Below are 72,089 nucleotides of genomic sequence, written 5' to 3' on the forward strand. Positions count from 1 at the left end.
CAGCAACCCTCAGTTTGTTTCCTGAGATTAAGAATTCCTCATATCAGTGAGGTTATTTGATACATGTCTTTCTCTGTTTGACTTATTTCGCTCAGCATAATGCCCTCCAATTCCATCCACCTCGTTGCAAATGGCAAGATCTCATTCCTTTTGATGGCTACATAATATTCCATTGTATATATATACCATTTCTTCCTTATCCATTTATCTGTCGATGGACATCTTGGCTCTATCCACAGTTTGGCTATTGTGGACATTGCTGCTGTAAACATAGGGGTGCACGTACCCCTTAGGGTCCCAACATTTGTATCTTTGGGATAAATACCCAGCAGTGCAGTTGCTGGATGATATGGTAGATCTATTTTCAACTTCTGGAGGAACCTCCATACTGTTTTCCAGAGTGGCTGCACCAGCTTGCATTTCCACCAACAGTGTAGGAGGGTTCCCCTTTCTCTGGATCCCTGCCAACATCTGTCCTTTCCTGACTTGTTAATTTTAGCCATTCTGACTGGTGTGAGGTGGTATCTCATTGACGTTTTGATTTGGATTTCCCTGATGCCGAGCGATGTTGAGCACTTTTTCATGTGTCTGTTGGCCATTTGGATGTCTTCTTTGGAAAATGTCTGTTCATCTCTTCCGCCCATTTCTTGATTGGATTCTTTGTTCTTTGGGTGTTGAGTTTGATAATTTTGGATACTAGCCCTTTATCTGATATGTCATTTGCAAATATCTTCTCCCGCTCTGTCGGTTGTCTTTTGGTTTTGTTGACTGTTTCTTTCGCTGTTCAAAAGCTTTTTATCTTGATGAAGACCCAATAGTTCATTTTTGCCCTTGCTTCCCTTGCCTTTGGCAATGTTTCTAGGAAGAAGTTGCTGAGGCTGAGGTCGAAGAGGTTGCTGCCTGTGTTCTCCTTTAGGATTTTGATGGACTCCTGTCTCACATTGAGGTCTTTCAACCATTTGGAGTCTATTTTTGTGTGTGGTGTAAGGAAATGGTCCAATTTCATTCTTCTGCATGTGGCTGTCCAATTTTCCCAACACCATTTGTTGAAGGGACTGTCTTTTTGCCATTGGACATTCTTTCCTGCTTTGTCGAAGATGAGTTGATCATAGAGTTGAGGGTCTACTTCTGGGCTCTCTATTCTGTTCCATTGATCGATGTGTCTGTTTTTGTGCCAGTACCATATTGTCTTCATGATGACAGCTTTGTAATAGAGCTGGAAGTCCGGAATTGTGATGCCGCCAGCTTTGCTTTTCTTTTTCAACATTCCTCTGGCTATTCGGGGTCTTTTCTGGTTCCATACAAATTTTAGGATGATTTGTTCCATTTCTTTGAGAAAAGTGGATGGTATTTTGGTGGGGATTGCATTGAATGTGTAGATTGCTCTAGGTAGCATTGACATCTTTACAATATTTGTTCTTCCAATCCATGAGCATGGAACGTTTTTCCATTTCTTTGTGTCTTCCTCAATTCCTTTCATGAGTATTTTATAGTTTTCTGAGTACAGATCCTTTGTCTCTTTGGTTAGATTTCTTCCTAGGTATCTTATGGTTTTGGGTGCAATTGTAAATGGGATTGACTCCTTCATTTCTCTTTCTTCTGTCTTGTTGGTGTATAGGAATGCCACTGACTTCTGTGCATTGGTTTTATATCCTGTGACTTAACTGAATTCCTGTATGAGTTCTAGCAGTTTTGGGGTGGAGTCTTTTGGGTTTTCCACATAAGGTATCATATCATCTGCAAAGAGTGAGAGTTTGACTTCTTCTTTGCCGATTTGGATGCCTTTGATTTGTTTTCGTTGTCTGATTGCTGTGGCTAGGACTTCGAATACTATGTTGAATAGCAGTCGTGGTAGTGGACATCCCTGCCGCGTTCCTGACCTTAGGGAGAAAGCTCTCAGTTTTTCCCCATTGAGAATGATATTCGCTATAGGTTTTTCATAGATGGCTTTTATGATACTGAAGTATGTACCCTCTATCCCTATACTCTGAAGAGTTTTGATCAAGAAAGGATGCTGTACTTTTTCAAATGCTTTTTCTGCATCTATTGAGAAGATTATATGATTCTTGTTCTTTCTTTTGTTAATGTATTGTATCACGTTGATTGATTTGCAGATGGTGAACCAACCTTGCAGCCCAGGGATAAATCCCACTTGGTTGTGGTGAATAATCTTTGAATGTACTGTTGGATCCTATTGGCTAGTATTTTGGTGAAAATTTTTGCATCCTTGTTCATCAGGGATATTGGTCTGTAATTCTCCTTTTTGATGGGGTCTTTGTCTGGTTTTGGGATCAAGGTAATGGTGGCCTCATACAATGAGTTTGGAAGTTTTCCTTCCATTTCTATTTTTTGGAACAGTTTCAGAAGAATAGGTATTAATTCTTCTGGAAATGTTTGGTAGAATTCCCGTGGGAAGCCATCTGGCCCTGGGCTTTTGTTTGTGGGGAGATTTTGATGACTGCTTCAATTTCCTTAGTGGTTATAGGTCTGTTCAGGTTTTCTATTTCATCCTGGTTCAGTTTTGGTAGCTGATACATCTCTAGGAATGCTTCCATTTCTTCCAGGTTATCGAATTTGCTGGCATAGAGTTGCTCATAATATGTTCTCATAATTGTTTCTATTTCTTTGGTGTTGGTTGTGATCTCTCCCCTTTCATTCATGATTTTATTTATTTGGGTCATTTCTCTTTTCTTTTTGATAAGTCTGGCCAGGGGTTTATCAATTTTGTTAATTCTTTCAAAGAACCAGCTCCTAGTTTCTTTGATCTTTTCTACTGTTCTTTTAGTTTCTATTTCATTGATTTCTGCTCTGATCTTTATTATTTCTCTTCTCCTGCTGGGCTTAGGCTTTATTTGCTGTTCTTTCTCCAGCTCCTTTAGGTGTAGGGTTAGGTTGTGTATTTGAGACCTTTCTTGTTTCTTTTTTTTTTTTTTTAAGATTTTATTTATTTATTTTAGACAGAGAGAATGAGAGAGACAGCACATGAGAGGGCGGGAGGGTCAGAGGGAGAAGCAGGCTCCCTGCTGAGCAGGGATCCCGATGCGGGATTTGATCCTGGGACTCCAGGATCATGACCTGAGCTGAAGGCAGTCGCTTAACCAACTGAGCCACTTTCTTGTTTCTTGAAAAAGGCTTGTATTGCTATGTACTTTCCTCGTAGGGCTGCCTTTGCTGCGTCCCAATGGTTTTGAATAGTTGTGTTTTCATTTTCATTGGTTTCCACGAATTTTTTAAAATCTTCTTTAATTTCCTGGTTGACCCACTCATTCTTTAGTAGGATGCTCTTTAGCCTCCATGTATTTCAGTTCTTTCCGACTTTCCTCTTGTGATTGAGTTCTAGTTTCAAAGCATTGTGGTCTGAAAATAGACAGGGGATGATCCCAATCTTTTGGTACCGGTTGAGACCTGATTTATGACCTAGGATGGGATCTATTCTGGAGAATGTTCCATGGGCACTAGAGGAGAATGTGTATTCTGTTGCTTTGGCATGGAATATTCTGAATATGTCTGTGAAGTCCCTTTTGTCCAGTGTGTCATTTAAAGTCTTTATTTCCTTGTTGGCTTTTGCTTAGATATTCTGTCCATTTTAGTGAGGGGGGTGTTAAAGTCCCCCACTATTATTGTATTGTTGTCGATGTGTTTCTTTGCTTTTGTTATTAATTGCCTTATATAATTGGCTGCTCCCATGTTAGGGGCATAGATATTTACAATTGTTAGATCTTCTTGTTGGATAGACCCTTTAAGTAGGATATAGTGTCCTTCCCTATCTCTTATTACAGTCTCTGCTTTAAAATCTAATTTGTCTGATATAAGGATTGCCACCCCAGCTTTCTTTTGGTGTCCATTAGTATGGTAAATGGTTTTCCACCCCCTCACTTTCAATCTGGGGGTGTCTTTGGGTCTAAAATGAGTCTCTTGCAGACACCATATCGATGGGTCTTGTTTTTTAATCCAATCTGATAGACTGTGTCTTTTGATTGGGGCATTGAGCCCATTTCCATTCAGGGTAACTATTGAAAGATAGGAATTTAGTGCCATTGTTAGTGCCTGTAAGGTGACTGTTACTGCATATTGTCTGTGTTCCTTTCTGGTCTGTGTTGCTTTTAGGCTCTCTCTTTGCTTAGAGGACCCCTTTCAAGATTTCCTGTAGGGCTGGTTTTGTGTTTGCAAATTCCTTTAGTTTTTGTTTGCCCTGGAAGCTTTTTCTCTCTCCTTCAATTTTCAATGACAGCCCAGCTGGATAGAGTATTCTTGGCGGCATATTTTTCTCATTTATTGCTCTGAATATATCCTGCCAGTCCTTTCTGGCCTGCCAGGTCTCTGTCGATAGGTCTGTTGCCAATCTAACGTTTCTGCCATTGTAGGTTACATATCTCTTCCCCCGAGCTGCTTTCAGGATTTTCTCTTTGTCTCTGAGACTCGTAAATTTTACTATTAGATGTTGGGGTGTTGACCTATTTTTATTGATTTTGAGAGGGGTTCTCTGTGCCTCCTGGATTTTGATGCCTGTTTCCTTCCTCAAATTAGGGAAGTTCTCTGGTGTAATTTGTTCCAGTATACCTTCTGCCCCTCTCTCTCTTTCTTCTTCTTCTGGGATCCCAATAATTCTAATGTTGTTTCGTCTTACGGTATCGCTTATCTCGAATTCTGCCCTCGTGATCCAGTAGTAAATGAAACATTTAAAAACAAATATATTGAACTCCATGCCCAATGGGGCACTCAAAGTTGCAATCACAGGATCAAGAGTCCCAATGCTCCGCCGTCTAGGCCAGCCAAGTGCAGCATTCTTGGAACCCATTTTGCTGCATTCCATAAATTTTGCTATGTTGTATTCCATTTTCATTTGTCTCCAAGTATTTCTTGGTTTCTCTTGTGGTTTGCTCACAAACCCACTGGTTATTCAGTAGCATGTTGTTTAATCTGCATGTTTGTGAAATTCCAGTTTTCTTCTTGTAATTGATTTCTCATTCCATACCACTGTGGTTGGAAAAGATGCTTGATTTGATTTCAGTCATCATTTTGGAAAATTCTAGGCTTCTTGAATTTATGGACTTGTGTGGCCTAACATATGGTCTAGCTTGGACAATGTTCTATGTGCACTTGAGAGGAGTGTATCCCATGTGCTGCATTTGGACAGAGGCTTCTGTATGTATCTCTTAACTCCATCTAATTACCTAGTTGTCTGAGGCTGATGTTTCCTTATTGATCTTCTGTCTGGATGGTCTATCCATTGATACAAGTGAGGTGTGAAAGTCCCCCACGGTATTGCTGCTGATTTCTCCTTTGAGGTGTGTTCATATATGCTCTACATACTTAGTTGATCCTCTGTTGGGTGGGTAAATATTTACAAATGTTGCATCCTCTGTTTGGATTGATTCCTTTATCATTATGTAATTCCCTTCTTTTGCTCTTGTTACAATGTTTGGTTTTTTTTTCCCCTTGGTTAGACTGAGAATCAGAAGATCATGCGTTACCTCTGCAGCCTTGAACCAAACATACCTCTTCTCTTAGTCTGTTTTTTTTTTTTCTCTATAAAATAAAAACAACAAATTCTTCTCCGAGGACCATCTCATGACTCAAATAAGAGAATGTGTATAAAAGTGCTTTGTAAACTATAGATAACGCCCAAATATGAAAAGTTATACTGCTTTTGATTATACCACAGCCAAATGTTCAGGATAAGATTTTTTTTTTTGACACATGTATTTACTTTAGGGAGAGAGAGCATGCACAGGCATGTATTAGAGAGAGGAGGGGCAGGGGCAGAGGGAGAGAGTGAATCCTCAGGCCGACTCCCTGCTGAGTGCAGAGTCCGATGTGGGGCTTTGTCCCAGGACCTTGGGATCATGACCTGAGCCAAAATCAAGAGTCAGCTGCTTAACTGACTGTGCCACCCAGGCACCCCCAGAATAAGATCTTAAAAAATAATAATATTTATTGAGGGCTTACTGTTGTAGGAGTATTCTATGTGACCTCTATCTCATTTAATTCTAAAAACAATTTTTTTCTTAAAGAAAATTAAAAACAAAAGCTACCCTAAAAGTAAATTTCCATATTATCCTCAGAGCTGGGGAAACACAGGCACAAGAGAGGTTAAGTAGGGGCACCTGGGTGGCTCATTTGGTTAAGCTTCTGCTTTTGGCTCAGGTCATAATCCCAGGGTCCTGAGATTGAGCTTGGTGTTGGGTTCCCTGCTCGGTGGGGAGTCTGCTTCTCCCTCTCTCTCTCCCCCTGCTTTTGCTCGCTCTCTGTATGTGTCTCTCTCACAGATAAATAAATAAAATAATAAAAAGAAGAAGTTAAGTGACTTGCTCAATGTCATAGTAAATATTAGAACCAGATACAGACCTGAGTGTGGGACTCTGAAGTCTGTGTTCTTTCTTTTTTAAGTTTACCAAATATATACATAACCCTCAAAATATTGTAGATTAAATTACTTTAGCCTTTCTCAAATCATTGCGCTTTGGATGATGCTATAATGTGGGTTACCTGGCTGGCTCGGTCAGTGTAGTATGAGACTCTTGATCTCACAGTTATGAGTTTGAGCCACATTGTGGGTTCAGCTTACTTATAATAAAAAGATGTTGTAATTGGGCTTGTTTTCTTTTTCCTTTTAACCTCTTCACCCATTTCTCCCACCTCCAACACGCTACCTCTGGCAATCACCCATTTGTTCTATCTAGGAGGTCAGTTTTTTGTTTTGGTTTTGTTTGAAGTTCCACAAGTAAGTGATGGATAGTATTTGTCTTTCTCCGTCTGGCCTGTTTTACTTCACAGAATGCCTTAAAGGTCCATCCATTTGGCAGCTGGAAAGATTTCATTCTTTATTCTGGCTGAGTAGTATTCCATTGTGTTTACCTATGACAATTTCTTTATCCATTCATCCACTCATGGGCACTTAGGTTGTTTCTATATTTTCATTGTTGTAGATAATCCTGCAATGAACACAGGTGCACATATCTGTTTCAGTTAGTGTGTTCAGTTTTCTTGGATAAATACTCAGAAGGGGAGTTGCTGGACCATATGGAAGCTCTATTTTCAACTTTTTGAGGCACTTCCATACTATTTTCCAGAGTGGCTGCACCAGCTTGCATTCCCACCAACAGTTAATTTTCTTGTTTTTATTTTAAATAAGAAACCAGTGGAGCAAATACACCAATGCCACTGAGATACGTCTTTGGGAAGCCAGGCCACGCGCCTGGAGACCCACCAGTTTCTCTCAGTTGCTAGCAAAACTCGTGCAAGGAGATGTATTGAGACAGTCTCAGTGGAAGAAACCATCATTTTTTCCCTCCGATAATGTAAGTTTTCAAACATTTAAACAAAATATAATATTATTTTAAGTAGATCTCGACAGCCTTTTTCCCAGCTCATCTTACTCCGGATCATGTCCTTGTCACGTTTGGAAGGAAGTACCCCTAGAACCCCCTACGTCTGGAACAGTGCTTACAGATTCTGTATCCAGGAGTCTCCTCTTGTGAAATGCAAGCATTCCTTGATTGCCATTGCCACGTCATCAGTCCTCAGCTGTCCTGTTTGCTTAGTGTTTTCCAGGGACGAGGGGCTGAGGGAGGAGTCCTGAGGTTACAGGTTGCAGGGCTTGGCAAGTGGGAGGTGGAAGGGCACTCAGGCAACCGACGGAGGAAGGGAGCATCAGAGAGCCAACAGCACTATCTGAGCAAAGGGGGACCTGAGGATTAGAGGCATCTTACAAAAAGGAAACAGGGACCCTGGAAAGAGTTGGGGAGGTGCTAAGAGCAAACTTTGTGTCTGTTCCCTGTCTGATCAGTGATTACCAGCGTGATCCCAGTTGCTGTTTCCAATGCCAAAGACAAAGAGAAGGGGCTTGGAGCTGGAATCGCCTATGTTGTTTGTTTAAATACAAGACAATAGTTCTCTGGACCACTGACCTTGTAAAGAACAGAAGGTATTTGCTCTGCCTGCTCTGTATCTTCCAACAGGCCGCAGGCATCCAAGAATTCATCTCTTGAAATAAAATCAGCCCTTTCAACCACTCAGAAGACTTACGATAGGGATCACTACCCAGATTAATTTGCTACCAAATAAAGAATCAAATGCCAAGATAAACAAGAGAAAACAGGCAGCTGGTAGGGTGCCTCATCTTTTCTAAGCTGGTATCTGCTAAATTTTTAATGGTTTTAAATTTGCTCATTATATTTCTACCAGAAGGTGGTTCTCTGAAGAGCCAGCCTCCTGTCAGGGTGCCTTGATGGCCCTCCACATTTCCCAAGGTAGCCTCCCAGGGCAGCTCTCTGCCTGGGTTGTACCCTTTACCCCTTGGGCAGTAAGTGGGGATGAACAGGATTGGTTGCATACTTTGAGGGGCCCAATGCAAAATGAAAATGCAGGCACATTGTTCAAAAAGTGTAAGACTTTCAAGACAGCAGGGATAAATCAAGTGTGGAGGCCTTTGAGCACATGCCCTGGGTGAGCACACAGGTCACATGCCCATGACGCTGAGACTATAGGTGTCAGTGGGGGAGGAGCAAATCTTTTCTCACTGTTGATTCAGTCACTTGTCATGCCCAAGACTTAACGTTTATAATATGGAAGCTGGATAAATTCTTTAGTCCAGAAAGCTGATTTAAGAAAAGTTGTGCATCCACTACTGAGTATTTACCCCAAAGACACAGATGTGAATCGAAGGGCCATATGCACCCCATATGCAATGTTCATAGCAGCAATGTCCGCAATAGCCAAACTGTGGAAAAAGCCAAGATGCCCTTCAACTGACAAATGGATAAAGAAGATGTGGTCCTTATATACAATGGAATATTACTCCAGCCATCAGAAAGGATGAATACCCAACTTTTGCATCAACATGGATGGGACTGGAGGAGATTATGCTAAGTCAAATAAGTCAAGAGGAGAAAGTCAATTATCATATGGTTTCACTTATTTGTGGAACATAAGGAATAGCATGGAGGACATTAGGAGAAGGAAGGGAAAATGGAAGGGGGGAAATCGGAGGGAGAGATGAACCATGAGAGACTATGGACTCTGAGAAACAAACGGAGGGTTTTAGAGGGGAGTGGGTGAGGGGATGGGTTAGCCCGGTGATGGGTATTAAGGAGGGCACGTACTGCATGGAGCACTGGGTGTTATACAAAAACAATGAGTCATGGATCACTACATCAAAAACTAAAGATGTAATGTACGGTGATTAACATAACATAATAAAATTAAAAAAAAGTTTGAAGTATTATGACAATACCCAAAATGTGACACAGAGACAGAAAGTAAGCAATTGCTATTGGGAAAATGGCACCAATAGATTTTCTCCATACAGTTTTGCCACAAACCTTCAATTTGTAAAAAGCACAGTATCTGTGAAGTGCAATAAAACAAAGTGCAATTCAAAAAAAAAAAAAAAAAAAAAAACTAGGGCGCCTGGGTGGCTCAGTGGGTAAAGCGACTGCCTTCAGCTCAGGTCATGATCCCACGGTCCTGGGATCGAGTCCCGCATCGGGCTCCCTGCTCTGCGGGGAGCCTCCTTCTCCCTCGCCCACCCCCCCTGCTTGTGTTCCTTCTCTCGCTGTGTCTCTCTCTGTCAAATAAGTAAATAAAATCTTAAAAAAAAAAAAAAAAACTAATGATGTATTGTATGGTGACTAACATAACATAAGAAAATTAAATTAAATTAAAAAAAAAAGAAAAGTTGTGCATCCAGAAGAAAAAGGTCTATTTGCAGAGGTTTCACCTCGTTTTTTTCTTTTTTTTTTTTTTTCATCTTCAAGATGATTTGAATTACTTTAAAACTACTTTATAACTAACCCTGGGGACTCTCTCTTTGAGAAGGTTTTTTTTTTTTTTTCTTCCTTTAGATTCCATCTAGCTCTACATATTTATGTTCATAACATGGATTATTTGGGTAATAGCCTCATGCATTCCTGTGATATTTCAGGGCCCTCATTTGTGTTTGGCCCCCATTTGTTGGCTTTATGATTCTGTCAGCATGAAGAAATCGCCCCTGTGGACAGTATTTAATTTTTAATGCTGTGCTTCTCAAGCTGGGGTCTGTCCGCTGAGGTGTTCTTGGCTGCCTTAACTTTCAAGTTCGGAAAACACTGCTTGAGGCTCCAGTTAAATTCTAACCCAGAGGTTTTGAAGCCTTAATGATTAATGAGGTCTATACCCTTTCTAATGACCATATGCAAATCAAATGTTTAAGAGAATAGTTGAAGAAAAGGGGAAAATGACAATCTTCATTCAGATAAGATTGGGCCTATTGGTTAAAAAAATATATGGGTAACTAATTATTGAAGAAGAGTAATGTTGCCAGCAAAAATAATCATCTTGAGTGTTTATTGCATGATACAAACTTTTGAAGTATCAGGTTTTTTTTAGTTGAAATCCAGTTGAGCCTCCTATTTGCAAACGAGTGGCCTGAAGCACAGAGAGGTGCAGTAACCACCCAGCTCCAAAGCAGAAGGGCAGGAGACAACCTCAGGCTGCCCGAGAATCTGACTCTAAAGTGGGTTAGCCCGGTGATGTGTATTAAGGAGGGCACGTATTGCATGGAGCACTGGGTGTTATACGAAAACAATGAATCATGGGTCACTACATCAAAAACTAATGATGTACTGTATGGTGACTAACATAACATAAAAAAAAAAAAAAGCCCATGTCTCCCCCTCCGGGCCATATCTTTGCATATTTGTGCTAGAACATCTTTAATGCGTGAAGGTTTGGGTCATTTTCAGTTTTTACAGGAGCAGGAAGATCTGTGGCATTTGTTGGGGACTTGCCTATTTTAAAATGTAGATTTTATTATTATTCAAATACGGTGAAGCTAGCAGATCAGATGACTGCCATTGAAAAGATGTGTGTCACTCACAGTTCCCAAGAACAGAGGCCATGCCACGCCATGCAGGGCCATATGGGAAGCAGTGGGGTCCCTCAGGAGGCAGAACGTCAGACAAGGATGTGGGCAAGAGCCTTATTGTGGTTTCCATGGGAAGAAACAGGTGAAGCAGAATAAGCAGGCATAGGATTGGCTGGCTTGAATAATTTCGGTGGGCTCTGGGGTGTAGGGGCTGTCTCTAGTTGTCTGGTTCTTGACCCCAGGGGCATCTGTGTAAGGGGATAGTGGCCCAAAGTGTGAGAGCCCAGTCAAAGAGGTGGTTGGGAATGGGCTCTGTATTGGTTGGGTTACATATGGAATGTGTGCTTGCAGGTGAATCATCTACTATCTCTAGGAATTGGCCAGCCCTGTGAGGGACAGTGTCTCCAGGTTGGCAAGGCCCCAGGAGTCAGAGCGTCAGAATACAAAGAAATGCTAAGACGGTGACCTGGAAGATCCAGGCTGACAAGAGATCCAGGAGCTGCTTCCTGGTCTGCAGAGTCACGTCTTGGGAGCAGTGTCCTGTCCTTCCTTAAGAGAAGACAGTAGGTCCTTCAAGAACGGTCATCTAGAGATAATGCAAAAGTGTGTGTGCAGCTTGTAGAGACGGCCCCGTTCATCAGAGCTGCAACCGCAAGTCTTGAGATGGTGATTTGGGAATACAGGACACTGGGAAAAGAAGCAATTGAGACACTTAGTGGCTGTCAGTAATCATGATTATGCTTCTTGGTAATGAGGCAGAGATGATAAGCAATTTCAAAAAGTTTCAAATGCATATTACTTTTGATTTCCTCTACTCATGTTGCTAAGTTTCCTACTGTTGATAACCAGAATGATGAGATAGACCTTAGACCAGCCCCTTCTCCCCAGCCCTCCAGATAGTCAACAAGAACAGAGAGGGCAGTGCCCGCAGAACAGGGTGCTACCTTTCCCCCACTGCACACGGCACCAGGTGCAGTCCCTCGGGCCCCACTTCCAGGGTCTCACTCCACCGGTGCCCCACCCTGTCCACCTGCTTTTGGGTAACTAGTCCCTCAGCTGGACTTTCAGCTGCCCTCTTATCCCAGCTGGGAATCTGGGAGTCCTGGGGCTCGAGGATGTAAGGGCACTGAGATGTCTGGGTGCAGAGGGGAGGAGTTCGGTGTTCCAAGAAGGGGTGCTAAGGGCTAGCACTGAAGGCAGAAGGCAAAGAGAAGATAGACTTGCCAACCGGCAGCGTAGGTGTGCCCCTGCAGGGGGCCCAGTAAGGGAGGGCCAGTCTCAAAACCCAGAGACTCAAGGAGTCAATCTGCAGAGCCTGTATCGGGTTCTCTCTTCGTTAACGGGTAGAGAATGTCCAAGTAGGGAGCATGGAGGTGAACAGTTTTTATACCCCGGGGCACATCAGGCCACATGAGGAAGTCTCCAAATACAGGATCTCACTTAGTCCTCAGATAACCCAGTGAAGGCTTCCCAGAGCTTGGGTGCAAACACTTCCCATCTATTCATTTTCTTTCCTGACTAAAAATGGATTCGCCCTTCAAAGGGCCATCTTGTCTGAAAGTCCAACATCTCCCTCTTGAGGCTGTCTCCTCTGCAAATTGCTCAGGAGCCTGGTGGGGTTGACCTGATCCAAATGGGCCAAACTTAATCAAACCCCACACACGAAGCTGGGCTTGGATTGGTGCCAGCAGTCATATGGCTTGGGTTCACCGCTGGTTCCATCCACCTGAAAGTCTCTGCGGGGCAACCACTGACCAGACCATTGTGTATCTTCCAGGGTGGATGATGTGCCTCAGAGCTAAGCTCAGCTAATGGGACACCAGGATTTGACCCAGAGGGTTTCAGCCTTTAGTGCTTAACCCACTGGGATAATAAGTTTCCTGTTACCCCTCTCTCCTATGGTGTCACCCCAACTGCTCCCTGGGAGCCCAGGGCTTTAAAACCCAAAGACTGACTGGACTCCTTTGCCCAGAAAGTAGAGCTGGCCTCTGCCTATGCATAGGCACCTCCATCCCCCTCTTGAACTTCTTCAATGTCCATTTACTTTAGTCACTGTAGGGAAGGCAAGGGGACATTCTTGTATTAGTCTTGCTAGAACTGAGGAAGAAAGAGAAAAACCAGAGGGCATTATCTTGTACTTGCCTTCTGAATGGTGCTGCCATTTCCCACCCAACCCCTCTGCTTTCTCTTCCCAGCACAGACATCTGTGAGTAGAACTTTAGGCCCAAAGTCAAACTCACCTTGCTCCACACACACACCCAAACATCTCAGCTGCCTGTTCTCTGGTACTTAAATCCATTTTTAAGTGGAGATAAGGTCTTTCTTTCCAATATTTTACTTGATAATTACAGCTTTATGATTGGCTGGTAGAAATGACATGTTTCTTTTTTTTATTATTATGTTATGCTAATCACCATACATAACATCAGTAGTTTTTGAAGTAGTGTTCCATGGTTCATTGCTTGTGTATAATACACAGTGCTCCATGCAGAACGTGCCCTCTTTAATACCCATCACCAGGCTAACCCATTCCCCCACCCCCTTCCCCTCTAGAACCCTCAGTTTGTTTTTCAGAGTCCATAGTCTCTCATGGTTTGAGAAATGACACGTTTCACTCCGAATTCCTAGATTCATTCTGCAGTTCTTTGTCAAGTCAGAACCTGTGATGGTCTCGATGAAGGTTTGGCAAACCATCGCCCATGGGCCAGATCCAGGCAGCTGCTGGTTTTGTGTGACTGACAAGTGTCCATAAAACACTTACTGGAACACATCCATGCTCATTCATTCACGTGTTTTCTGTGGCTTTCTTGCTATAATAGCAGAGCTGAGAAGTTGCAATAGAGAATGTGTGGTCCCCAAAGCCTGAAATATTTACTATCTGGCCCTTCACAGGGAATGTTTGCTAACCCCCAGTCTAGATGATGAGAGGATAGGTTTCTGTCTCCAACATTTGCTAGTTGGGGTGACACTGAGCTAGTCACTTAATCTCTTTGCATCTCAGTTGCCCCATGTATAAACTGGGCACAATCGTAACGACCTCAGGGATGTATGAGAGAAAGGAATCAATACTTGGAAAGTGCTCAGCAGTGTTTTGTACCCAGAAAGCACACCATTTAGTAGTTATTGGCATGCAAATAATCTGGCAATGGGGATCTTAAGGAAAAATTGGTTGACTTTGGATAAACCTCTTGAAACTTTCAGTTCTCAGACTTCCTGGTTGCATCATGTCTATACAAACAGTCTATGCTTTGAGGTTTATCCAGCTCATGTCCATACACATATCTTGCATGTATAGGAGAGGGAACAATGCCTTTAACCTTGAGCGAGATGATATGTTTCTGAGCATCTGAGTTGTTGGTCAATGTTACACCAAGCACAATGTTTGACACCTGCTTTGGTAATGTCATAAAGTGTGGCATGTGGCAGGGGGACAAGAAATATCATTTAGATAAGAATTAAGAAGTCAGGAGAGTCTAAGATAAAAGAAGCGATTAAAATGCAATTTTCAGATGAGCTCAAATGCAGTCTGTCTCCTACTCCTTATTGTGGGCTGGATCCGGTCTTTCTTAGTTGAGGGGGTCAAACATCAGTTCTCCTAAACAAAAATGCTACAGCTTGGAAAAAATCATATGCCTTACCTAATTTTAAGCCACATTTTGTGGTTCCTGTGTTTCCATTTCTCGAAGCAGTAAATAACAGACCATGGCTATTTATCAAAACTTCCATTTGATGCATCAACTACAAAAGAATTGATAAGAAGGAATTAAAGCTCCTTTGTGTTCTTGCCATTAGACAGCAGAGCTAAACAGGGCACCTTCACTCCCTCCTTACCTCTTTCCTCAAGTGTGGCACATGGGTCTCACGGTTTCACAGGGAGACAGTGTGTGTTAGGATCATACTGCCTGGGGAACCAGAAGGTCTGAGCTCTGATGTTGGCTTTGTCATGTAAACTTGGACTATTGACTCAACCCCTCTAGGTCCTATATTCCTGTGATGGTTCATTTTATGTGTCAGCTTAGAAGGCTCTTTTGTATGAGACTAACATTTAAATTGATGAACTTAGGCTGAAGCAGACTGACGTCCATAATGTGGGTGGGCCTTATCCAAACCGTTGAGGGCCTGACTAGAACAGAAAGAGCAGCTTTTCTGAGTAAGAGAAAATTCCACAGAAGGCTGCTTTTGGACTTCATCTGCATGATTGTCTCTCCTGTGTCTGCACACTGCAGTTTTAGACTTGTCAGCCTCCATAACTGGGTGAGGCAATTCCTTCTAATAGACCTTTCTCTCTCTCTTTTTTTCTTCCTCAATTTCTTTTCTTTCTTTCTTTCTTTTTCTTTCTCTCTTTCTTTCTTTCTCTTTCTTTTTTCTTCTTTCTTTCTTTCGTTCTTTTTCTCTTTCTTTCTTCTTTCTTTCTTTCCTTCTTTCTTTCTTCTTTCTTCTTTCTTTCTTCTTTCTTTTCTTTCTTTCTTTTTTTTCTTTCTTTCTTTCTTCTTTCTTTCTTTCTTCTTTCTTTCTTTTCTTTCTCAGAGAGAGAGAGAAAGACTGACTAATACAGTTCGATTCATAAAATAAGACTTTAGTACAGTCCCTGATAACTCTATGATAAGAGGACCCCATGGACCCCTGGGTTGACTGTCATATATAAATATGTTTCTCCCCAAACAGATGACTTCACTTTGCTTCCTTGCACAAACTAAAGGCCTTCTCACCATTTGTGTGATTGAGAGCATAGGTGCTGAGGCCTGACTCCATGGGTTCAAATCTAAGCTCTGCCACTTGGTGGATTTTGACCATGGGAAAACTACTTAACTACTCTAGGCCTCAGTTTCCTCATCTGTAAAGGGGAGATAATAAACTATCTACCTCATAGGGTTATTGTGAGAATTAATGAGTTAATAAATGTAAAATGCTTAACAAGATATCTGGCACTCAGATAGGGTAGATCTAGTTATCCTGCAGTGATGACTATATTGTTTATGCTTAGACATTATTGGCTGGAATTTCTTAAGTAGTCAAGTAGAGCCTTAAGGAAGCAGGAAAAAAAAATTGATAATGTGCCTAGAGGGGGAGAAATCATACTTGGAGAACAGAATTAATAACTTCCACAGTTATTCATATTATGTATTTATATATAATTATGTATATACATATTTAATTAATACTATGTATTATGTGGCCCACTTCACTTTGCTTCTTTGTTTAAGGCAAAGGACTTTTTTCAACAATTCTTTCTGTAGGAAACATCTTCCCTGCCTTGCTTAGCAGAGATCACATGGTACAGCTCCTCCAATAGTTACAGCCTTGAGCAGTGAGATCATCATTATCCATGTAAATAGACACAGTTTAGCATCTTGGGCTGGTATCAAGGAGCTTTTATATGGAAGCAATTACACACTTGGTGGTGGTGGGGAATAGTTAAAAATGCAAATATATCATTATTTACTAGCTCTTGGAAGTCATGCCTCTTGCATTTCATTCTGAACTTCTTGCTTAATGCCTTTCAAATCTCCCCTGCTATTTTTGGCTTCTCGGAAATAATTCTGCCAAGGCAGAAAATTGGCAGTCAAATAAGTTTCATTGGCCTTTAGATCATTTTATTTCTTAACTTGTATTTTTCCTTTGCTCTCTGTTCTTTGCTGACTTTCCATTGCCCATCACTTCACACATATAGCATGTAGCATTGATCTTGACACATGATATGCATTTGCTTATCAGAGGTTGATCCATTAGGTGGACTCCTGCCAAGGAAAGGTGGGCCATGTCTTTCAATTTAAAGATGTTATGTATTGATGTCCTATATGCTATTATAAATAACTTTTAAAACCCATGCATAGAGAAAATTCTTATGAGGAACATTTAAATGGATTTTCTTCATTTTCAGCTGAATCCCTATTAAGAGTTTAGGTATATGTCAGGAAAGTGGTCTGTGTCTTCAATAACTTTATAGTTTTGCAAGTTTCTCTTTGAATTCAACAGGGTCTTATGATTGTGACTAGCTAATGGAGAGAATATCCTGAGGAAATCAGCTAACTGTGCCTCTTGGAAAGCTCAAGTTCTCTGAACAGAGGAGCAAGGCCATCCAATTATGCATTCAACCACTTTTTATAGAATGTCCACCAAGTGCTAGGTACATATATAAGAAATGGGTACAGTGGTGAACTAGCTGACCAAGCCCTCTTAGAGCAAACATTCTAGTGGAGGCCATAGATAGCCCCAAAGATATTTTGTAAATAGACAGTGGAATTTCAGATAGTGATAAACAGGTTAAAGGAGCATAGAAAGGGTGTTTGAGGGGCTCTTTTAGATGGGTAATTTGGAAAATCTTATCTGAGAGGGAAGTTTTTGAACAGAGACCGAAATGAACTGGAAGAACAAGCCATAGGAAGGTATAGAGATAAAGGAATCTAGGCACAGAAAATATTAAATACACACTGGGTGCAGATTAACTTGGCGTATTCATGAAAAATTAAGGAGATCATTACAGCTGGAGCAAGGAGAGAGCTGAGGGGCTGAGTTCATTAAAGTGGGTGAAGGTTAGTGTTTCAAGACCTTGTAGGCTGAAGTAAGGGGTTTGGATCTTATACTTGAGGTGTGAGGGAGTGGGATTCAGCATATATTTTGGAGGACTATCCAGGCTGACTTTTTTCTGGATTGATTGCAAGATGTAAAGAGAAAAACAAAGAGTCAAGGATGCCTCCTAAATTTTTGCTCTTTGCAAGTGGGTAAATGTTGGTGTTGTTAATTGAGAAGATGGGGAACCATATCTGTGAGCCTTCAAACAGGGAAAAAGAAACTGCTCTAGGTCTTTTAAGCAGGAAGAGATTTAATATAGGGAATTGAGTGCTTACAAAAATGTTGAAAGAGCTGAGGAAACACAAGTTAGGGGAAGTGCCAGTGACATTCAGTTCTGCCATCACTGCTGGTCCAGTGAATATAGAAGTTGTTGCTTCCACCCAGAGATTAATAAAGTACAGGATATTGGTGTTGATCTGGTCACAGCTGGCCCATAGTACTGAGAGGAGTTATCACAGTGGACCACCCAGAGGCTACTGCAAAGACTCACATCTGCCAAAGCTTTCATATCGAATGTTGACACATGGGGAAGCAGAATATATTCTATTTCTCCTCGACCTTCAAAATTTCACACTAGGGCTCTTTATTAGCAGAACACGGATGCAACCCGAAACTGAAAGGTAGATGAGCCTGGTAGATAAAGTTCCCAGACTTTCAGCTTTTTGGCTTGCCAAGAAGAAGTACATGAAAGAGGGGGAGAAATAGAACTTTGCAAGCTAAAGAGGAGATAAGGAAACGTTTTTGGATTGTTTTGTCATGACTTTAGCCCGTGTATGCAAACACATCCAAGTTGGCGGTGTCAAGTAGGCGTTTGGCTCTACAAGTCTAAAATTCAGGGGAAAGGTTGAGGATGGGGATGCAAATTGGGGAGCCATCAACATATAGATGGTAACTGAGGGAATGCAACTGGAAAATATTACCTGGAGTATAAGTGTAGTTGGAGGCGAGGTCCAGGAATAAAGCCCTCTATGCTCTTAGGAAAACTGGGATATTAGGATAATTAAGAATTGCTTCTAGGATTAAGAAGAATAAAGTCAGGACCTGATGTAAGTTCAAAGGAACAGCCCAAGGAAAGCAGTCAAGACTATGCGAGTGCTCAGAGGTCTGGAAGAAGAACAACTACCAGACAATGAACTGAGGTTGTGGGAAAACAGTCTGGAGAGTGTGGTCCTCTGATAGTCAGGTGAAAGAGGAGGGAGTGATTATTGTGTCCAATACCGAGAAGAGTTTTAATGAGGTGCAGTATGAGAATTCAACATTAGATTGGTGAGATGGAAGTTGTAGGTGACCTTAATCAGAGTTAGTTTCTAAAATCCTGAATGGAGCAGTTTGGAGGGAGCATATGTAGTGAGAAAGCAAAGAGTGAATTTACACAACTCTTCAGAGTAGTTGTGATGTCAGAGGAATGAGCAGCAGTCGGAGAGGATGTAAAGTCTAGGGAAGGGGTTTTTAAAGAAAGGCGATTTGAAAGTATGTTTGTGTGTTGTTGAGAATGATGCATGATCTTGGAAGTCAATGTGAGAGTGGGGCGATCAAGACTCAAATTAATTGGTAGGTCATGTCCAACATGATAGGAATCTCTATTCTGATTCCAGATTATACCTGACATGCATTTTTTTTAAGATTTTTTAATTTATTTATTTGACAGAGAGACAGCGAGAGCAGGAACACAAGCAGGGGGAGTGGGAGAGGGAGTAGCAGGCTTCCCGCCGAGCAGGGAGCCCGATGTGGGGACTCGATCCCAGGACCCTGGGATCATGACCTGAGCCGAAGGCAGACACTTAACGACTAAGCCACCCAGGAATCCCAGCCACCCCAGCCTCTTATCTGAGACTTCTGGAAAGTGAAGGTGATCAGTTCAACAAGTAATAGCGTAAAACAGCTTGTAGCTGGAAACTCTCTCACAGTTTGAGTTTTCTCCCAGGAGACTCTTTGATCTGTCCCCCTGGCTGCCTTCCTGCCCATTCGACAGTTCTTCTGACATGGCGAGCATGTCTGCATTCTACCTAGCTAGTTCCCAAACCAAGGTCCCCCCACCTACTGACATGTATTTAAGAAGAGTTGCACTCACTGACAGTGTGGTGCTAAGTCTAGGGCTGCAGTGAGTAGTAATACACAAGAAGTTTGTCCTCTGATAAGGCAGTTGGCCAGCTAGTAAGGACTTGTCAAGGGCTCAGACTGTGGGACCATGAGAGGGGCCCTTAAGTCTGTTGGGGCCCCAAGAAGGGTCTTCTGAAAGAAGGAGACCCTGAGTCGAGACAATAGCATATGTGTTAGGCATATGTGTTATGTGGGTGAAGATGAGAGGCAAGGATAAATTAGGTGCAGGGAAAGTGACAAGGGAAGGCCAAGAGGCAGGGCATAGCTGGTTTTATAAGGAGGGTCCATCTAGTTTAGTTTGGGAAAAGCCTGAAATTCCATGAGGGGTGGCAAGGTGAGCTGCAGCATCAGCAGGGCAGGGCACCAAGGGCCTGAGAGACATACCACAAAGCTTAGATTTGGGACTGAAAGGAAAAGGGATCCTCTGGTAGACTTGTCAAGTTTCTCTCTCAGAATAATGGCCCCATGATGATTTCCAATGGTAGAAATGGAGAATGGTGTCTTCTGAGAGCAGAAGCTATCAGGATCACACTTTACACAGACTTTGGAAGGTTGCTCAAGTGGCAGTGTAACAAGGGCTTAGAAACTGGGGAGGACTTGGGGGTGTGGCCACCAGCTAAGAGGTGATTGCAATAGGCCAAGTGGATAATGATTTGGGCCTGTTCTCAGCCACTCAAGTAAGGGAGTCTGGACAGACAGGAGAGAGTACTTGCAGAGCTGGATGGTGGCCTGAGTGGAGCAGCAGGAGAGAGCATAATCAGAGTGATTCATCGTCCCTAGTGGGACTGACCGTGCTGCCCCTCCAGCAGGAGGAGCAGAAGAAGGGTTAAAATGACATGTCTCAGGGTTATTTGCCTATGTCCCCAGGAGGCAGGGAGTGTGACTCAGGAATCTTTAGGCTTTATCAGCCAAGACTGGGATCTTGCCAATTTTAGAGAGCCCCTGGGGGATGGAGGATGCTTCAAGAAGGAGCCCCCCTGAGCTAAGTAATCAGTGATGGTCTGTCATCCAGCTCATGAGCAACGTCTCCCACCCTTGGGTCATGCCAGGGTTATGCTCCATTGACCAAGCACATCAGTGGACTCAGGGCTTGATATATTTCATTTCAGTTAATCTTCCCCAAAATGACGGGTAAATGTGGTTACCCCATTTTAAAGACAAGAGAAGCAAAGACATTTTTATGTAGCTGGCTCTTAGTTTAGGCTGCCATAACAAATGACAATAGAGTGGATGGTGTAAACAACAAAAATGTATTTGTCATTATTCTGGAGGTTGAAAGTCTGAGATTAGGGTGCCAGGGCAGTAGGGTTCTTGGGAGAGCTCTTTTCTTGATTTATAGATGGTGGCCTCCTTGCTGTGTCCTCACATGGTGGAGAGAGAGAGGAAGCAAGAGCTCTCCTGCTTCTTGTTATAAGAGCACTAATTCCATCACAAGGGTTGCACTCTCTCCACTTAATTGCCTCTCAAAGGCCCCATCTCCAAATACCAGCACAATGAGGATCAGGGTTGGTGCAGATCCCAGTGCATAAGCTGAGACCAGGATTTGTGCCTGGATGCCCTTGGATACATCAGTTGACCTGTTTGAGAGCATTTGGACTAAGTACCTTTAAACAGAATTCTAGACGTAATGTCCTATGACTTTAAAAAATTAGAAAGCTTTTCATTTATATATCACAGGAAATTTTTGTCTTGGCATAATGATGAATGATCAAGGGCACAACTGGATGTCGACATGCAAAAGAATAAAGGTGGACCTTTTCCTTATACTACACACCAAAACCAGCTCAAAATTAGAACTAAAAATAAGTTAAAATTATAAAACTCTTAGAAAGAAACGTAAGACAGTTTTGTAACTTTGAATTAGGCAATAGTTTTTTAGATACAATACCAAAAAACACAAGGGACAAAAGAATAAAACAGATAAAGTGGACTTCATCATAACTAAAAAAAATGTGCTTCAAAGGACAAAATCAAGAAAGTGGAAAGAGAACCCACAGAATGGAAAGAAATATTCACATATCATGTGTCTGATAAAAGACTTGTGTCCAGAATATACAAAGAACACTTGCAAATCAACAGTAGAGCAACATATACTTCAATTAAAGAAAGATGTGAATAGACATTTACTTACTTGAGAGAGAGAGAGCACACAGAAGGAGAGTAAGAGGGAGAAGCAGACTCTCTGCTGAGCAGAGAGACCAACTCGGGGCTTGATCCCAGGACCCTGAGATCATGACCTGAGCCAAAAGCAGACACTTAACCAACTGAGCCACCCAGGCACTCCAGTAAATAGACATTTCTATAAAAAGATACACAAATGGGGAAGAAACACATGAAAACACGCTAAGCCTCATTAGTCTTTCAGGAGATGGAAATCAAAACCACTGAGATAGTACTTCACCTGCACTAGAATGGCAAACATAAAAGGAGAAAAGATAGACAATGACAAGTGTTGAACAAGGATATATAGTTCCAAACTCCTGAATATTTGAGAGTTAAACAACATACATCTAGAGAATCCATGTGTCTCAGAAGAAATCACAAGGGGACGAAGAATATTTAGAAGCAAAAGATAAGATTAGGATACAGTTTTTAAAAATCTGAACTTCTACCTTAAGCTGTTAGAAATGACAAAAAAAAACAAAAACAAAAACAAAACAAAACAACTAACCCTCCCCAAAAAGATGGAATAATAAACATAAAAGGAGAAATCAATGAAATGCAAAATTTAAAAAAGAGAAAAAGAATCCCATAAGCAGTTCCTTTGAGAAAAAAATCTATGAAATTAATTGATCTAACCAGATTTATTCAGAAAAAGAGAGAGAAGACACAATTTACCACCTCAGGAATGAAATAGAAGCATCACTACAGATTCTATAGACTTTAAAAGGATAAGAAAGAAACATTATGAGCAATTTCACTCCAATTAATTCAATAACTTAAAAGAAATAGATAAATTCTTTGTCCTAATTTTACTTTGGTTGTATTAAAGGATGTACTTATTCTTAGGAAATCATGCAGAAATATTTAAGGTGTAACTTACTTTCCAATGGTGCAGCACAATTTGGACAATTGGTGAATTTAAGGGTAGGTATACAAATGTTCGTTGTGTTGTTCTTTTACCTTTTTTGTATATTTGAACATTTTCATAATACAAAGCTGGGAAAGGTAAATGAGGCACAAACTCTTGTCAGTAGAGAGGCTCTCACTCCAGATTCATCATTTGAAACAGGCTGATGATGGGAAGGACGTCATGATCTTTCACCCAGAGAGCAGTGTCATGCCCTTCCCTCTGGGCCAGGATGAAGCTTCTCGGTGATGCTGGAACCTCCTACAAGGCGGACATAGAGAGGAAGGACTTAGGTCACTGGGGGCCAGTCTTGACCTTCCACTGGCAGTGAGGGCCAACAGAAGTACTGAGTCGCTTTCTGTAGATGTCCAGGCCCTAATAGCAACTAGTAAAATGGGTGGGCAGTCAGCATGGGCCTTGATTTTAAAGAGGCCTGACCTACTTCATTCTTCCCAGAGGTTGGAGTAAGAGACCTTGACTCCCACAGACATGAAACCTTGGCCTAGTTGGATACTAATTACTCACAAGAGTTTTGTTGACCCAAACTTCCCATAACCCCACTTTGGTGTGAAAGGAGGGCATGCCCAAAGAAGAATTACTGCTAGGAAAATGACACAGATTTATTCAGTCCTGAAAGTCCTTTCCCAGAAATGATGTCCCAAATTGAGCAAGAATAAACAATGCATGACTGATAAATCCCACAGTTAGGGACTGGGAACAGCTTTCGTACGTTCCTAAGGAGCTGTATATTTGGAATCAGGTAAAACTGAAAGTAAGAGTAGTTGGTCATCTAAGGCCAGGTTGGATGAGACAAGTTCCCGTATTTTGATGTATCTCTTTGTGATTAGAGCACCTGTGAAGGACACAAACTGTGGTACCTCCACGATGTTAGTAACGTACAAAGGAAAGAAGTCTGATACCACGAGTTTCCTCTTGGCCCAGGGTCTTGACTGATGCTGGGCATCAAGCCACCCTGTCCGTCTTGAGGGGACACTTGAGAGGGAGGGATGGGTGGGACGAGCACCAAACCGTCTATGCAGGACATAATCAGACCACGTCCTACTCATTTCCTTATGATCCGTTTGTTCTATAAATGGGACTCCTCAGTCTTTGGATGCTCTTACTGACGTGGGTATGGCGGAGAAAAAGACAAACTACCTGGCAGTTTCTATGCAGCTCACATTATGATTCACCTGGCAAAGTCAGAGTTACTTAGATAAAGGGAAAATGTGAGGAGGACTTTGGACTTGGGAAATCTGGGTTCTCATCCCAGCTGTGCAGCTGGCTTGTTGGGGCCTGAGTGACAAGTCCTCTGACCAACCCCCGCCCCCAAGGACCTCAGGGTCTCATCCTGGTGGGCAGAACCTGACCAGATTTCCAGTAGCAGCCCTTCCAGGCCGATCTTCGAATGGGGGCCCATTTCCCCTCCAGCCCTCTGTCAGCCGATGGCCAGCCCGTCAAGCTTTTGGCTATCAATGGCAAGGGGGTCCCTACGAGCTCCCCCACTTTGACCATCTTCGATCTGAAGGACTGGAAAATTTCCTTCAGAAGAAAAAAGCCCTGTGGCATATACATTCATTATCCATACTGTTTCTGTTCCTTTTGGGAAATGTGTGCCTTTTAACAAGTCAGGGCCGTATATCCTGTAGCCCATCACGCATGGCGATCTGCGGTAGGGGGCAGAGAGACACAGGGTTCTGGGTTGCTGTGTGGCACCGTCTGCCACTCGGATGATACAGCAGTGGACAGGTCTCCTGGGTCCCCGTGTCAGGAGGAAGGCTCCCTGCGACAACTGTCATCTCCTCCCTGAGGGCCCTCATGGTGGAAACATCGAGGACAAAGCTATCGAAATGGTCTGATATAGTACCATGATTTCTTCTAATTTCTAGAACATAATAAGTGATTAGTAGTACAAGACTGGGATCCAGAACTTATAGATAACTTGTACAGATCAATAACAAACTCATTTTTATGAGGAATTCTTAATCGCAGGAAACAAACTGAGTGTTGCTGGAGTGGGGGGTGGGGTGGGAGGGATGGGGTAACTGGGTGATAGACACTGGGGAGGGTATGTGCACTGGTAAGCGCTGTGAATTGTGCAAGACTGTTGAATCTCAGATCTGTACCTCTGAAACAAATAATGCAATATCTGTTAAGAAAAAAAAAAGAAGAAGAAGAAGAAGGTAGCGGGAAGGGAAGAATGAAGCGGGGGAAATCCGAGCGGTAGACGAACCATGAGAGACGATAGACTCTGAAAAACAAACTGAGGGTTCTAGAGGGGAGGGGGGTGGGAGGATGGGTTAGCCTGGTGGTGGGTATTGAGGAGGGCACATTCTGCATGGAGTACTGGGTGTTGTGCACAAACAATGAATCATGGAACACTTTATCTAAAACTAATGATGTAATGTATGGGGATTAACATAAGAATAAAAAAAAATAACAAACTCATTTTGCAATGAACAAACGTCCTCAGCAGAGGCTTTACTCTAGAGTAGGGGTTGGGAAATGAAGGCCCGGGAGACCAAATCCAACCCTTCAGGCTGTTTTATAAATAAAGTTTCATTGGAACACAGCCATGCCCGTTCGTTCATACATCGTCAACGCTGCTTTCCCCTATACCGGCAGGGCTGCGTGGCTGGAGTGGAGACCATCTGACCTGTAAAGCAAAGATGTTTACCATCAGACCCCTACAGAAAAACATGCAGACCCCTGTAACAGAGGAAACCAAGAGGCCAGTAAGCATAGGGAAGGGTGCCCAACATTATTAGCCAACAGGAAAATGCAAATTAAGCCTATAGTAAGATACCCTTGCGCACCCATCAGAATGGCTAAAATGAAAAAGATTGGCACCAAGTGTGACAACGACAGGGGATGGTTGCAGCTCCCGTCCGGGAAGGCTGCTGGGGGGAGTGGCACAGCGTTGGGAAATAGCATGGCCGAGTCTAGTACAGCTGAGCATGCAGATGTCCGTGGCCGGCATCCCTGGGTGTGTACTCAGGGCAAGTGAGGGCTCTGTCCACCAGGATGGTCATAGCACCTTTGTTTCTAATAGCCCCAAACACAAAACAACCCAAGTGGTCACCAGCTGCAGAAGAAATTAAACTAATTGTGCTATAGTCACGTAATGGGACAGTATGCAACAATACAAAACCCCAAACTATTGCTATACACAAGGACATGTCATAGACTCAATATTGAGCTCAAGAAAGCAGGTCCTAGAATGCAGAGTGTATGATTCCATCTCTAAATTTTAAGTGTAGTGACATGTGCCAAAGGTCAGAGCAGCAGTTACCTCTAGGGTTGGGTGATTAGTTATTGAGCGATTAGTCTTTCTGGGCCTGAAAATGTTCTGCATCTTGCTCTGGGAGTTGCTTACATGGTTGTAGACATATGTAAAAGGTCACTGAACAGTTAAGTGCCCCTAAGATTTGAGCACCTACAGTAGAAATGGTGTATATCTCAATAAAAAGTAAAACTATTAAAGAAAAGATACTGGGAATCCATTTGGCTTTGAACCTTATGCCAATATATTTTTTTTTAATTCCAGTTAGTGAACATCAAGTGCTATATTAATTTCAGGTGTACAATGTAGTGCTCATCAGGACAAGTGTACTCCCTAATCCCCATCCTCTATTTCCCCCTTCCCCCAACTTCCTCCCCTCTGCTAACCCTCTGTTTGTTCTCTATAGTTAAGAGTCTGGTTTTTTGTTGTTATTGTTTTTCTCCTTTTCTCTTGGTTTGTTTTGTTTCTTAAATTTTCCATATGAGTGAAATCATATGTCTTTTTCTGACCCACTTATTTCACATAGGATTATACTGTCTAGATCCAACTGTGTTGTTGTAAATGGCAAGATTCATTTCCTTTTTATGGCTGAATAATATTCCATTTACATTTGTGTGTGTGTGTGTGTGTGTACATACATACATAACACATCTTCTTTATCCATCCATCCATATTTGGTTTTTATAAATAATGGTGAAGTAAGCATAGAAGTACGTGTATCTTTTCAAATTAGTTTTTTCGTATTCATTGGGTAATTACCCCGTATTGGCATTATTGGATCATATGGTAATTCTATTTTTAATTTTTTGAGGACCCTCCATATTGTTTTCCACAGAGGCTGCACCAGTTTGCATTCCCACCGATAGTGCACGTGGGTTCCTTTTTCTCCACATCCTCACCAACATTTGTTGTTTCTTGCCTTTTTGATTTTAGCCATCCTCACAGTGTGAGGTGATATTTCCTTGTGGTTTTGATTTGCATTTCCCTGATGGTGAGTGATATTGAGCAGCTTGTCATGTGTCTGTTGGCCAACTGTATGCCCTCTTTGGAAAAATGTCTGTTTATGTCTTCTGTCCATTTTTAATTGGATTATTTGTTTTTTGGGTGTTTTTTGAGTTGTATCTGTTTTTTATATATTTTGGATACTAACCCTTTGTTGGATTTGTCACTCACAAATACATTCTCCCATTCAGTAGATTGTCTTTTAGTTTTGTTGGTCGTTTCTTTTGCTGTGCAGAAGCTTTTATTTTGATGTAGTCCCACTAGTGTATTTTTGCTTTTGTTTCTCTTGCCTCAGGGGACACATCTAGCAAATGTTGCTACCCCTGATGTCAGAGACATTACTGCCTGTGCCCTCCTCTAGGATTCTTATGGTTTTAGGTCTCACATTTAGGTCTTTAACTCATTTTGAATTTATTTTTGTGTATGGTGTAAGAAAGAGGTCCAGTTTCATTCTTTTGCACATTGCTGTCCAGTTTTTCCAACACTATTTGTTGAAGAGACTTTTTTCCCCAGTGGATATTCTTTCCTGCTTTGTTGAAGATTAACTGACCATATAAATGTGGGTTTATTTCTGGGCTCTCCATTCTGTTCCATTGATCTATGTGTCTATTTTTGTACCAGTACCATGCTATTTTGATTACTATTGCTTTATAGTATATCTTGAAATCTGGGATTGTCATACCTCCAGCTTTGTTCTTCCTTAAGACTACTTTGGCTATTCAGGGCTTTTTTTGTTGTGGTGATGTTTTTTTTTTTTTTTTTTTTTTTTTCAGTTCCATACACATTTTTAGGACTATTTGTTCTAGTTTTGTGAAAAATGCTGTTGACATTTTGATAGGGATTGCATTGAATTTGTAGATTGCTTTGGGTAGGTAGTATGGACATTTTAATAATATTTTTTCTCCCAACCCATGAGCATGGAATATCTTTGTCTGTGTCCTCTTCAATTTCTTTCATCAGTGTTTTGTTGTTTTCAGAGTAAAGTCTTTCATCTCCTTAGTTAAGTTTATTCTGAGGTATTTTATTCTTTTTGGTGCAATTGTAAATGGGACCGGTTCTTAATTTCTCTTTTGCAGAGTAAAGTTTTAACTAGGATACTTTTTAGGCTTTGCCATCAGAAAAAGCAAATTTTTAGAATGTAATTGTGCATCTGTGCTAAAATTCTCCATAGTAACCCATTCTCTCCCCTTCTTATACCCTCCTCATATCCTCGACTCTCCATTGCCTTCCTGTCCCCTTTCTTCAGAGCTGAGGGGATGAACTGGTGGTTCACCTGACTCTCCAGCGTTATCTCTGATGGGGACATGTCTTAAGACATGTCTTAAGCCCAATGAAGGAACCCCTGGCCCAGGCTGATGCTGCTCCATGCACTGGTGACAATCAAGAGCCTTCTCCATCACTCAAAGGTGAATGTAGTGGGGGGAGGGTCTCCACAGTGTCACTTGTCCCAGGAGCATCCAGGCAGACAAAGACACAGGGCCAAGACCTTTCTAGGTGAACCCAAGCCTGAACCTGCGGAGCAAACACCAGGAACCCTGACATGCCCCAGACAGGAAAGGACCCCCACCCTGTGATGTACAGGGTGCTGGTGGATGCAGGACCACAGACGTGAAGGAAGGACAGTGAATGCAGCCCCCTCTGGTCTTGAAGCAGGGTGAAAGATTGGTAGCGGGTGATTTGGGTCGTCAGCCACACTCTGTCCCCGCAACACTCCGTTACGGTCTGACGGCTTCACACGTGCTGAGATCGTGGTTCATGTGGTCATGGAGGGCTGGAGTCCCATCAGAAGTGTCCCTGTCCCTCCCCCACCACTGCTTGGGGGGCGCTGGTGCCCCAAGTGCTGGATGGTGTCGTGTTGGAATGGCAGGTCCACAAACGCTTTTCCCACGAGGGGCTGACTTAGTGCACTCCGCACCGACAGTGGGGGCTGCCCAGAAGTGGAAGCCATGGGACAGAGTCTCCAACCCCCTCCTGGGAACACACCCCAAACAAAGCAACCTCTGGAAAAATAAGACAGAGGTTGGAGGGCGGCAGGTGAGCATTCCCGCGTGCCTTCCTGCCCGTCACTCTTGCTCAGTCCGCAGAGCAACCGCTGGGGTGGTCTCCAGCCCGCAGCTGCGGGGTCACTCCCGGAGGCTAACTCTGCACCCAGGGTCATGGGTCCAGGTCATGATGGGCTCCCTAGGGGGTGACTTCTCACATCAGTATCCAAGAGGAGGGGCTCAATGGTTCGGGGCCATTTGTCTGGCGACATCTGTCCCTAGAAGCACCAGGGGTGCACGTCAGACAGACACACGTCTTTCCTTTCCCCGCAGCTTCGGGCTCCTTGGATTCCAGCTCTGAGCATTTGCAAGGCCTGCATTTTGAGGGCTCTGTGGCACCGCATTCGATTGCAGTGACTGCTCTTGCAAAACACCCCAAACCAGGCAGCTTGAGACCCCAGAACTGTATTCTCTCGTTCTTCTGGAGGCCACAGTTCTGAAATCAGGGTCCGTCAGGGTCCGTCTCTTCTGGAGGCCCAAAGGGACATCCTTTCGATGCTTTTATCCCAGGTTCTGGACGCTGCGGCCAAGCGGGGCATTTCTGGGCTCGAAGCTGCTTCACCGAAGTCCCTGCCCCTGGCTGACCCGGCTTCCCTCCTGCCAGTCTGAGTCCGCCCACTCCGCCTGTAAGGACACCAGTCGTGTTGGATCAGGCCTGTGCCATAGCCCAGTATGACCTCATCTCAACTAATTATGTCTCCAGAGATCCTATTTCCAAATAAGCTCACTTTCTGAGGCTCCAGGCAGACATGAATCTGAGGGGATGTTATTCAAGCCCGTACGGGCACCAAGCACCAAATGGGTGCATCTGTCACCTCGTTCTGCATGAGGCAGAAAGAACTCCGGTGACCACACCCTAGAGAGAACATCAGGCACACGTTGGAAAGGACAGTGGCCAGGACTAGGTGAGGAGGCCAGGGGTAGAGAGCACGTTGCCATGCTGATTGTGTTTCGTGTCCATCATGGTCCCCCAGCTCCCACGGGGTCCTGTCCCTCCCTCCATGGGTCTGGGTTTTTCACGTCAAAGCATCTTACACACAGGGCCTGTGGGTGGCCAGCAGCCTTTCCTCCTCACCCGATAGTTTGGGGTCCATCAGAAGCCCAGTAGTAGGCTTGTCGCTCTGGGAGGGGTAGGAACGGCCTGCCCTTCCAAGAGGGTGCGCAGCCCGTGAGTCCTGGGTGAGGGAGCACCCTTGATTTGTCACCCTAGCAATGGATGGAGGACCCTTCTAAGCCTAACTCAGGGCACAGTCACTCACATAGTTTCCCAGAGGGTCAACCTTTGGTGGTTAGACAAGAGTTCTGGTGGTGTTTTATGTCAAGGGACGGCAGAGCCTGGGGATTTAGTGTCCTCACTATGATGTCATGAACCTCAGGATGGGGTGGGGTTTGGCTTTGAGAACCATGCCTGGGAGCTGAGCACAACAATGTCCCCATGCCCACCCAGGGAGAGGACAACTGTCATGGGCAGTGGGGGACCCCAGCGGGAGAATGCCCTGCAGTGCCAGAAACAGGGAAGCTTGTCACTGTCCTTATACTTGTAAGGTAGGAGCCTGAGTGTGGCCAACTGAACCTGTGAGCTGTCTCACCTTGTCTGTTCTGATGGACTCTGTGACTTTGGACAGTGCCTTCTCCTGAAGACAGGGTTTGCTATCAGCAGAACTATTATAAAATATAACCAGCAGGATTCTTTCATATGCAGGTGGTAGAAACTTATCTCAACCTGCTTAAGCCTCAAAGGGGACTCAGGTTAGGTCCTTTCTGAGACTCGGAAAGAAGCTTCAGGAACAGCTGGATCAAGGGTCCAGGTATCAGGATTTTGTTTCTTGCTGTCTTTTGGCTCTACTGCTTTCCCTGTGATAGTTTATGTTCTCGGAGGATTTCCAAAAGCAACATGATGGCCGTTGGCACCCCAAGATTAGAGTATTCTAGGTGCTTGTGAGTCAGGAGAGAGGTTCTCTAGTGGGACAAGATTGCCCGTTAGGACAGGAGCCCTGGACAGCGTAATTGGGAACAGTACATGTGCACAGGGTGTGCATCTATTCCGACTCCTGTCCGCACCCTCCCAGCGTTGAGTTTCTGGGCTCCAGAAAGCTAACTGCACAACCTTGCCTTGCTCACCAGACTAGGCTGTTTTGTGTCCCGTGTTTTTGCCTGTGTTTGCCTTCTGCCGGAAATGCCTTTGCGCCATCCACCTGCCCCCACTCGCTCCTAGCCCATCATCATCTAAGGATCCTTCCTAATCCATGTCTGGTCCCAGCATAGAGCTCACGTGGGGGCCGTGCAGGCTCTCAGCTCCACAACCTGAAATCAAAATCTTTCTGTGACAAGGTCTCCAAGATTTTCACATGCTCTTTCAAGTGTGAAAGCACCACTGATAACCACTGCTTATCCATCAGTGTTCAGCTCAGAGGCCGCCTCCTCCAGAGAGACCCCCTGCCCTGCCACCCCACCCCAGCCTGTAGCAGGGACAGAGAGCCATGGCGGCCCAGTGCCAAAGACATCGTAGAAGCTGCAGAGATTCTCACTACATATGTGGGCGCGAATGCAGGCAGTAACACACACAGGCACACTTTGGGTCAAAGAGAGTCATGAGTGCGGGTCGTTCTCCAAATTGCTCCTGAACCCTCTTTTGTCTGCCCTGTGCCCAAGGCTGACTCCTGTCTGCTCTCCAGGCCCTCTGGGGGCGGCCCTGCACCATTCCTGGGACAGCCCCCCACTGGGCTCAGCAGATGCCACCTCCCTGTCCTCCCTCCAGGCCCAGGGGTGGGACCACCTCCCCCTGTGGCTGGAGGCTGGGAGCCCCCTCCTTGGTCCTGCCCTACTCCCTGCTGCAGCTGGGGACTGTCCCCTCGCCTCTTCCTCCGGACCCTGTGGGAGAAACACTCCTGCCTGGGATCTTCCCTGGTCCATCGGGAGACTCTGCTCTCTGTGCAGAAGATCAAGGAGACTTTCCTCTCTTTACACATTGCACACACACGTTTTTTTCCTTTCAGTAATTTATTTATCTACAAGCAATTAATGAAATTGTCAATTCTGTTTTTACATTTTCCAGGTACTCACAAAACAACTACAATAGTCTAGATTCTGCATCCTGGGGCGTGTGCGTGTGCACGTGTCCACCTGCATGGGAGTGTATGCTTGTCATCGGGAGAAAACGTTGTATTTTGACTGCTTAGAATACATAAGTGTTAAACAATAGATAGTATCTTAAACAAAACAACAAAGATTAAGAAAAAAATCACGGAACAAGGAAGAAATGGTTGCAGATTCTTAAGCTTTCCTATCTATAAGTTTAAGATTAAACTAATCCCATGAATTTAGGACTAAAATAAGAATTAAGGACTAAAATATGAATTCATAAAACAACTACAATAGTCTAGGTTTGCATCCTGGGGTGTGTGCGTGTGCACACTTCCACGTGCATGGGAGTGTATGCTTGTTATCAGGAGAAAACTTTGTATTTTGACTGCATAAAATTCACAAATGTTAAACAACAAACAGTATCTTAAACAAAACAAGAGAGGCTAAGAAGAAAAAAATTGCAGAACAAGGAAGAAATGGTTGCAAATTCCTAAGTTTTCCTATCTATAAATTTAAGACTAAACTTATTGCTATGAATTTAGGACTAAAATATGAATTCAGAACTAAAATATGAACTTAGGACTAAAATGTGAATTTAGGACTACAATTTGAATTTAAGACTAAAATTTGAATTTAGGACTAAAATTTGAATTTAGGACTAAAATTTGAGTTTTAGGACTAAAATTTGAATTTAGGACTGCACTAACTATTTCATACAGTTTGAGTGAGATGTTGTTTTGTTTAATGTTTTTCTCTCTCTCTTTTTTTAAGGCAATCACATAAATACTGAGTTATTTCTGCGGAACTGTAACCCTAGTCCTAGAGCACAGAAATGGTCTTGTTTGAAAGTCTCTGTCTATGTCCACAATAGAGGATGTCTTCAGTCCCAATGGCATTAATTTAAATCCGACCACCATACCTACAGCAGAGAGTTCTAAAGCGTCCGGTGCGGAAGTTATGTATTCATGACAATGTGGACAAAGCTCTAGTTACACAGTCTGTGATGGGGTTCCACCGCTATCCTACAGAGAGTCACTGTGGCGTCGGTTCCGAAATAGTGGTCGTTTCACTAGAGAGAGAGCCATCAGACGTTCTTCACGGAGCTCCGCGCAGATGCTGAGCCGGGCTTTGGCTGCTCAGAGCCCGGCTTCCCTGAGCCCGGTCACCTTTGCAGGCGACTCCGGGTCCCGGGGCCCTCACGGTGGGCCTCCCATCCCCCCTGGGGGCCCGATCACCCCAGGGATCCCCTGACACTTCCCAGCCTGCGTGGGCTGTGGGCGGAGCAGCAGGACCAAGAGGGTCCCTCAGGACAGGCCGGCAGCTGGACTCCACACCGGCTAGCATCCGCCTCAAGTGATCATTCTCTTTCCTTAGCTCCTGGAACTCCCTCTCTCTGGATGTAGCTACCACACAGCTCTTTGCGACCCTGTCCTGATGGAAGAGGACCAACTTGCGATGATAGTAGGAGGTGGTTCTCTCCAGCTCCTTGCCCAGGTCTTGGGCCATCTTCTTGTAGAGGTTGCGAATCTGGCACGTGAAGTTCATTTCTCTGTGTGCGCTGGCCAGTTTCTTCTTCATTTCCAAGCACTGAGCTTCCGCTTGAAACGCTTTTCGGTCAAGTTGCAGGATGTATTGGTCCTGTTCATCCAGGGGTTTCTGAAGTTTCAGCTTCAGCGGCTGAATCTCCTTGTCCAGCTGTGAAGTTTCCCTCTGCAAAGAGGCTTCCTGGGTTTGCAGGCTGTGGATTTGTCGTGTCAGCTCCACGATCTCTTGCCTTTCTGCCCACAGTCGTCTGGCTCTGTGTTGCTGTTCCCCTTCGGGACTTGGAGGGGACCCAGGGCAGCCAGCATCCTCAGGGACGCCCTTCAGATCCACTGTTGCCCGATGGGCAGGCTGATCACCATTTCCTGCTCCCCTCTTTGGCTGGACTCCCCGGGTCCCGGCACCGTCGTGCTCTGCAGGGAGGTCAGGCAGGGGGAAGGCCTGCAGCCCGGGTCCGACCCTGGAAGGGGACTGGCTGGCTTGATCTTTCGGGACCAGCTCCATGCATGCCTTCGATGGCTCCAGCCTTTCTTCCCCCTCCTTCTCCTGCATTTTCTGCCTCCATCTCGAAACTTCTTGGTTGAGCGGTTCGGGTCCTTCTGGAAAAGGAGTGTTTTCACTCTGATCCTTCGTTCTTTTCGTCAGAAGCTGTTCTCCATCCTTCTCTGATGTTCTGAGGATGGGTTTTTCCCCAGGGATCTGGGGCAGGTCGGGAGGCTGGTCCAGTTCCTTCAGTGCCTTCCTCAAAAAGTTGACAGTGTCCCTATCCACCAGCCTGCTCAGTTCTGTGTTCATTGCCGACAAGCACAGGGCTTGTAACAAGGGAGGACTGGCCACCACCGCGGGCGGCCTGAGGGCGGCCTCGGCTTGTGTGGTTGGGCCACTCTCCTCACGGTGGGCTCCACACACTTCGTGGCGGGCAGAGCCCCTGTGGCCCAGTGCCTTCGCGCTTCTTCGAGTGAGTTGTCTCTTCACTAGGAGAACCAGCAGCACAGTCCATAGGAGCACCACGCAGGGCAACATGGGGAGACTCGGGCTGTGTCCCCAGCTTTCAGAAATCAGCTGCAGCGCCCCCCACAGGTGCTCCAACACCAGCTGGCAAGTGGATCTGGTGGCCAAGAGGGGGCCCTCCATGGCTGTGTCAGGCTCCACAGCTCTGTCTCCAAATGCCAGAGTCCTGTGGCCGCAACGGACCACTGAGAACCCTGTGGAGAGTTCCACCTATGAGGTCAATGGTGCCCGGCAACCAAGGCAGAGCAGTTGGGCTGGGGGAGGGGAGGCCAGCCAGGTTCCAGCAAACAGTTGCCCCTGACTTTGCCGTGAAGTAGACAGTTGTCTCAATCACACAAGCCCTGGGGGAGGTGGGAAGGGCTGATCCCGGCCCGGAGCTCAGCCACTCAGGCCCACCTGGCCCTACAGCAAACCTAGGGGCTCAAGGCAGGGCCAGGTCATGTCCGTCCGTTTGCACAAGACAATCAGGGCAAAGTGTTCAGGCCTCCTTCCTGGGCGAGGCCCGTTCTCCTGATCTGAAGTTTCCCTTGGCTTCAGGGACTCCTGGTCCTGTCTGCAAATGTCCCAGGGATCTCCCTCCATTTTTAATTGCATCACATTAATAGCCTTTTTGATTTCAACACGTGCAGATTTTAGTTCTTTCATTTCTCCAGAAAGAGATTCTGTAGTGTCTTCTATGCTTTTTTCAAGCCCATCTATTATCTTTATAATCATTATTCTGAACTCTAGTTCTGACATCTTACTTACCTCCATACTGATTAGGTCCTTGGAAGTCAGTACTGCCTCTTGTTCTCTTTTTTTGAGGTGAGTTTTTCTGTCTTAGACCATTTTGTCCAGGAAGAATAGATGAATGAAAGAACAAAATACCACAATGACAGCAATGACCCCAGAGAAATATACACTGAACAAATCAGGAGAGATCTTAAACTAAAAAAAAAAAAAAAAAATGAAATTAAAGAATCAAAAGGAGAATATAACCAGAGGTGAACAGAATAGAGCAATACACTGGATCCTGTGTGTATTTTGGTCTGTTTGTTAGAAAACTAGATCCCAAAATTGTAAAGTAAGAAAAACTTACGTGTGTACAATAATAAAATTAAATGCAGTGAAAGGATAGAATGTAACTGTAGAAATGAAAATTAAAAAAAACAATGAAAAAAAGAAGACAGGAATATAAACAGGTGAACAGAACAGAGCTATACATTATATCCTGAGTGTATTTTGTTCAGTTTGTTTGAAGAAACTACATCTCAAAATTATAAAGAAAGAATAACATATATATACAAAAATAACATTAAATACATTGAAAGGATAGAATGTAAGTGTAAAGATGAAAGTACAAAAATGACTTTAAGAAAACAAAACAAAGACAAAAAAAGAGAGAATACGATCAGATAGGTGAAGAGAACAGAACCATATGCTAGATTCTGGGTGTATTTTGGTCTGTTTGTTAGAAGAAACTGCATCCCAAAATTGTAAAGAAAGAAAAACTTATATATATACAAAAATAAAATTAAATACAATGAAAGGATAAAATGTAAGTGTAAAAATGAAAAAAAAGATTTAAAAAAAAGAGTTGATAAAGTAAGAAATTGGTTGAATAACGAAAGAGAAAAAAATTAAAATAAAAGACTTCTCAATTTCCTATGGCTGCTATAATAAATTATTACAAACACGGTGGCTTAAACGAAGTTCTGGAGGCCAAGAGCATGAAGTCAAGGAGTCAGCAGGGCCATGCTCCCTCCAGCCATTCTAGGAGGGAATCCTTCTTTGCCTCTTCAGTTCTGGTGTCTGTTCTCATTCTTTGGCTTGTGACATTGTCACTCTAATCTCTGCCTCTGCTGTCCCATAGTCTCCCCTTCTGTGTGTCCATCTTCTTCTGTTTGTTAGAAGGACACCTATCATTGGATTTAGTGTGCACCTGGGCAATCTACGATGATCTCTCAAGTTCCTTAACTTAATTACATCTGTGTACTCCATATCTAAATATGATCACATTCACAGGCTCCAGGAGTTAAGATGTTGACATATCATTTTGCGGGCCACCATTCAATGCACTACAGAAGTAATACATTCACTTATTATTCTTTTAGTAACTACAATCACAGGTAAAAAGTATGCCTTTGACTTACTACAGACAAATATAAATTAGAGCCTCTGATCTTTTCCCAGAAAATATGAGGACACTAGAATACTTTAACTTCATTTACTACTCCCACAATCTACATATCATTGCTGAACTATATTTTATTGTATTCACTGTAAGCCTAAGAAGGCAGTGGAATATAAGGAACGATGCAGAGGATCATAGGGGAAGGGAGGGAAGATCAGAGAAGGAGACAAACCATGAGAGACTCTTGACTCCAGGAAAAAAACTGAGGGTTGTGGAAAGGGAGGTGGGTGGGGGGATGGGGTAATTGGGTGATGGGATTTTTAAGGAGGGCACGTGTTGTGATATGCATTGGGTGTTATATGCAACTAATGAGTCATTGAACACTACACGAAAAACTAATGATGTACTATATGTTGGCTAATTGAATTTAAATTTTAAAAAAAGGCATTATCACTCTGGAAAACTGTATGGAGGTTCCTCAAGAAGTTGAAAATAGAGCTACCCTATGATCCCGCAATTGCACTACTGGGTATTTACCCCAAAGATACAAAAGTAGGGTTCCGAAGGGGTACGTGCACCCCAATGTTTATAGCAGCAATGTCCACAATAGCCAAACTGTCGAAAGAGCCAAGATGTCCATCGACAGATGAATGGATAAAGAAGAGGTGGTATATATATACAATGGAATATTATGCAGCCATCAAAAGGAATGAGATCTTGCCATTTGCAACGACGTGGATGCAACTGGAGGGTACTATGTTGAGTGAAATAAGTCAAACAGAGAAAGACATGTATCCTATGATCTCACTGATATGAGGAATTCTTAATCGCAGGAAACAAACTGAGTGTTGTTCGAGTGCAGAGTCCGATGTGGGGCTTTTTCCCAGGACCTTGGGATCATGAGCTGAGCCAAAATCAAGAGTCAGCTGCTTAACTGACTGTGCCACCCAGGCACCCCCAGAATAAGATTTTAAAAAATAATAATATTTATTGAGGGCTTACTGTTGTAGGAGTATTCTATGTGACCTCTATCTCATTTAATTCTAAAAACAATTTTTTCTTAAAGAAAATTAAAAACAAAAGCTATCCTAAAAGTAAATTTTCATATTATCCTCAGAGCTGGGGAAACACAGGCACAAGAGAGGTTAAGTAGGGGCACCTGGTTGGCTCATTTGGTTAAGCTTCTGCTTTTGGCTCAGGTCATAATCCCAGGGTCCTGAGATTGAGCCCGGTGTCGGGTTCCCTGCTCGGTGGGGAGTCTGCTTCTCCCTCTCTCTCTCCCCCTGCTTTTGCTTGCTCTCTGTATGTGTCTCTCTCACAGATAAATAAAAAAAATAATAAAAAGAAGAAGTTAAGTGACTTTCTCAATGTCATACTAAATATTAGAACCAGATACAGACCTGAGTGTGTGACTCTGAAGTCTGTGTTCTTTCTTTTTTAAGTTTACCAAATATATACATAACCCTCAAAATATTGTAGATTAAATTACCTTAGCCTTTCTCAAATCATTGCGCTTTGGATGATGGTATAATTTGGGTTACCTGGCTGGCTCGGTCAGTGTAGTATGAGACTCTTGATCTCACAGTTATGAGTTTGAGCCATATTGTGGGTTCAGCTTACTTAAAATAAAAAGATGTTGTAATTGGGCTTGTTTTCTTTTTCCTTTTAACCTCTTCACCCATTTCTCCCACCTCCAACACCCTACCTCTGGCAATCACCTATTTGTTCTATCTAGGAGGTCAGTTTTTTGTTTTGGTTTTGTTTGAAGTTCCACAAGTAAGTGATGGATAGTATTTGTCTTTCTCTGTCTGGCCTGTTTTACTTCACAGAATGCCTTAAAGGTCCATCCATTTGGCAGCTGGAAAGATTTCATTCTTTATTCTGGCTGAGTAGTATTCCATTGTGTTTACCTACGACAATTTCTTTATCCATTCATCCACGCATGGGCACTTAGGTTGTTTCTATATTTTCATTGTTGTTGATAATCCTGCAGTGAACACGGGTGCACATACCTGTTTCAGTTAGTGTGTTCAGTTTCCTCGGATAAATACTGAGAAGGGGAATTGCTGGACCATATGGTAGCTCTATTTTCAACTGTTTGAGGCAGTTCCATACTATTTTCCAGAGTGGCTGCACCAGCTTGCATTCTCACCAACAGTTAATTTTCTTGTTTTTATTTTAAATAAGAAACCAGTGGAGCAAATACACTAATGCCACTGAGATATGTCTTTGGGAAGCCAGGCCACACCCCTGGAGACCCACCAGTTTCTCTCAGTTGCTAGCAAAACTCGTGCAAGGAGATGTATTGAGACAGTCTCAGTGGAAGAAACCATCATTTTTTCCCTCTGATAATGTAAGTTTTCAAACATTTAGACAAAATATAATATTATTTTAAGTAGATCTCGACAGCCTTTCTCCCAGCTCATCTTACTCCGGATCATGTCCTTGTCACGTTGGAAGGAATTACCCCTAGAACCCCCCCGTCTGGAACAGTGCTTACAGATTCTGTATCCGGGAGTCTCCTCTTGTGAAATGCAAGCATTCCTTGATTGCCATTGCCACGTCATCAGTCCTCAGCTGTCCTGTTTGGTTAGTGTTTTCCAGGGACGAGGGGCTGAGGGTGGAGTCCTGAGGTTACAGGTTGCAGGGCTTGGCAAGTGGGAGGTGGAAGGGCACTCAGGCAACCGACGGAGGAAGGGAGCATCAGGGAGCCAACAGCAGTATCTGAGCAAAGGGGGACCTGAGGATTAGAGGCATCTTACAAAAAGGAAACAGGGACCCTGGAAAGAGTTGGGGAGGTGCTAAGAGCAAACTTTGTCTCTGTGTCTGTTCCCTGTCTGATCAGTGATTACCAGCGTGATCCCAGTTGCTGTTTCCAATGCCAAAGACAAAGAGAAGGGGCTTGGAGCTGGAATCCCCTATGTTGTTTGTTTAGATACAAGACAATAGTTCTCTGGACCACTGACCTTGTAAAGAACAGAAGGTATTTGCTCTGCCTGCTCTGTATCTTCCAACAGGCCGCAGGCATCCAAGAATTCATCTCTTGTAATAAAGTCAGCCCTTTCAACCACTAAGAAGACTTACTGTAGGGATCACTACCCAGATTAATTTGCTACCAAATAAAGAATCAAATGCCAAGATAAACAAGAGAGAACAGGCAGCTGGTAGGGTGCCTCATCTTTTCTAAGCTGGTATCTGCTAAATTTTTAATGATTTTAAATTTGCTCATTATATTTCTACCAGAAGGTGGTTCTCTGAAGAGCCAGCCTCCTGTCAGGGTGCCTTGATGGCCCTCCACATTTCCCAAGGCAGCCTCCCAGGGCGGCTCTCCGCCTGGGTTGTACCCTTCACCCATTGGGCAGTAAGTGGGGATGAACAGGATTGGTTGCATAGTTTGAGGGGACCAATGCAAAATGAAAATGCAGGCACTTTGTTCAAAAAGTGTAAGACTTTCAAGACAGCAGGGATAAATCAAGTGTGGAGGCCTTTGAGCACATGCCCTGGGTGAGCACACAGGTCACATGCCCATGACGCTGAGACTATAGGTGTCAGTGAGGGAGGAGCAAATCTTTTCTCGCTGTTGATTTAGTCACTTGTCATGCCCAAGACTTAACGTTTATAATATGGAAGCTGGATAAATTCTTTAGTCCAGAAAGCTGATTTAAGAAAAGTTGTGCATCCACTACTGAGTATTTACCCCAAAGACACAGATGTAGTGAATCGAAGGGCCATATGCACCCCATATGCAATGTTCATAGCAGCAATGTCCGCAATAGCCAAACTGTGGAAAGAGCCGAGATGCCCTTCAACAGACGAATGGATAAAGAAGATGTGGTCCTTATATACAATGGAATATTACTCAGCCATCAGAAAGGATGAATACCCAACTTTTGCATCAACATGGATGGGACTGGAGGAGATTATGCTAAGTCAAATAAGTCAAGAGGAGAAAGTCAATTATCATATGGTTTCACTTATTTGTGGAACATAAGGAATAGCATGGAGGACATTAGGAGAAGGAAGGGAAAATGGAAGGGGGGAAATCGGAGGGAGAGATGAACCATGAGAGACTATGGACTCTGAGAAACAAACGGAGGGTTTTAGAGGGGAGTGGGTGAGGGGATGGGTTAGCCCGGTGATGGGTATTAAGGAGGGCACGTACTGCATGGAGCACTGGGTGTTATACAAAAACAATGAGTCATGGATCACTACATCAAAAACTAAAGACGTAATGTACGGTGATTAACATAACATAATAAAATTTAAAAAAAGTTTGAAGTATTATGAGAATAACCAAAATGTGACACAGAGACAGGAAGTAAGCAATTGCTATTGGGAAAATGGCACCAATAGATTTTCTCCATACAGTTTTGCCACAAACCTTCAATTTGTAAAAAGCACATTATCTGTGAAGTGCAATAAAACAAAGTGCAATTAAAAAAAAAAAAAAAAAAAAAAACTAGGGTGCCTGGGTGGCTCAGTTGGTTAAGCGACTGCCTTCAGCTCAGGTAATGATCCCACGGTCCTAGGATCGAGTCCCGCATCGGGCTCCCTGCTCTGCAGGGAGCCTCCTTCTCCCTCTCCCACCCCCCCTGCTTGTGTTCCCTCTGTCGCTGTGTCTCTCTCTGTCAAATAAATAAATAAAATGTTAAAAAAAAAAACTAATGATGTATTGTATGGTGACTAACATAACATAATAAAATTAAATTAAATTAAAAAAAAAAGAAAAGTTGTGCGTCCAGAAGGAAAAGGTCTATTTGCAGAGGCTTCACCTCGTTTTTTTCTTTTTTTTTTTTTTTTTCATCTTCAAGATGATTTGAATTACTTTAAAACTACTTTATAACTATCCCTGGGGACTCTCTCTTTGAGAAGGTTTTTTTTTTTTTTTCTTCCTTTAGATTCCATCTAGCTCTACATATTTATGTTCATAACATGGATTATTTGGGTAATAGCCTCATGCATTCCTGTGATATTTCAGGGCCCTCATTTGTGTTTGGCCCCCATTTGTTGGCTTTAAGATTCTGTCAGCATGAAGAAATCACCCCTGTGGACAGTATTTAATTTTTAATGCTGTGCTTCTCAAGCTGGGGTCTGTCTGCTGAGGTGTTCTTGGCTGCCTTAACTTTCAAGTTAGGAAAACACTGCTTGAGGCTCCAGTCAAATTCTAACCCAAAGGTTTTGAAGCCTTAATGATTAATGAGGTCTATACCCTTTCTAATGACCATATGCAAATCAAATGTTTAAGAGAATAGTTGAAGAAAAGGGGAAAATGGCAATCTTCATTCAGATAAGATTGGGCCTATTGGTTAAAAAAAAATATGGGTAACTACTTATTGAAGAAGAGTAATGTTGCCAGCAAAAATAATCATCTTGAGTGTTTATTGCATGATACAAACTTTTGAAGTATCAGGTTTTTTTCAGTTGAAATCCAGTTGAGCCTCCTATTTGCAAACGAGGGGCCTGAAGCACAGAGAGGTGCAGTAACCACCCAGCTCCAAAGCAGAAGGGCAGGAGACAACCTCAGGCTCCCCCAGAATCTGACTCTAAAGTGGGTTAGCCCGGTGATGTGTATTAAGGAGGGCCCGTCTTGCATGGAGCACTGGGTGTTATACGAAAACAATGAATCATGGGTCACTACATCAAAAACTAATGACGTACTGTATGGTGACTAACATAACATAAAAAAAAAAAAAGCCCATGTCTCCCCCTCCGGGCCATTTCTTTGCATATGTGTGCTAGAACATCTTTAATGCGTGAAGGTTTGGGTCATTTTCAGTTTTTACAGGAGCAGGAAGATCTGTGGCATTTGTTGGGGACTTGACTATTTTAAAATGTAGATTTTATTATTATTCAAATACGGTGAAGCCAGCAGATCAGATGACTGCCATTGAAAAGATGAGTGTCACTCACAGTTCCAAGAAGAGAGGCCATGCCACGCCATGCAGGGCCATATGGGAAGCAATGGGGTCCCTCAGGAGGCAGAACGTCAGACAAGGATGTGGGCAAGAGCCTTATTGTGGTTTCCATGGGAAGGAACAGGTGAAGCAGAATAAGCAGGCATAGGATTGGCTGGCTTGAATAATTTTGGTGGGCTCTGGGGTGTAGGGGTTGTCTCTAGTTGTCTGGTTCTTGACCCCAGGGGCATCTGTGTAAGGGGATAGTGGCCCAGAGTGTGAGAGCCCAGTCAAAGAGGTGGTTGGGAATGGGCTCTGTATTGGTTGGCTTACATATGGAAAGTGTGCTTGCAGGTGAATCATCTACTATCTCTAGGAATTGGCCAGCCCTGTGAGGGACAGTGTCTCCAGGTTGGCAAGGCCCCAGGAGTCAGAGCGTCAGAATACAAAGAAATGCTAAGACGGTGACCTGGAAGATCCAGGCTGACAAGAGATCCAGGAGCTCTTCTCATTAAGAGAAGACAGTAGGTCCTTCAAGAGCGGTCATCTAGAGATAATGCAAAAGTGCGTGTGCAGCTTGTAGAGACGGCCCCGTTCATCAGAGCTGCAACCGCAAGTCTTGAGATGGTGATTTGGGAATACAGGACACTGGGAAAAGAAGCAATTGTGACACTTAGTGGCTGTCAGTAATCATGATTATGCTTCTTGGTAATGAGGCAGAGATGATAAGCAATTTCAAAAAGTTTCAAGTGCATATTACTTTTGATTTCCTCTACTCATGTTGCTAAGTTTCCTACTGTTGATAACCAGAATGATGAGATAGACCTTAGACCAGCCCCTTCTCCCCAGCCCTCCAGATAGTCAACAAGAACAGAGAGGGCAGTGTCCGCAGAACAGGGTGCTACCTTTCCCCCGCTTCACACGGCACCAGGTGCAGTCCCTCGGGCCCCACGTCCAGGGTCTCACTCCACCGGTGCCCCACCCTGTCCACCTTCTTTTGGGTAACTAGTCCCTCAGCTGGACTTTCAGCTGCCCTCTTATCCCAGCTGGGAATCTGGGAGTCCTGGGGCTCGAGGATGTAAGGGCACGGAGATGTCTGTGTGCAGAGGGGAGGAGTTCGGTGTTCCAAGAAGGGGTGCTAAGGGCTAGCACTGAAGGCAGAAGGCAAAGAGAAGATAGACTTGCCAACCGGCAGCGTAGGTCTGCCGCTGCAGGAGGCCCAGTAAGCGAGGGCCAGTCTCAAAACCCAGAGACTCAAGGAGTCAATCTGCAGAGCCTGTATGGGGTTCTCTCTTCCTTAAAGGGTGGAGAATGTCCAAGTGGGGAGCATGGAGGTGAACAGTTTTTATACCCCGGGGCACATCAGGCCACAGGAGGAAGTCTCCAAATACAGGATCTCACTTAGTCCTCAGATAACCCAGTGAAGGCTTCCCAGAGCTTGGATGCAAACACTTCCCATCTATTCATTTTCTTTCCTGACTAAAAATGGGTTCGCCCTTCAAAGGGCCATCTTGTCTGAAAGTCCAGCATCTCCCTCTTGAGGCTGTCTCCTCTGCAAATTGCTCAGGAGCCTGGTGGGGTTGACCTGATCCAAATGGGCCAAACTTAATCAAACCCCACCCACGAAGCTGGGCTTGGATTGGTGCCAGCAGTCACATGGCTTGGGTTCACCGCTGGTTCCATCCACCTGAAAGTCTCTGCGGGGCAACCACTGACCAGACCATTGTGTATCTTCCAGGGTGGATGATGTGCCTCAGAGCTAAGGTCTGCTAATGGGACACCATGATTTGACCCAGAGGGTTTCAGCCTTTAGTGCTTAACCCACTGGGATAATAAGTTTCCTGTTACCCCTCTCTCCTATATTGTCACCCCAACTGCTCCCTGGGAGCCCAGGGCTTTAAAACCCAAAGACTGAATGGACTCCTTTGCCCAGAAAGTAGAGCTGGCCTCTGCCTACCTATAGGCACCTCTATCCCCCTCTTGAACTTCTTCAATGTCTCATTTACTTTAGTCACTGTAGGGAAGGCAAGGGGACATTCTTGTATTAGTCTTGCTAGAACTGAGGAAGAAAGAGAAAAACCAGAGGGCATTATCTTGCACTTGCCTTCTGAATGGTGCTGCCATTTCCCACCCAACCCCTCTGCTTTCTCTTCCCAGCACAGACATCTGTGAGTAGAACTTTAGGCCCAAAGTCAAACTCACCTTACTCCACACACACACCCTAACATCTCAGCTGCCTGTTCTCTGGTACTTAAATCCATTTTTAAGTGGAGATAAGGTCTTTCTTTCCAATATTTTACTTGATAATTACAGCTTTATGATTGGCTGGTAGAAATGACATGTTTCTTTTTTATTATTATTATGTTATGCTAATCACCATACATAACATCTGTAGTTTTTGAAGTAGTGTTCCATGATTCATTGCTTGTGTATAACACCCAGTGCTCCATGCAGATCGTGCCCTCTTTAATACCCATCACCAGGCTAACCCATCCCCCCACCCCCCTCCCCTCTAGAACCCTCAGTTTGTTTTTCAGAGTCCATAGTCTCTCATGGTTTGAGAAATGACATGTTTCACTCCGAATTCCTAGATTCATTCTGTAGTTCTTTGTCAAGTCAAAACCTGTGATGGTCTCGATGAAGGTTTGGCAAACCATCGCCCATGGGCCAGATCCAGGCAGCTGCTGGTTTTGTGTGACTCACAAGTGTCCATAAAACACTTACTGGAACACATCCATGCTCATTCATTCACGTGTTTTCTGTGGCTTTCTTGCTATAATAGCAGAGCTGAGAAGTTGCAATAGAGAATGTGTGGTCCACAAAGCCTGAAATATTTACTATCTGGCCCTTCACAGGGAATGTTTGCTAACCCGCAGTCTAGATGATGAGAGGATAGGTTTCTGGCTCCAACATTTACTAGTTGGGGTGACACTGAGCTAGTCACTTAATCTCTTTGCATCTCAGTTGCCACATGTATAAACTGGGCATAATCGTAACGACCTCAGGGATGTATGAGAGAAAGGAATCAATACTTGGAAAGTGCTCAGCAGTGTTTTGTACCCAGAAAGCTCACCATTTAGTAGTTATTGGCATGCAAATAATCTGGCAATGGGGATCTTAAGGAAAAATTGGTTGACTTTGGATAAACCTCTTGAAACTTTCAGTTCTCAGACTTCCTGGTTGCATCATGTCTATACAAACAGTCTATGCTTTGAGGTTTATCCAGCTCATGTCCATACACATATCTTGCATGTATAGGAGAGGGAACAATGCCTTTAACCTTGAGCGAGATGATATGTTTCTAAGCATCTGAGTTGTTGGTCAATGTTACACCAAGCACAATGTTTGACACCTGCTTTGGTAATGTCATAAAGTGTGGCATGTGGCAGGGGGACAAGAAATATCATTTAGATAAGAATTAAGAAGTCAGGAGAGTCTAAGATAAAAGAAGCGATTAAAATGCAATTTTCAGATGAGCTCAAATGCAGTCTGTCTCCTACTTCTTATTGTGGGCTGGATCCGGTCTTTCTTAGTTGAGGGGGTCAAACATCAGTTCTCCTAAACAAAAATGCTACAGCTTGGAAAAAATCATATGCCTTACCTAATTTTAAGCCACATTTTGTGGTTCCTGTGTTTCCATTTCTCGAAGCAGTAAATAACAGACCATGGCTATTTATCCAAACTTCCATTTGATGCATCAACTACAAAAGAATTGATAAGAAGGAATTAAAGCTCCTTTGTGTTCTTGCCATTAGACAGCAGAGCTAAACAGGGCACCTTCACTCCCTCCTTACCTCTTTCCTCAAGTGTGGCACACGGGTCTCACGGTTTCACAGGGAGACAGTGTGTGTTAGGATCATACTGTCTGGGGAACCAGAAGGTCTGAGCTCTGATGTTGGCTTTGTCATGTAAACTTGGACTGTTGACTCAACCCCTCTAGGTCCTATATTCCTGTGATGGTTCATTTTATGTGTCAGCTTAGAAGGCTCTTTTGTATGAGACTAACATTTAAATTGATGAACTTAGGCTGAAGCAGACTGACGTCCATAATGTGGGTGGGCCTTATCCAAACCGTTGAGGGCCTGACTAGAACAAAAAGAGCAGCTTTCCTGAGTAAGAGAAAATTCCACAGAAGGCTGCTTTTGGACTTCATCTGCATGATTGTCTCTCCTGTGTCTGCACACTGCAGTTTTAGACTTGTCAGCCTCCATAACTGGGTGAGGCAATTCCTTCTAATAGACCTTTCTCTCTCTTTTTTTTTTCTTCCTCAATTTCTTTTCTTTCTTTCTTTCTTTTTCTTTCTCTCTTTCTTTCTTTCTTCTTTCTTTCCTTCTTTTTTTTCTTTCTTTCTTTTCTTTCTTTCTTTCTTTCTTTCTTTTTCTTTCTTTCTTTCTTTTTCTTTCTTTCTTTCTTTTCTTTCTCAGAGAGAGAGAGAAAGACTGACTAATACAGTTCCATTCATAAAATAAGACTTTAGTACAGTCCCTGATAACTCTATGATAAGAGGACCCCATGGACCCCTGGGTTGACTGTCATATATAAATATGTTTCTCCCCAAACAGATGACTTCACTTTGCTTCCTTGCACAAACTAAAGGCCTTCTCATCATTTGTGTGATTGAGAGCATAGGTGCTGAGGCCTGACTCCATGGGTTCAAATCCAAGCTCTGCCACTTGGTGGATTTTGACCATGGGAAAACTACTTAACTACTCTAGGCCTCAGTTTCCTCATCTGTAAAGGGGAGATAATAAAATATCTACCTCATAGGGTTATTGTGAGAATTAATGAGTTAATAAATGTAAAATGCTTAACAAGATATCTGGCACTCAGTTAGGGTAGATCTAGTTATACTGCAGTGATGACTATATTGTTTATGCTTAGACATTATTGGCTGGAAATTCTTAAGTAGTCAAGTAGAGCCTTAAGGAAGCAGGAAAAAAAATTGATGATGTGTCTAGAGGGGGAGAAATCATACTTGGAGAACAGAATTAATAACTTCCACAGTTATTCATATTATGTATTTATATATAGTTATGTATATACATATTTAATTAATACTATGTATTATGTGGCCCACTTCACTTTGCTTCTTTGTTTAAGGCAAAGGACTTTTTTCAACAATTCTTTCTGTAGGAAACATCTTCCCTGCCTTGCTTAGCGGAGATCACATGGTACAGCTCCTCCAATAGTTACAGCCTTGAGCAGTGAGATCATCAGTATCCATGTAAATAGACACAGTTTAGCATCTTGGGCTGGTATCAAGGAGCTTTTATATGGAAGCAATTACACCCTTGGTGGTGGTGGGGAATAGTTAAAAATGCAAATATATCATTATTTACTAGCTCTTGGAAGTCATGCCTCTTGCATTTCATTCTGAACTTCTTGCTTAATGCCTTTCAAATCTCCCCTGCTATTTTTGGCTTCTCTGAAATAATTCTGCCAAGGCAGAAAATTGGCAGTCAAATAAGTTTCATTGGCCTTTAGATCATTTTATTTCTTTACTTGTATTTTTCCTTTGCTCTCTGTTCTTTGCTGACTTTCCATTGCCCATCACTTCACACATATAGCATGTAGCATTGATCTTGACACATGATATGCATTTGCTTATCAAAGGTTGATCCATTAGGTGGACTCCTGCCAAGGAAATGTGGGCCATGTCTTTCAATTTAAAGATGTTATGTAGTGATGTCCTATATGCTATTATAAATAACTTTTAAAACCCATGCATAGAGAAAATGCTTATGAGGAACATTTAAATGGATTTTCTTCATTTTCAGCTGAATCCCTATTAAGAGTTTAGGTATATGTCAGGAAAGTGGTCTGTGTCTTCAATAACTTTGTAGTTTTGCAAGTTTCTTTTTGATTTCACCAGGGTCTTATGATTGTGACTAGCTAATGGAGAGAATATCCTGAGGAAATCAGCTAACTGTGCCTCTTGGAAAGCTCAAGTTCTCTGAACAGAGGAGCAAGGCCATCCAATTATGCATTCAACCACTTTTTATAGAATGTCCACCAAGTGCTAGGTACACATATAAGCAATGGGTACAGTGGTGAACTAGCTGACCAAGCCCTCTTAGAGCAAACGTTCTAGTGGAGGGCATAGATAGCCCCAAAGATATTTTGTAAATAGACAATGCAATTTCAGATAGTGATAAACAGGTTAAAGGAGCATAGAAAGGGTGTTTGAGGGGCTCTTTTAGATGGGTAATTTGGAAAGTCTTATCTGAGGAGGAAGTTTTTGAACAGAGACCTAAATGAACTGGAAGAACAAGCCACAGGAAGGTATAGATATAAAGGAATCTAGGCACAGAAAATATAAAATACACACTGGGTGCGGATTAACTTGGCGTATTCATGAAAAATTAAGGAGATCATTACAGCTGGAGCAAGGAGAGAGCTGAGGGGCTGAGTTCATTAAAGTGGGTGAAGGTTAGTGTTTCAAGACCTTGTAGGCCGAAGTAAGCGGTTTGGATCTTATACTTGAGGTGTGAGGGAGTGGGATTCAGCATATATTTTGGAGGACTATCCAGGCTGACTTTTTCCTGGATTGATTGCAAGATGTAAAGAGAAAAACAAAGAGTCAAGGATGACTCCTAAATTTTTGCTCTTTGCAAGTGGGTGAATGTTGGTGTTGTTAATTGAGAAGATGGGGAACCATATCTGTGAGCCTTCAAACAGGGAAAAAGAAACTGCTCTAGGTCTTTTAAGCAGGAAGAGATTTAATATAGGGAATTGAGTGCTTACAAAAATGTTGAAAGAGCTGAGGAAACACAAGTTAGGGGAAGTGCCAGTGACATTCAGTTCTGCCATCACTGCTGGTCCAGTGAATATAGAAGTTGTTGCTTCCACCCAGAGATTAATAAAGTACAGGATATTGGTGGTGATGTGGTCACAGCTGGCCCATAGTACTGAGAGGAGTTATCACAGTGGACCACCCAGAGGCTACTGCAAAGACTCACATCTGCCAAAGCTTTCATATCGAATGTTGACACATGGGGAAGCAGAATATATTCTATTTCTCTTCGACCTTCAAAATTTCACACTAGGGCTCTTTATTAGCAGAACACGGATGCAACCTGAAACTGAAAGGTAGATGAGCCTGGTAGATAAAGTTCCCATACTTTCAGCTTTTTGGCTTGCCAAGAAGAAGTACATGAAAGAGGGGGAGAAATAGAACTTTGCAAGCTAAAGAGGAGATAAGGAAACGTTTTTGGATTGTTTTGTCATGAGTTTGGCCTGTGTATGCAAACACATTCAAGTTGGCGGTGTCAAGTAGGCGTTTGGCTCCACAAGTCTGGAATTCAGGGGAAAGGTTGAGGATGGGGATGAAAATTGGGGTGCCATCAACATATAGATGGTAACTGAGGGAATGCAACTGGAAAATATTACCTGGAGTATAAGTGTAGTTGGAGGCGAGGTCCAGGAATAAAGCCCTCTATGCTCTTAGGAAAACTGGGATATTAGGATAATTAAGAATTGCTTCTAGGATTAAGAAGAATAAAGTCAGGACCTGATGTAAGTTCAAAGGAACAGCCCAAGGAAAGCAGTCAAGACTATGCGAGTGCTCAGAGGTCTGGAAGAAGAACAACTACCAGACAATGAACTGAGGTTGTGGGAAAACAGTCTGGAGAGTGTGGTCCTCTGATAGTCAGGTGAAAGAGGAGGGAGTGATTATTGTGTCCAATACCGAGAAGAGTTTTAATGAGGTGCAGTATGAGAATTCAACATTAGATTGGTGAGATGGAAGTTGTAGGTGACCTTAATCAGAGTTAGTTTCTAAAATCCTGAATGGAGCAGTTTGGAGGGAGCATATGTAGTGAGAAAGCAAAGAGTGAATTTACACAACTCTTCAGAGTAGTTGTGATGTCAGAGGAATAGAGTAGCAGTTGGAGAGGATGTAGAGTCTAGGGAAGGGGTTTTTAAAGAAAGGCGATTTGAAAGTATGTTTGTGTGTTGTTGAGAATGATGCATGATCTTGGAAGTCAATGTGAGAGTGGGGCGATCAAGACTCAAATTAATTGGTAGGTCATGTCCAACATGATAGGAATCTCTATTCTGATTCCAGATTATACCTGACATGCATTTTTTTTTTTTAAGATTTTTTAATTTATTTATTTGACAGAGAGAGAGACAGCGAGAGCAGGAACACAAGCAGGGGGAGTGGGAGAGGGAGAAGCAGGCTTCCCGCCGAGCGGGGAGCCCGATGTGGGGACTCGATCCCAGGACCCTGGGATCATGACCTGAGCCGAAGGCAGACACTTAACGACTAAGCCACCCAGGAATCCCAGCCACCCCAGCCTCTTATCTGAGACTTCTGGAAAGTGAAGGTGATCAGTTCAACAAATAATAGCGTAAAACAGCTTGTAGCTGGAAACTCTCCCACAGTTTGAGTTTTGTCCCAGGAGACTCTTTGATCTGTCCCCCTGGCTGCCTTCCTGCCCATTCAACAGTTCTTCTGACATGGCGAGCATGTCTGCATTCTACCCAGCTAGTTCCCAAACCAAGGTCCCCCCACCTACTGACATGTATTTAAGAAGAGTTGCACTCACTGACAGTGTGGTGCTAAGTCTAGGGCTGCAGTGAGTAGTAATGCACAAGAAGTTTGTCCTCTGATAAGGCAGTTGGCCAGCTAGTAAGGACTTGTCAAGGGCTCAGACTGTGGGACCATGAGAGGGGCCCTTAAGTCTGTTGGGGCCCCAAGAAGGGCCTTCTGAAAGAAGGAGACCCTGAGTCGAGACAATAGCATATGTGTTAGGCATATGTGTTATGTGGGTGAAGATAAGAGGCAAGGATAAACTAGGTGCAGGGAAAGTGACAAGGGAAGGCCAAGAGGCAGGGCATAGCTGGTTTTATAAGGAGGGTCCATCTAGTTTAGTTTGGGAAAAGCCTGAAATTCCATGAGGGGTGGCAAGGTGAGCTGCAGCATCAGCAGGGCAGGGCACCAAGGGCCTGAGAGACATACCACAAAGCTTAGATTTTGGACTGAAAGGAAAAGGGATCCTCTGGTAGACTTGTCAAGTTTCTCTCTCAGAATAATGGCCCCATGATGATTTCCAGTGGTAGAAATGGAGAATGGTGTCTTCTGAGAGCAGAATCTATCAGGATCACACTTTACACAGACTTTGGAAGGTTGCTCAAGTTGCAGTGTAACAAGGGATTAGAAACTGGGGAGGACTTGGGGGTGTGGCCACCAGCTAAGAGGTGATTGCAATAGGCCAAGTGGATAATGATTTGGGCCTGTTCTCAGCCACTCAAGTAAGGGAGTCTGGACAGACAGGAGAGAGTACTTGCAGAGCTGGATGGTGGCCTGAGTGGAGCAGCAGGAGAGAGCTTATACAGAGTGAATGATCGTCCCTAGTGGGACTGACCGTGCTGCCCCTCCAGCAGGAGGAGCAGAAGAAAGGTTAAAATGACATGTCTCAGGGTTATTTGCCTATGTCCCCAGGAGGCAGGGAGTGTGACTTAGGAATCTTTAGGCTTTATCAGCCAAGACTGGGATCTTGCCAATTTTAGAGAGCCCCTGGGGGATGGGGTATGCTTCAAGAAGGAGACCCCTGAGCTAAGTAATCAGTGATCGTCTGTCATCCAGCTCATGAGCAACATCTCCCACCCTTGGGTCATGCCAGGGTTATGCTCCATTGACCAAGCACATCAGTGGACTCAGGGCTTGATATATTTCATTTCAATTAATCTTCCCCCAAATGATGGGTAAATGTGGTTACCCCATTTTAAAGACAAGAGAAGCAAAGACACTTTTATGTAGCTGGCTCTTAGTTTAGGCTGCCATAACAAATGACAATAGAGTGGATGGTGTAAACAACAAAAATGTATTTGTCATTATTCTGGAGGTTGAAAGTCTGAGATTAGGTTGCCAGGGCAGTAGGGTTCTTGGGAGAGCTCTTTTCTTGATTTATAGATGGTGGCCTCCTTGCTGTGTCCTCACATGGTGGAGAGAGAGAGGAAGCAAGAGCTCTCCTGCTTCTTGTTATAAGAGCACTAATTCCATCACAAGGGTTGCACTCTCTCCACTTAATTGCCTCTCAAAGGCCCCATCTCCAAATACCAGCACAATGAGGATCAGGGTTGGTGCAGATCCTAGAGCATAAGCTGAGAGCAGGATTGGTGCCTGGATGCCCTTGGATACATCAGTTGACCTGTTTGAGAGCATTTGGACTAAGTACCTGTAACCAGAATTCTAGAGGTAACGTCCTATGACTTTAAAAAATTAGAAAGCTTTTCATTTATATATCAGAGGAAATTTTTTTCTTGGCATAATGATGAATGATCAAGGGCACAACTGGATGTCGACATGCAAAAGAATAAAGGTGGACTTTTCCTTATATTACACACCAAAAACAGCTCAAAATTAGAACTAAAAATAAGTTAAAATTATAAAACTCTTAGAAAGAAACGTAAGACAGTTTTGTAACTTTGAATTAGGCAATAGTTTTTTAGATACAATACCAAAAAACACAAGGGACAAAAGAATAAAACAGATAAAGTGGACTTCATCAAAACTAAAAAAAATGTGCTTCAAAGGACAAAATCAAGAAAGTGGAAAGACAACCCACAGAATGGAAAGAAATATTCACATATCATGTGTCTGATAAAAGACTTGTGTCCAGAATATACAAAGAACACTTGCAAATCAACAGTAGAGCAATATATACTTCAATTAAAAAAAGATGTGAATAGACATTTATTTACTTGAGAGAGAGAGAGCACACAGAAGGAGAGTAAGAGGGAGAAGCAGACTCTCTGCTGAGCAGAGAGACCAACTCGGGGCTTGATCCCAGGACCCTGAGATCATGACCTGAGCCAAAAGCAGACACTTAACCAATTGAATCACCCAGGCACTCCAGTAAATAGACATTTCTATAAAAAGATACACAAATGGGGAAGAAACACATGAAAACACGCTAAGCCTCATTAGTCTTTCAGGAGATGCAAATCAAAACCACTGAGATAGTACTTCACCTGCACTAGAATGGCAAAGATAAAAGGAGAAAAGATAGACAATGACAAGTGTTGAACAAGGATATATAGTTCCAAACTCCTGAATATTTGAGAGGTAAACAACATACCTCTAGAGAATCCATGTGTCAGAGAAGAAATCACAAGGGGGCGAAGAATATTTAGAAGCAAAAGATAAGATTAGGATACAGTTTTTAAAAATCTGAACTTCTACCTTAAGCTGTTAGAAATGACAAAACAAAACAAAACAAAACAAAACAACTAACCCTCCCCCAAAAGATGGAATAATAAACATAAAAGGAGAAATCAATGAAATGCAAAATTTAAAAAAGAGAAAAAGAATCCCATAAGCAGTTCCTTTGAGAAAAAAATCTATGAAATTGATTGATCTAACCAGATTTATTCAGAAAAAGAGAGAGAAGACACAATTTACCACCTCAGGAAAGAAATAGAAGCATCACTACAGATCCTATAGACTTTATAAGGATAAGAAAGAAACATTATGAGCAATTTCACTCCAATTAATTCAATAACTTAAAAGAAATAGATAAATTCTTTTTCCTAATGTTACTTTGGTTGTATTAAAGGATGTACTTATTCTTAGGAAATCATGCAGAAGTATTTAAGGTGTAACTTACTTTCCAATGGTGCAGAACAATTTGGACAATTGGTGAATCTAAGGGTAGGTATACAAATGTTCGTTGTGTTCTTCTTTTACCTTTTTTATATATTTGAACATTTTCATAATATAAAGCTGGGAAAGGTAAATGAGGCACAAACTCTTGTCAGTAGAGAGGCTCTCACTCCAGATTCATCATTTGAAACAGGCTGATGATGGGAAGGACGTCATGATCTTTCACCCAGAGAGCAGTGTCGTGTCCTTCCCTCTGGGCCAGGATGAAGCTCTTCGGTGATGCTGGAACCTCCTACAAGGTGGACATAGAGAGGAAGGACTTAGGTCACTGGGGGCCAGTCTTGACCTTCCACTGGCAGTGAGGGCCAACAAAAGTACTGAGTCGCTTTCTGTAGATGTCCAGCCCCTAACAGCAAGTAGTAAAATGGGTGGGCAGTCAGCATGGGCCTTGATTTTAAACAGAGGCCTGACCTACTTCATTCTTCCCAGAGGTTGGAGAAAGAGGCCTCGACTCCCATAGACATGAAACCTTGGCCTAATTGGATACTAATTACTCACAAGAGTTTTGTTGACCCAAACTTCCCATAACTCCACTTTGGTATGAAAGGAGGGCATGCCCAAAGAAGAATTACTGCTAGGAAAATGACACAGATTTATTCAGTCCTGAAAGTCCTTTCCCAGAAATGATGTCCCAAATTGAGCAAGAATAAACAATGCATGACTGATAAATCCCACAGTTAGGGACTGGGAACAGCTTTCGTACGTTCCTAAGGAGCTGTATATTTGGAATCAGGTAAAACTGAAAGTAAGAGTAGTTGGTCATCTAAGGCCAGGTTGGATGAGACAAGTTCCCGTATTTTGATGTATCTCTTTGTGATTAGAGCACCTGTGAAGGACACAAACTGTGGTACCTCCACGACGTTAGTAACGTACAAAGGAAAGAAGTCTGATACCGCGAGTCTCCTCTTGGCCCAGGGTCTTGACTGATGCTGGGCATCGAGCCACCCTGTCCGTCTTGAGGGGACACTTGAGAGGGAGGGATGGGTGGGACGAGCACCAAACCGTCTCTGCAGGACATAATCAGACCACCTCCTACTCATTTCCTTATGATCCATTTGTTCTATAAATGGGGCTCCTCAGTCTTTGGATGCTCTTACTGACGTGGGTATGGCGGAGAAAAAGACAAAATACCTGACAGTTTCTGTGCAGCTCACATTATGATTCACCTGGCAAAGTCAGAGTTACTTAGATAAAGGGAAGATGTGAGGAGGACTTTGGACTTGGGAAATCTGGGTTCTCATCCCAGCTGTGCAGCTGGCTTGTTGGGGCCTGAGTGACAAGTCCTCTGTCCAACCCCCGCCCCCAAGGACCTCAAGGTCTCATCCTGGTGGGCAGAACCTGACCAGATTTCCAGTAGCAGCCCTTCCAGGCCGATCTTCGAATGGGGGCCCATTTCCCCTCCAGCCCTCTGTCAGCCGATGCCCAGCCCATCAAGCTTTTGGCTAACAATGGCAAGGGGGTCCCTACCAGCTCCCCCACTTTGACCATCTTCGATCTGAAGGAATGGAAAATTTCCTTCAGAAGAAAAAAGCCCTGTGGCATATACATTCATTTTCCATACTGTTTCTGTTCCTTTTGGGAAATGTGTGCCTTTTAACAAGTCAGGGCCATTTATCCTGTAGCCCATCAGGCATGGCGATCTGCGGTAGGGGGCAGAGAGACACAGGGTTCTGGGTTGCTGTGTGGCAACGTCTGCCACTCGGATGATACAGCAGTGGATAGGTCTTCTGGGTCGCCGGGTCAGGAGGAAGGCTCCCTGCGACAACTGTCATCTCCTCCCTGAGGGCCCTCATGGTGGAAACATCGAGGACAAAGCTATCGAAATGGTCTGATATAGTACCATGATTTCTTCTAATTTCTAGAACATAATAAGTGATTAGTAGTACAAGACTGGGATCCAGAACTTATAGATAACTTGTACAGATCAATAACAAACTCATTTTTATGAGGAATTCTTAATCGCAGGAAACAAACTTAGTGTTGCTGGAGTGGGGGGTGGGGTGGGAGGGATGGGGTGACTGGGTGATAGACACTGGGGAGGGTATGTGCTCTGGTAAGCGCTGTGAATTGTGCAAGACTGTTGAATCTCAGATCTGTACCTCTGAAACAAATAATGCAATATCTGTTAAGAAAAAAAAAAAGAAGAAGAAGAAGGTAGCGGGAGGGGAAGAATGAAGTGGGGGAAATCCGAGGGGTAGACGAACCATGAGAGACGATAGACTCTGAAAAACAAACTGAGGGTTCTAGAGGGGAGGGGGGTGGGAGGATAGGTTAGGCTGGTGGCGGGCATTGAGGAGGACACATTCTGCATGGAGCACTGGGTGTTGTGCACAAACAATGAATCATGGAACACTTCATCTAAAACTAATGATGTAATGTATGGGGATTAACATAAGAATAAAAAAAAAATAACAAACTCATTTTGCAATGGACAAACATCCTCAGCAGAGGCTTTACTCTAGAGTAGGGGTCGGGAAATGAAGGCCCGGGAGACCAAATCTAACCCTTCAGGCTGTTTTATAATTAAAGTTTCATTGGAACACAGCCATGCCCGTTCGTTCATACATCGTCAACGCTGCTTTCTCCTACACCGGCAGGGCTGCGTGGCTGGAGTGGAGACCATCTGGCCTGTAAACCAAAGATGTTTACCGTCAGACCCCTACAGAAAAACATGCAGACCCCTGTAACAGAGGAAACCAAGAGGCCAATAAGCATAGGGAAGGGTGCCCAACATTATTTTGTTTGCTTTGTTTTTAATAGCCCCAAACACAAAACAACCCAAGTGGTCACCAGCTGCAGAAGAAATTAAACTAATTGTGCTATAGTCACGTAATGGGACAGTATGCAACAATACAAAACCCCAAACTATTGCTATACACAAGGACATGTCATAGACTCAATATTGAGCTCAAGAAAGCAGGTCCTAGAATGCATAGTGTATGATTCCATCTCTAAATTTTAAGTGTAGTGACATGTGCCAAAGGTCAGAGCAGCAGTTACCTCTAGGGTTGGGCGATTAGTTATTGAGCGATTAGTCTTTCTGGGCCTGAAAATGTTCTGCATCTTGCTCTGGGAGTTGCTTACATGGCTGTAGACGTATGTAAAAGGTCACTGAACACTTAAGTGCCCCTAAGATTTGAGCACCTACAGTAGAAATGGTGTATATCTCAATAAAAAGTAAAACTATTAAAGGAAAAATACTGGGAATCCATTTGGCTTTGAACCTTATGCCAATATACTTTTTTTTAATTCCAGTTAGTGAACATCGAGTGCTATATTAATTTCAGGTGTACAATGTAGTGCTCATCAGGACAAGTGTACTCCCTAATCCCCATCCTCTATTTCCCCCTTCCCCCAACTTCCTCCCCTCTGCTAACCCTCTGTTTGTTCTCTATAGTTAAGAGTCTGGTTTTTTGTTGTTGTTGTTTTTCTCCTTTTCTCTTGGTTTGTTTTGTTTCTTAAATTTTCCATATGAGTGAAATCATATGTCTTTTTCTGACCCACTTATTTCACATAGGATTATACTGTCTAGATCCAACTGTGTTGTTGTAAATGGCAAGATTCATTTCCTTTTTATGGCTGAATAATATTGCATTAACATTTGTGTGTGTGTGTGTGTGTGTGTGTACATACATACATAACACATCTTCTTTATCCATGCATCCATATTTCGTTCTTATAAATGCTGAAGTAAGCCTAGAGGTACGTGTATCTTTTCAAATTAGTTTTTTCGTATTCATTGGGTAATTACCCCGTATTGGCATTATTGGATCATATGGTAATTCTATTTTTAATTTTTTGAGGACCCTCCATATTGTTTTCCACAGAGGCTGCACCAGTTTGCATTCCCACCGATAGTGCACGAGGGTTCCTTTTTCTCCACATCCTCACCAACATTTGTTGTTTCTTGCCTTTTTGATTTTAGCCATCCTCACAGTGTGAGGTGATATTTCCTTGTGGTTTTGATTTGCATTTCCCTGATGGTGAGTGATATTGAGCAGCTTTTCATGTCTGTTGGCCAACTGTATGCCCTCTTTGGAAAAATGTCTGTTTATGTCTTCTGTCCATTTTTAATTGGATTATTTGTTTTTTGGGTGTTTTTTGAGTTGTATCTGTTTTTTATATATTTTGGATACTAACCCTTTGTTGGATTTGTCACTCACAAATACATTCTCCCATTCAGTAGATTGTCTTTTAGTTTTGTTGGTCGTTTCCTTTGCTGTGCAGAAGCTTTTATTTTGATGTAGTCCCACTAGTGTATTTTTGCTTTTGTTTCTCTTGCCTCAGGGGACACATCTAGCAAATGTTGCTACCCCTGATGTCAGAGACATTACTGCCTGTGCCCTCCTCTAGGATTCTTATGGTTTTAGGTCTCACATTTAGGTCTTTAACTCATTTTGAATTTATTTTTGTGTATGGTGTAAGAAAGAGGTCCAGTTTTATTCTTTTGCACATGGCTGTCCAGTTTTTCCAACACTATTTGTTGAAGAGACTTTTTTCCCCACTGGATATTCTTTCCTGCTTTGTCGAAGATTAACTGACCATATAAATGTGGGTTTATTTCTGGGCTCTCCATTCTGTTCCATTGATCTATGTGTCTATTTTTGTACCAGTACCATGCTATTTTGATTACTATTGCTTTATAGTATATCTTGAAATCTGGGATTGTCATACCTCCAGCTTTGTTCTTCTTTAAGACTACTTTGGCTATTCAGGGCTTTTTTGTTGTGGTGATGGTTTTTTTTGTTTTTTTGTTTTTTTCAGTTCCATACACATTTTCAGGACTATTTGTTCTAGTTTTGTGAAAAATGCTGTTGACATTTTGATAGGGATTGCATTGAAATTGTAGATTTTTTTGGGTAGTATGGACATTTTAATAATATTTTTTCTCCCAACACATGAGCATGGAATATCTTTATTTTTCTGTGTCCTCTTCAATTTCTTTCATCAGTGTTTTGTTGTTTTCAGAGTAAAGTCTTTCATCTCCTTAGTTAAGTTTATTCTGAGGTATTTTATTCTTTTTGGTGCAATTGTAAATGGGACCGGTTCTTAATTTCTCTTTTGCAGAGTAAAGTTTTAACTAGGATACCTTTTAGGCTTTGCCATCAGAAAAAGCAAATTTTTAGAATGTAATTGTGCATCTGTGCTAAAATTCTCCATAGTAACCCATTCTCTCCCCTTCTTATACTCTACTCATATCCTCGCCTCTCCATTGCCTTCCTGTCCCCTTTCTTCAAAGCTGAGGGTACTAACTGGTGGTTCACCTGACTCTCCAGCCTGATCTCTGATGGGGACATGTCTTAAGACATGTCTTAAGCCCAATGAAGGAACCCCTGGCCCAGGCTGATGCTGCTCCATGCACTGGTGACAATCAAGAGCCTTCTCCTTCACTCAAAGGTGAATGCAGTGGGGGAAGGGTCTCCACAGTGTCACTTGTCCCAGGAGCATCCAGGCAGACAAAGACACAGGGCCAAGACCTTTCTAGGTGAACCCAAGCCTGACCCTGCAGAGCAAACACCAGGAACCCTGACATGCCCCAGACAGGAAAGGACCCCCACCCTGTGATGTACAGGGTGCTGGTGGATGCAGGACCACAGACGTGAAGGAAGGACAGTGAATGCAGCCCCTTCTGGTCTTGAAGCAGGGCAAAAGATTGCTAGCGGGTGATTCGGGTCGTCGGCCACACTCTGTCCCCGCAACACTCAGTTACGGTCTGACGGCTTCACACGTGCTAAGATCGTGGTTCATGTGGTCGTGGAGGGCTGGCGTCCCATCAGAAGTGTCCCTGCCCCCCCCCAGCACTGCTTGGGGGGCGCTGGTGCCCCAAGTGCTGGATGGTGTCGTGTTGGAATGGCAGGTCCACAAACGCTTTTCCCACGAGGGGCTGACTTAGTGCACTCCGCACCGACAGTGGGGGCTGCCCAGAAGTGGAAGCCATGGGACAGAGTCTCCAACCCCCTCCTGGGAACACACACCAAACAAAGCAACCTCTGGAAGAATAAGACAGAGGTTGGAGGGCGGCAGGCGAGCATTCCCGCATGCCTTCCTGCCCATCACTCTTGCTCAGTCCGCAGAGCAACCGCTGGGGTGGTCTCCAGCCCGCAGCTGCGGGGTCAATCCCGGAGTCTAACTCTGCACCCAGGGTCATGGGTCCAGGTCATGATGGGCTCCCTAGGGGGTGACTTCTCACATCAGTATCCAAGTGGAGGGGCTCAATGGTTCGGGGCCGTTTGTCTGGCGACGTCTTTCCCTAGAAGCACGAGGGGTGCACGTCAGACAGACACACGTCTTTCCTTTCCCCGCAGCTTCGGGCTCCTTCGATTCCAGCTCTGAGCATTTGCAAGGCCTGCATTTTGAGGGCTCTGTGGCACCGCATTCGTTTGCAGTGACTGCTCTTGCAAAACACCCCAAACCAGGGAGCTTGAGACCGCAGAACTGTATTCTCTCGCTCTTCTGGAGGGCACAGTTCTGAAATCAGGGTCCGTCAGGGTCCGTCCCTTCTGGAGGCCCAAAGGGACATCCTTTCGATGCTTTTGTCCCAGCTTCTGGGCGCTGCGGCCAAGCGGGGCATTTCTGGGCTCGAAGCTGCTTCACCGAAGTCCCTGTCCCTGGCTGACCCAGCTTCCCTCCTGCCAGTCTAAGGCCGCCCGCTCCGCCTGTAAGGACACCAGTCGTGTTGGATCAGGGCTGTGCCATAGCCCAGTATGACCTCATCTCAACTAATTATGTCTCCAGAGACCCTATTTCCAAATAAGCTCCCTTTTTGAGGCTCCAGGCAGACATGAATCTGAGGGGATGTTATTCAATCCCGTACGGGCACCAAGCACCAAATGGGTGCATCTGTCACCTCGTTCTGCATGTGGCAGAAAGAACTCCGGTGACCACACCCTAGAGAGAACCTCAGGCCACACGTTGGAAAGGACAGTGGCCAGGACTAGGTGAGGAGGCCAGGGCTAGAGAGCATGTTGCCATGGTGATTGTGTTTCGTGTCCATCAGGGTCCCCCAGCTCCCACGGGCTCCTTTCCCTCCCTCCATGGGTCTGGGTTATTCACGTCAAAGCATCTTACACACAGGGCCTGTGGGTGGCCAGCAGCCTTTCCTCCTCACCCGATAGTTTGGGGACCATCAGAAGCCCGGTAGTAGGCTTGTCGCTCTGGGACGGGTAGGAACGGCCTGCCCTTCCAGGAGGGTGCACAGCCCGTGAGTCCTGGGTGAGGGAGCACCCTCGATTTGTCACCCTAGCAATGGATGGAGGACCCTTCTTTTTTTTTTTTTTTTTTTTTTTTTCTTTTTTTTATTCTTATGTTAATCCCCATACATTACAACATTAGTTTTAGATGAAGTGTTCCATGATTCATTGTTTGTGCATAACACCCAGTGCTCCATGCAGAATGTGCCCTCCTCAATACCCACCACCAGGCTAAGCCATCCTCCCACCCCCCTCCCCTCTAGAACCCTGTTTGTTTTTCAGAGTCCATCGTCTCTCATGGTTCGTCTACCCCTCCTATTTCCCCCGCTTCATTCTTCCCCTCCCGCTACCTTCTTCTTCTTCTTTTTTTTTTCCTTAACATATATTGCATTATTTGTTTCAGAGGTACAGATCTGAGATTCAACAGTCTTGCACAATTCACAGCGCTTACCAGAGCACATACCCTCCCCAGTGTCTATCACCCAATCCCCCCATCCCTCCCACCCCAACCCCCACTCCAACAACACTCAGTTTGTTTCCTGCGATTAAGAATTCCTCATATCAGTGAGATCATATGATACATGTCTTTCTCTGTTTGACTTATTTCACTCAACATAATACCCTCCAGTTCCATCCACGTCGTTGCAAATGGCAAGATCTCATTCCTTTTGATGGCTGCATAATATTCCATTGTGTATATATACCACATCTTCTTTATCCATTCATCTGTCGATGGACATCTTGGCTCTTTCCACAGTTTGGCTATTGTGGACATTGCTGCTATAAACATCGGGGTGCATGTACCCCTTCGGATCCCTACTTTTGTATCTTTGGGGTAAATACCCAGTAGTGCAATTGCTGGATCATATGGTAGCTCTATTTTCAACTTTTTGAGGAACCTCCATACAGTTTTCCAGAGTGGCTGCACCAGTTTGCATTCCCACCAACAGTGTAGGAGGGTTCCCCTTTCGGATGGAGGACCCTTCTAAGCCTAACTCAGGGCACAGTCACTCACACAGTTTCCCAGAGGGTCAACCTTTGGTGGTTAGACAAGAGTTCTGGTGGGGTTTTAGGTCAAGGGATGGCAGAGCCTGGGGATTTAGTGTCCTCACTATGATGTCATGAACCTCAGGATGGGGTGGGGTTTGGCTTTGAGAACCATGCCTGGGAGCTGAGCACAACAATGTCCCCATGCCCACCCAGGGAGAGGACAACTGTCATGGGCAGTGGGGGACCCCAGAGGGAGAATGCCCTGCAGTGCCAGAAACAGGGAAGCTTGTCACTGTCCTTATACTTGTAAGATAGGAGCCTGAGTGTGGCCAACTGAACCTGTGAGCTGTCTCACCTTGTCTGTCCTGATGGACTCTGTGACTGTGGACAGTGCCTTCTCCTAAAGACAGGGTTTGCTATCAGCAGAACTATTATAAAATATAACCAGCAGGATTCTTTCATATGCAGGTGGTAGAAACTTATCTCAAACTGCTTAAGCCTCAAAGGGGACTCAGGTTAGGTCCTTTCTGAGACTCGGAAAGAAGCTTCAGGAACAGCTGGATCAAGGGTCCAGGTATCAGGATTTTGTTTCTTGCTGTCTTTTGGCTCTACTGCTTTCCCTGTGATAGTTTATGTTCTCGGAGGATTTCCAAAAGCAACATGATGGCCGTTGGCACCCCAAGATTAGAGTATTCTAGGTGCTTGTGAGTCAGGAGAGAGGTTCTCTAGCGGGACAAGATTGCCCGTTAGGACAGGAGCCCTGGACAGCGTAATTGGGAACAGTACATGTGCACAGGGTGTGCATCTATTCGGACTCCTGTCCGCACCCTCCCAGCGTTGAGTTTCTGGGCTCCAGAAAGCTAACTGCACAACCTTGCCTTGCTCACCAGACTAGGCTGTTTTGTGTTCCGTGGTTTTGCCTGTGTGTGCCTTCTGCCGGAAATGCCTTTGCGCCATCCACCTGCCCCCACTCGCTCCTAGCCCATCATCATCTAAGGATCCTTCCTACTCCATGTCTGGTCCCAGCATAGAGCTCACGTGGGTGCCGTGCAGGCTCTCAGCTCCACAACCTGAAATCAAAATCTTTCTGTGACAAGGTCTCCAAGATTTTCACATGCTCTTTCAAGTGTGAAAGCACCACTGATAACCGCTGCTTATCCATCAGTGTTCAGCTCAGAGGCCGCCTCCTCCAGAGAGCCCCCCTGCCCTGCCACCCCACCCCAGCCTGTAGCAGGGACAGTTAAGAGAGCCACGGCGGCCCAGTGCCAAAGACATCGTAGAAGCTGCAGAGATTCGCACTACATATGTGGGCACGAATGCAGGCAGTAACACACACAGGCACACTTTGGGTCAAAGAGAGTCATGAGTGCGGGTCCTCCTCCAAATTGCTCCTGGACCCTCTTCTGTCTGCCCTGTGCCCAAGGCTGACTCCTGTCTGCTCTCCAGGCCCTCTGGGGGCGGCCCTGCACCATTCCTGGGACAGCCCCGCCCTGGGCTCAGCAGATGCCACCTCCCTGTCCTCCCTCCAGGCCCAGGGGTGGAACCACCTCCCACTGTGGCTGGAGGCTGGGAGCCCCCTCCTTGGTCCTGCCCTACTCCCTGCTGCAGCTGGGGACTGTCCCCTGGCCTCTTCCTCCGGACCCTGTGGGAGAAGCGCTCCTGCCTGGGATCTTCCCTGGTCCATCGGGAGACTCTGCTCTCTGTGCAGAAGATCAAGGAGACTTTCCTCTCTTTACACATTGCACACACACGTTTTTTTCCTTTCAGTAATTTATTTATCTACAAGCAATTAATGAAATTGTCAATTCTGTTTTTACATTTTCCAGGTACTCACAAAACAACTACAATAGTCTAGATTCTGCATCCTGGGGCGTGTGCGTGTGCATGCGTCCATGTGCATGGGAGTGTATGCTTGTCATCGGGAGAAAACGTTGTATTTTGACTGCTTAGAATACATGTGTTAAACAATAAATAGTATCTTAAACAAAACAACAAAGATTAAGAAAAAAATCACAGAACAAGAAAGAAATGGTTGCAGATTCTTAAGCTTTCCTATCTATAAGTTTAAGATTAAACTAATCCCATGAATTTAGGACTAAAATAAGAATTAAGGACTAAAATATGAATTCATAAAACAACTACAATAGTCTAGATTTGCATCCTGGGGTGTGTGCGTGTGCACGCGTCCACGTGCATGGGAGTGTGTGCTTCTTACCAGGAGAAAACTTTGTATTTTGACTGCATAAAATTCACAAATGTTAAACAACAAACAGTATCTTAAACAAAACAACAAAGGCTAAGAAGAAAAAAATTGCAGAACAAGGAAGAAATGGTTGCAAATGCCTAAGTTTTCCTATCTATAAATTTAAGACTAAACTATTGCTATGAATTTAGGACTAAAATATGAATTCAGAACTAAAATATGAACTTAGGACTAAAATGTGAATTTAGGACTACAATTTGAGTTTAAGACTAAAATTTGAATTTAGGACTAAAATTTGAATTTAGGACTAAAATATGAATTTTAGGACTAAAATTTGAATTTAGGACTGCACTAACTATTTCATACACTTTGAGTGAAATGTTGTTTTCTTTAAGTTTTTTCTCTCTCTCTTTTTTTAAGGCAATCACATAAATACTGAGTTATTTCTGCGGAACTGTAACCCTAGTCCTAGAGCAAAGAAATGGTCTTGTTTGAAAGTCTCTATCTATGTCCACAATAGAGGATGTCTTCAGTCCCAGTGGCATTAATTTAAATCCGACCACCATACCTACAGCAGCGAGTTCTAAAGCGTCTGGCGGGGAAGCTGTGTATTCATGACAATGTGGACGAAGCTCTAGTTACACAGTCCGCGATGGGGTTCCACCGCTATCCTGCAGAGAGTCACTGTGGCGTCAGTTCCGAAATAGTAGCCGTTTCACTAGAGAGAGAGCCATCAGACGTTCTTCACGGAGCTCCGCGCAGATGCTGAGCCGGGCTTTGGCTGCTCAGAGCCCGGCTGCCCTGAGCCCGGTCACCCTTGCAGGCAACTCCGGGTCCCGGGGCCCTCACGGTGGGCCTTCCATCCCCCCTGGGGGCCCGATGACCCCGGGGACCCCCTGACACTTCCCAGCCTGCGTGGGCTGTGGGCGGAGCAGCAGGACCAAGAGGGTCCCTCAGGACAGGCCGGCAGCTGGACTCCACACCGGCTAGCATCCGCCTCAAGTGATCATTCTCTTTCCTTAGCTCCTGGAACTCCCTCTCTCTGGATGTAGCTACCACCCAGCTCTTTGCGACTCTGTCCTGATGGAAGAGGACCAGCTTGCGATGATAGTAGGAGGTGGTTCTCTCCAGCTCCTTGCCCAGGTCTTGGGCCATCTTCTTGTAGAGGTTGCGAATCTGGCACGTGAAGTTCATTTCTCTGTGTGCACTGGCCAGTTTCTTCTTCATTTCCAAGCACTGAGCTTCCGCTTGAAACACTTTTCGGTCAAGTTGCAGGATGTATTGGTCCTGTTCATCCAGGGGGTTCTGAAGTTTCAGCTTCAGCGGCTGAATCTCCTTGTCCAGCTCTGAAGTTTCCCTCTGCAAAGAGGCTTCCTGGGTTTGCAGGCTGTGGATTTGTCGTGTCAGCTCCACGATCTCTTGCCTTTCTGCCCACAGTCGTCTGGCTCTGTGTTGCTGTTCCCCTTCAGGACTTGGAGGGGACCCAGGGCAACCAGCATACTCAGGGACGCCCTTCAGATCCACTGCGGCCTGATGGGCGGGCTGATCACCATTTCCTGGTCCCCTCTTTGGCTGGACTCCCCGGGTCCCGGCACCGTCATGCTCTGCAGGGAGGTCAGGCGGGGGGACGGCCTGCAGCCCAGGTCCGGCCCTGGACGGGGACTGGCTGGCTTGATCTTTCGGGACCAGCTCCATGCATGCCTTCGACGGCTCCAGCCTTTCTTCCCCCTCCTTCTCCTGCCCTTTCTGCCTCCATCTCGAAACTTCTTGGTTGAGCACTTCGGGTCCTTCTGGAAAAGGAGTGTTTTCACTCCGATCCTTCGTTCTTTTCGTCAGAAGCTGTTCTCCATCCTTCTCCAATGTTCTGAGGATGGGTTTTTCCCCAGGGACCTGGGGCAGGTCGGGAGGCTGGTCCAGTTCCTTCAGTGCCTTCCTCAAAAAGTTGACAGTGTCCCTATCCACCAGCCTGCTCAGTTCTGTGTTCATTGCCGACAAGCACAGGGCTTGTAACAAGGGAGGACTAGCCACCACCGCGGGCGGCCTGAGGGCGGCCTCGGCTTGTGTGGTTGGGCCACTCTCCTCACGGCGGGCTCCACACACTTCGTGGTGGGCAGAGCCCCTGTGGCCCAGTGCCTTCGTGCTTCTTCGAGTGAGTTGTCTCTTCACTAGGAGAACCAGCAGCACAGTCCATAGGAGCACCACGGAGGGCAACATGGGGAGACTCGGGCTGTGTCCCCAGCTTTCAGAAATCAGCTGCAGCTCCCCCCACAGGTGCTCCAACACCAGCTGGCAAGTGGATCTGGCGGCCAAGAGGGGGCCCTCCATGGCTGCGTCAGCCTCCACAGCTCTGTCTCCAAGTGCCAGAGTCCTGTGGCCGCAACGGACCCCTGAGAACATTGTGGAGAGTTCCACCTATGAGGTCAACGGTGCCCGGCAACCAGGGCAGAGCAGTTGGGCTGGGGGAGGGGAGGCCAGCCAGGTTCCAGAAAACAGTTGCTCCTGACTTTGCTGTGAAGTAGAAAGTTGTCTCAATCACACAAGCCCTGGGGGAGGTGGGAAGGGCTGATCCCGGCCCGGAGCTCAGCCACTCAGGCCCACCTGGCCCTACAGCAAACCTAGGGGCTCAAGGCAGGGCCAGGTCATGTCCGTCCGTGCGCACAGGACAATCAGGGCAAAGTGTTCAGGCCTCCTTTCCGGGCGAGGCCTGTTCTCCTGATCTGAAGTTTCCCTTGGCTTCAGGGACTCCTGGTCCTGTCTGCAAATGTCCCAGGGATCTCTCTCCATTTTTAATTGCATCACATTAATAGCCTTTTTGATTTCAACACGAGCAGATTTTAGTTCTTTCATTTCTCCAGAAAGAGATTCTGTAGTGTCTTCTATGCTTTTTTCAAGCCCATCTATTATTTTTATAATCATTATTCTGAACTCTAGTTCTGACATCTTACTTACCTCCATACTGATTAGGCCCTTGGAAGTCAGTACTGCCTCTTGTTCTCTTTTTTTGAGGTGAGTTTTTCTGTCTTAGACCATTTTGTCCAGGAAGAATAGATGAATGAAAGAACAAAATACCACAATGACAGCAATGACCCCAGAGAAATATACACTAAACAAATCAGGAGAGATCTTAAACTTAAAAAAAAAAAATTGAAATTAAAGAATCAAAAGGAGAATATAACCAGAGGTGAACAGAATAGAGCAATACACTGGATCCTGTGTGTATTTTGGTCTGTTTGTTAGAAAACTAGATCCCAAAATTGTAAAGTAAGAAAAACTTATGTGTGTACAATAATAAAATTAAATACAGTGAAAGGATAGAATGTAACTGTAGAAATGAAAATTTAAAAAGAAAAAAAATGAAAAAAAGAAGACAGGAATATAAACAGGTGAACAGAACAGAGCTATACATTATATCCTGAGCGTATTTTGTTCAGTTTGTTTGAAGAAACTACATTTCAAAATTATAAAGAAAGAATAACATATATATACAAAAATAACATTAAATACATTGAAATGATAGAATGTAAGTGTAAAGATGAAAGTACCAAAATGACTTTAAGAAAACAAAACAAAACAAAACAAAGACAAAAAAGAATACGATCAGATAGGTGAAGAGAACAGAACCATATGCTAGATTCTGGGTGTATTTTGGTTTGTTTGTTAGAAGAAACTGCATCCCAAAATTGTAAAGAAAGAAAAACTTATATATATACAAAAATAAAATTAAATACAATGAAAGGATAAAATGTAAGTGTAAAAATGAAAAAAGATTTTAAAAAAAGAGTTGATAAAGGAAGAAATTGGTTGAATAACGAAAGAGAAAAAAATTAAAATAAAAGACTTCTCAATTTCCTATGGCTGCTATAATAAATTATTACAAACACGGTGGCTTGAACAAAGTTCTGGAGGCCAAGAGCATGAAGTCAAGGAGTCAGCAGGGCCATGCTCCCTCCAGCCATTCTAGGAGGGAATCCTTCTTTGCCTCTTCAGTTCTGGTGCCTTTTCTCATTCTTTGACTTGTGACATTGTCACTCTAATCCCTTCTCTGCTGTCCCATAGTCTTCCCTTCTGTGTGTCCATCTTCTTCTGTTTGTTAGAAGGACACATATCATTGGATTTAGTGTGTACCTGGGCAATCTACGATGATCTCTCAAGATCCTTAACTTAATTACAGCTGTGTACTCTATATCTAAATATGATCACATTCACAGGCTCCAGGAGTTAAGATGTTGACATCAATTTGCGGGCCACTGTTCAATGCACTACAGAAGTAATACATTCACTTACTTTTCTTTTAGTAACTACAATCAAAGGTAAATGTATGCCTTTGACTTACTACAGACAAATATAAATTAGAGCCTCTGATCTTTTCCCAGAAAATATGAGGACACTAGAATACTTTAACTTCATTTACTACTCCCACAATCTACATATCATTGCTGAACTATATTTTATTGTATTCACTGTAAGCCTAAGAAGGCAGTGGAATATAAGGAACAATGCAGAGGATCATAGGGGAAGGGAGGGAAGATCAGAGAAGGAGACAAACCATGAGAGACTCTTGACTCCAGGAAAAAAACTGAGGGTTGTGGAAAGGGAGGTGGGTGGGGGGATGGGGTAATTGGGTGATGGGATTTTTAAGGAGGGCACGTGTTGTGATATGCATTGGGTGTTATATGCAACTAATGAGTCATTGCACACTACACCAAAAACTAATGATGCACTATATGTTGGCTAATTGAATTTAAATTTTAAAAAAAGAAGGCATTATCACTCTGGAAAACTGTATGGAGGTTCCTCAAAAAGTTGAAAATAGAGCTACCCTATGATCCAGCAATTGCACTACTGGGTATTTACCCCAAAGATACAAAAGTAGGGTTCCGAAGGGGTACGTGCACCCCGATGTTTATAGCAGCGAAGTCCACAATAGCCAAACTGTGGAAAGAGCCAAGATGTCCATCGACAGATGAATGGATAAAGAAGAGGTGGTATATATATACACAATGGAATATCATGCAGCCATCAAAAGGAATGAGATCTTGCCATTTGCAACAACGTTGATGCAACTGGAGGGTATTATGTTGAGTGAAATAAGTCAAACAGAGAAAGACATGTATCATATGATCTCACTGATATGAGGAATTCTTAATCGCAGGAAACAAACTGAGTGTTGTTGGAGTGGGGGGTGGGTTGGGAGTGATGGGTTGACTGGGTGATAGACACTGGGGAGGGCATGTGCTCTGGTAAGCGCTGTGAATTGTGCAAGACTGTTGAATCTCAGATCTGTACCTCTGAAACAAATGCAATATATGTTAGGAAGAAAAAAAAAGAAGAAGAAGGTAGCGGGAGGGGAAGAATGAACCGGGGGAAATCTGAGGGGTAGACGAACCATGAGAGACGATGGACTCTGAAAAACAAACTGAGGGTTCTAGAGGGGAGGGGGGTGGGAGGATGGGTTAGCCTGGTGGTGGGTATTGAGGAGGGCACATTCTGCATGGAGCACTGGGTGTTATGCACAAACAATGAATCATGGAACACTTCATCTAAAACTAATGATGTAATGTATGGGGATTAACATAAGAATAAAAAAAATTAAAAAAAAAGAAGACATTATTATTGCTTTACACAGTTAATACATGGGCAGCATAACAAAATGGACAGAAATACTAAATTTTGGAAGTATCTAATGAATAATTATTTTTTTTTCTTCAAGAGGAAAAGGATGAATTGGATTTATTTTTTCAAGTGGATCTTTTTTATTTATCCATGTTTTTACTCTACAAATGCTTATTTAGTGTCTTCTCTGTGGCAGGGATTGGGAATAGAGGAGCAAACATGGCAGACAAATTCTCCAAAGCTTGGGTTATAAAACTGTTGAAATGGAATTTTTGCCTGGAGAGGATCTCTAAGATAATCTGGTAAAGCGTATTGTGCTGTTGAGGAATCTGAGGTTTAGTAGGTTGAATGACTTTCTGTGCCAGGTGGTCAAACAATCAGAACCATGGGGTCCTTAAGCTCCCCATGTAGTGTTTCTAATCTCTAGAGCAGACATGAGCTACCCACTGCATTTGAAGCAGGCAAGGCTATGTGGGCTCCAGCAGAAAACTGTTTTATGGACACAATGTATCTTCACCCCTTGGAAACTATCTCATAAATGTATATCTTTGGTCAAATATAATACCCATGACCAATTCCGGAAAAAAACAGATCTGTGGAAGGTTCTAGTTGTGGAAAACTTTAATATGTTATTAGTAATGATCATAAGAGTTAGTATCTCTTGAGCACACACAATATGCCAGGGGCTGTGTTAAGAGTTTTGTGGGGGCTTTCAGGTCTCATGACAGCTTTATGAAGTTGGTGTCATGATGCTCATCCTTCTTTTAAATGTGAGGACGTTGACACCAGCCTGTTCAGGTGGTGACATGGCGAATGGTGCAAACAGGTGCTCACCTGGAGAACTGGGCCTTCTCCAACTCTAGGCAGTCCCAGATGTGAGGGCTGATCCACAGAAGATGCAGCTGTTCTTTCCAGGAGTTCCCTGAGCTGTTCTAGCAAATTCCCAAGATCACACCAGTCCTCCCAGAGAGAAGGGGAGAGAAGAGTGGCCTAGTCCTTTCCCCCTTCTCTTAAATCTCTTGCTAGAAGGCTGCCCTTGATGGTTCTTCTTCCACGTATTGAAGTAGTATTTTCCATCTAAATGTGGCCATTGCATCAGGAAGAGGGGGAGCTATGAAAACAGTCAATGTGTCCCATGTGGTTTGTCCACGTGGTGCTGGTACAGTGACACAGTGAACGGGGACAGATGAGCAGGAGCACTGCTGGATGTGTCGTATTTTAACAGAGTGTTTGCTCTTCCGAAAAAATGACCCCAGAGTGTTTGCTTTGCAATCAGGCAAGCCCTTGTTAAAAATGCCCATATTTCTAAGAGGCATTAGGAACTGACAGAAACATGCCGCCATCACTTGTGAATTCACACCAACTGTGATGAATATGAATGAGAAGGAGCTGGAGTTCTAAATGGACCCATGCAGACTCATCACAGTGCTCTCGACATTTGACAAGCTGGTTTTCCAGGGGGACCTGCAGGGAGCGGGTTGGCAATGGCCGGTGATGACGCTAAGTGCCACTCGGGACTAGAATGTCAGCATTAGTATTCTCTGCAGGGAGGATGCCAGCTTCAGGCTCTAATCACAAACCCATATTGGTGCATCTGAAATATCATTTAGGTAAAATTAATTCTGATTAATTGGGCCCCATTCTTGCTTTTAGTTTGGAGTTGTTTGGTCTGTCTATAACTGGGCTGAGACTCACACACAGTGGCTTTGAGAAAGATGAGGATAGGCTGGCTTTGCCATCAATGTGCTACAATGGGCCTCTTAATTAGGACCTTAAATGTCACATGTCTTCTGGAAGGGACAGATTGCAGTATTATGGGCACTGGTCTTTTTTTTTTCTTCACATTTTCTAAATTAAACTTTTTG

This window comes from Mirounga angustirostris, unplaced genomic scaffold, assembly GCF_029215605.1.
Source record: "Mirounga angustirostris isolate CCGP_5_RB_7025 unplaced genomic scaffold, mMirAng1.0.hap1 SCAF_14, whole genome shotgun sequence".
NCBI classification, from domain to species: domain Eukaryota; kingdom Metazoa; phylum Chordata; class Mammalia; order Carnivora; family Phocidae; genus Mirounga; species Mirounga angustirostris.